Source organism: Nicotiana tabacum, chromosome 12, assembly GCF_000715075.1.
Source record: "Nicotiana tabacum cultivar K326 chromosome 12, ASM71507v2, whole genome shotgun sequence".
Classification (NCBI taxonomy): Eukaryota; Viridiplantae; Streptophyta; class Magnoliopsida; order Solanales; family Solanaceae; genus Nicotiana; species Nicotiana tabacum.
In genome coordinates this window covers 53,250,699-53,322,787 of record NC_134091.1, presented here as the reverse complement: position 1 = coordinate 53,322,787, position 72,089 = coordinate 53,250,699, and the positions used below count along the sequence as shown (strand labels likewise).

At 39.3% G+C, this 72,089-nt stretch overlaps 1 protein-coding gene across 1 annotated transcript; it reads left to right on the top strand.

The window, feature by feature from the left end:
• The first annotated feature begins 49,870 nt into the window (after positions 1-49,870).
• Positions 49,871-50,253, top strand: LOC142167161 (uncharacterized). The gene is made up of 2 exons (XM_075227320.1): positions 49,871-50,005; positions 50,053-50,253. Exons 1-2 carry the CDS (start codon positions 49,871-49,873, stop codon positions 50,251-50,253), a joined length of 336 nt encoding a protein of 111 aa, XP_075083421.1.
• Positions 50,254-72,089: the final 21,836 nt, after the last annotated feature.

Below are 72,089 nucleotides of genomic sequence, written 5' to 3'. Positions count from 1 at the left end.
CATCGGGGTGTCACTGAGTCATGAGAATCTAACAACCAATCTAGGAACAGAGTCTACTATAGTCTGTGCCAAATGCCAATACAAGAGAGAAAAGATAATAAGAAAGGAGGAAGAAGGATTGCGGACACCGGTAACTACATCGTAAGTCTCCGATAATCAGCCTGCGTAGGAACTCAGCGACTGCCAGAGCAGTACACACCTGGATCTGCACATGAAGTATAGGGTGTAATATGAGTACAACGAACTCAGCAAGTAACAAAATTAAATAAGGAACTGAGAAGCAATGACGAGCTATAAAAAAAAAAAATTCCACTATAGTTAATTAATGTATATACTCACATTATTAGATCGCTTAACTAGGTCACTACCTCCGTACAGAAGTATCAATAGTGCACTTTAGTTAATTGTAATATACATACATTGACAACAAATATTCACGCCTTCTTAATTAGCCTAGTAAACCCCTATACTTGTTCCAGTTTGTCATCCCGATTCCTGTATTCCACAAGATTTCATTAAAATATTTGTATTTGATAAAAATGAATGTTTTAACCCCCTCCTATTATGTGTGAATCTCACTTGTCCTGACATGGATAACACATCAGATCCACGTTAGTTACATAATCCACATCATCATCTTCTTTTTTACTACTAAATTCTCTTTCTCCTTCACGCCATTTTTCACCTTCCCTCTCTATTTTCAGAGAACCTCCAAAATTCATCGGCTTCAACTTCTTCTCTCTTTTTCTCACTATAACTGCTGCTTGTGAAACTATTAGGATTCAATTCTTTGGATTATGAAATGGTTGCAGAAATTATAAGGCAGCATAGAGATCTCATCCCTTTTCCTCCAATCACCATTTCTTCCACCCAAAGTGATCCCAAATTTTTCATACAGATTGTTATCATCATCGTTATATTGGCCTTCACTGGGAAGAGCGGGTGTTGAAAAGAAGATCTTCTAGGGATTCAAAGAAGATGTTATCAAAATCTAGGGTAAAATATTGTCGGAGTTCATAGTGGTTGGCGGTGGTGGGCCGGTGGTGATTAGGTTGAAGGGTTTAGGAGAGAGATTTTGATGTACTTGGAATCAAAAAGAGTAAATAGGGGGTAGAACGCGAAAAAGGAAGAAGGAAAAGATGGTGGTGGTCTTGATGGATGAAGGGTATGAGGTAGAAGGCAACAGATGGGGGTGATGGGTTGCGTAAAGGTTTGAAGATGGGAGGATGGAGTGTTTTTCCTTTATTTTTATTGTTTCTCTTTTTCTTTTCTTTTTTTTATTTATTTAATATATTTGAAATTTTCCTTTTGTTTAAATAAAAAGATAGATTCATGCTCTCTTTATGTGCGATAAACACACATTTCATCGTACTCAGATAAACAAATGCCAAATAAGCTTGGTCAGCGGTCAGAGGGGTTTATAATATTTATTTTGATGAAGCTCAAGTGTTTGAATGAAACTTCGTGTAGTTTAGGAACCGGGACGACAAATCCGAACAAGTATAGGGAGGATCTACTAGTCTATTCTGCCTTTAAAAGACACTCTCAAGATCCTTCGTTTCTTGCAAAGGTTTTATGATCCAAATATCTTCCAAGTCTCCAAGAAATTTATTCCATAGACCAACATGGCAACAAGTAAACTTTCGACGACGATCTTGTTGTTACACCCCATATTTTCGTACGTGAAAGTACACCATAAGTAAATTAATGTAAGCTTGGAATTAAGATGTTACATTCCGCATTTTCGTACATTAAAGCTTCGTCGTAAGTTAATCGACGTAAGTTCGGGAATGAGATTATTTTGGGATTATAAGGATTATGCTATTTCAAACAAGTGATAAATTAATTCGTGAAGGTGAGAGAGTAAGCGAATCGAAGAAAATGAGTTTCGTCGAAGTTTGAAAATTTGGGGATAAAATACGATCCAAGTTATAATACCCCGTATTTATGGACTAGTGCCATACAAGGTACCACATGACCATGATAGTAAGGTATATAAAGTGTGTTAAAAGCGAGTAGTATTTTAAGTAATTTAAGATAATTTCTAATTTTATGGATAATTAGGTAATTATTAGTTAATGGGGATTAACAAAATAATTAAGGAATTAAAGTGGATGATTATGGGATAAGAATTAACTCCCTAACGTGGCAACACCCCTCATCCCCATTTATGACTCTTAAAACCATTTTGGTAAGATGGCAAGATTAAGGGCTATGTGGCTAAGCAACCACATGAAGTGGGGCCCACACCCATTTAATATAAGGCTTCTCTACTTTAGCATATATCAAATGCTAAAGTATGATCTTAAGGAATTCAATAACGTAAGCTTCCAGAGATCTTCAAGAATTCAATAACATGAGCTTCCATAGATCTTCAAGAATTCAATACCCGTGAGCTTTCATGGATCTTCAGGAATTCAAAAATATGAGATTTCATAACGCTACAGCAGCGTGAGATGTAATTCTAAGAAAGTCCGGTACAATCTTTCTCAAGAATATCATATGAATTTTTCTCTACTTTGATCCGCTATTACGTGTTGTTGCAAGACGCGTGTTAGAGGAATTATCAAGAGAATCGGTCAAGGTATGTTAAGGCTATCCTTTCTTTCCTTTTGGAATGATCCATACGATACAAACAAAACGAGTAAATGCACAACTTCCATAAACGACTCTATTCATAGAAATGCTAGCGATGCTTATGTTCTTGATTCCCCATGTGTCCTATTATTCTATCATATGTTCATGGGTCTCAGAAACTACGTAAGTTGATAAAGTTTACTTCATGATATTAATAAAAGGTATAATGGTCTTATGACACTCTCAAAGATTTTATTGACGTACTTCTCATGCATTGCATTCATTTACATTGACCCATGACCAGATGGTATTATATACGCGTATATATGTATATTATATGTATATGGGATATGGAAAAAGGTTACGACGTTATATACGCACCACCACCTGATCAGCTGGTATACATTGATGATTTGCCCATAGTGGCTGAAATGATATGATGGGATGCTCTCAGAGGCTTGATGATGTTATGAACGCATATACCCATGCTTGGTAAGACATTTATATGCATATGCATGACATTGTAATATTAAATGATTAACAGAGCTATTCAGATATACATGTTGAGTTTTTTATTCCATGTTTCTCTCATGTCTATTATTTACTGATTTCATTCCTTACATACTCGGTACATTATTTGTACTGACGTTTCTTTGTCTGGGGACGCTACGTTTCATGCCCGCAGGTCCCTATCGACAGTTCGAGAGTCCACCAAGTAGGCTATCAGCTCAGTGGAATATGTTGGTGCGTTCCATTTGCTTCGGAGTTGCTATTTGGTCAGTATGATTAGGATATGTATTGATTGGTATGGCAGGGCTCTGTCCCGACCTTTATGATATTTATGTACTCTTAGAGGCTTGTAGACAGATTTCATGTATACGGATACTTGTATGGCCTATATCTTAAGTATATAATGGATCACATTGGTCTTATAGGCTTGTATGTCTTATGTATGAGTTGGTATTACAGGTTGGGTCGTCCTACGACAAGTGTTCCCTCACGTTTCATTCTTGTTATTTCATGACAATCTTCTGGCCCATTTATCAAAGATAATACAATAAGAAAGATACGTTATGTTGGTACTCGGTTGAGTAAGGTACCGGGTACCCGTCGCGGTCCATCGGCTTGGGTCGTGACAAAAGTGGTATCAGAGCAGTTCTGTCCTGGGGAGTCTACAAGTTGTGTCTAGTAGAGTCTTGTTTATGGGTGTGTTGTGCACCACACTTATAAGCAGGAGGCTGCATGGCATTTAGGACTGTCACTCTTTCTTCTTACTCTAGATCATGTGGTAGAGCTCAGTTGTAAGAACTCAATTTCCTAAACTCTATCTTATTCATAATACGACGATGCCTATATCAAGAAAGACGGTTGGTAAAAGATTTCATGCGGCTATGGAAGAGTTGACTTAGAGGAACTCGATTATGCATAATGCTTATGATGAGTAAATGTGAGGTCTTCAACAGATCATGTGTGTACTAAAATGTGTAAGGTTCTTGATAAGAAGCCCTAAGGCAGAATATCTATCCACCCATGTGGTAAAAAGCAATAGAGAATCAGAAGGTACAAGTTTCAACAAGTACAAGAAGCAAGGTGAAAAGGGGTACGAGGTACCCAGTTAGTAAGGATGAACATTATCTACAATTCGAGAAGAGCGATATAAGCATTTTGAGTTATCTTCAACAGTAACAGATGGATGTACAATCGGCCACACCCATCTCAGTCATGCCCTATGGGTGCTAACGAATATGGTTTAAGAGAAGGATAAGATATCAAGATCTGATTGAGGTTAGACTAACCCAAAATGATGGATGGATTGTTTGAGATAGTTGACATTTCCGAAGGATATTACAAAAGGTGTTAATAGACCTCCTTGTGAGACACCCAGATGGTGCACCCTAGAATATTACAATTAGATGTGAATACTAGCATGATCAAAAATATTCAGAACATAGGCACTGAAATTCTGGAAGGGATAAATATTACCTTATGTGGCTTCCGTCCCTAGTAGAGTGAGAACGTTGAGCAAACCGAAGAGCCAATGAGTGAAGCAAGGGGAGCTAAAAGCAAAAGAATGTCTTGTTAAAGTTTTCAAAAGAAAGGGATAGGTAGAAAGATTAGCAGGGAAATAAGAAGAGAGATAAGGAAACATTATAAGTAAGATGTGATACATGGATGACAAAAGGTAGATCAAAAGATGATAGTATTACAGAATCTATAGTCAAGTGAAGGAAGAGACGAGAGGTAATAGGCCTTGAGACAACAAAAGAATATAGGCCATAAAGTCATATCCCCATTTCAGAAATAAGTTCACAACTCTAACACGATTACCAAAAGGAAAAGTTAGACCCAGAGTAATAGAAACCAATATGGATTGGTGAACAAGATAAGCTAAACATGAATTAACTGAGTGATTGGATAATGGTCGACATCATGTGAATTTCATATTTCATTCCGGCAATAATACAATGGATAAGAGAAGAAGATTCATGAGAAATTCAGAGAATGGTCATTCAGAAAGACGCTTCCCTAAAGAAAGCAATGTGAGAAAAGTTAAGATTAAGGGACTATGTGTGCCAGTTACACTAAGTGTCACCCTCGCGAGTAAGGAATTTTGTTATCCTTAGTACAAAAGGATTACCGCAAGGCGAGTAAGGGTCATCGATGATGTGAAAAGACGCCAAAGATGAAGAGGTAAAACATCTATACGTAGATCATCGTAGAACTTAATCTTAGTACTCCCCAAAAGGAGGGAATATGGAGTGATGTGGCATTAAGTCAGAATTAAGTGGTTCTATTAACTATGAAACAGTAAAGGAAGAATGCGATAAAAGTGAGAAAGGGATGAGATTACACTTATTCCAATACTATAGATATGCAAGCATGACGTCAAGGAAAGGATGTAAGGGTTCCTGTCTGGGATGTTATGGATAAATAAGGAGCCAGTGCCAGAGGTAAGTTAAGCCAAAAGAATTAACCTAAGAAAGATTACGCAGAATATTGATATGAGAATGGGCCAACGAGTAGTTAATAGTTGATTCAGGAAGAGGCTAGGTATGACTAGACAGGAGATCACAGACAAATTAACAGATTGTGTAAGATGAACATAGTGAACCCTAACATGGGAAATTCAGTCTCGCAGATATGACATCGTGATACTTGAGAAATATTCAGATAAGAGTTAGGGTAGTTAACGGTACCGTATGAATGTTATGGAAATAAAAGATAGTCTTACTAGGAAGAACATCAAAAATTCCTTCAATTATACGATGTCATAAACTCGCAACTTTACAAGAGTCAGAAGTCCTCCCTAAATACTACAACAAAAGTCTAGCTGAGGTAATAAGGAAGAAGGCTTCAACCTAAGCTCAGTAAGACAAAAAGGAAATGGTCTTGTAGCAACAGTCTCACAACAATATTGTATGCACAACATAAGAAAGTGACACATGCCGTGGCTAAGGAACGGGAAGTAAAAATCAAAAGTAGGATTCGAGATCATATGAGTTGCACGAAAACTCCGGAATGCATGGGAACTAAGACAAGCTAAGTATGCACGCAACAAGGGGCAGAAAGACCAGGAAAAGTAATTGCTTATATACGCACCACCACCTGATCAGCTGGTATACGTTGATGATTTTCCCACAGTGGCTGAAATGATATGATGGGATGCCCTCAGAGGCTTGATGATGTTATGAACGCATATACCCATGCTTGGTATGACATTTATACGCATATGGATGACATTGTAATAATAAATGATTCACAGAGCTATTGAAATATACATGTTGAGTCTTTTACTCCATGTCTCTCTCATATCTATTATTTACTGATTTTATTCCTTACATACTCGGTACATTATTTGTACTAACGTCCCTTTGCCTGGGACGCTGCGTTTAATGCCCACAGGTCCCGATAGACAGTTCGAGAGTCCACCAAGTAGGCTTTCAGCTCAGTGAAATGTGTTGGTGCGCTACATATGCTCCGGAGTTGCTATTTGGTCAGTATGATTAGGATATGTATTGATTGGTATGGCGGGGTTCTGTCCCGACCTTTATGATATTTATGTACTCTTAGAGGCTTATAGATAGATGTCATGTATACGGATACTTGTATGGCCTTGTCGGCCTATACTTTTTAAGTATATAATGGATCACATTGGTCTTCTAGGCCCGTATGTTTTATGTATGAGTTGGTATTACAGGTTGGGTCATCCTACGATGAGTGTTCCCTCACGTTTCATTCTAGTTATTTCATGAAAATCTTTTGGCCTATTTATCAATGATAGTACGATAAGAAATATACGTTATATTGGTACTCGATTGAGTAAGGTATCGAGTTCCCGTCGCGGCCCATCGGTTTGGGTCGTGACACTTGTAGCCTTTGAAATTGTAGTAATCTCGTCAACTTGATTCATGTCATGACCCGAAATTCTCACCCTCGGGACCGTGATGGCACCTAACATTTTACTTGTTAGGCAAGCCAACGTTAGAATAGTTTTTAGAAATTTTAAACAAATCAAATTAACTGATACAAATTAAACTGAATGAAATGAAATAGAAGTGAAATAAAGTGAGAAAAACCAAAATAACCGCAATATCTAGATACAATCACAGAACTGGTGTCACAAGTGCACGAGCGATTAGAATAATACAGATAATGGTTTGAATGAAAGTAAAATTGTCTGAGCGAACGCCGAGCAGCCGTACCTCAAGTTTCCAATCCGGCAATCAATCCGAGCAATCTACTGATCGCTGCTAGGACCGATTCCAAAATCTGCAAAAGAAGTGCAGAGTGTAGTATAAGTACCATCGACCCCATGTACTCTGTAAGTGCCGAGCCTAACCTCGATGAAGTAGTGACGAGGCTAAGGCAGCCACTTACAATAACTTGTATGCATTATAATAATAATAATAACAGGAAAGGAATATAGTTAACTTATTAAAATAAACTCAATCCTCGAAAACGGTAAAATCAGAAATACCAATATTCAAAATCTCGTATGAAAGACTCGAAAGCTAACACAGTACAACAATGAATACATAACACATAATCCGTTGTGCCGCGTAACCCGATCCCACCGTACAAACACATTCCTCTCTTATTTCACCTGTTGCGGCGTGCAACCCGATCCCACCGTACAAACACAATCCTCCCTTATTCCACCATATCAATATTAATAATAATATGTAAAATATGTTGCGGCGCGCAATCCGATCCCACTATATAATCAGAATCAATATCATATTCCTCCCTTATTTCACCATATCAAAATCACATATAAAATCCGTTGTAACATGCAACCCAATCCCACTATATCAACTCAATCCTCCCTTATTCCACCCATTGCGGCGTGCAATCGGATCCAACAACAACATCAATAATAACATACCCAGTAATATCCCACACTGTGCGGTCTGGGGATGGTAGTGTATTCGCAGACCTTACCCCTACCTTGGGAGGATAGAGAGGCTGTTTTCAATAGACCCTCGGCTTAGGAAAGTATAAGCACCACATTAAAGAATATGAAAAACAAGCTGCAAAGGAACCTCGTACCAAAGCAAAGAATGTTACAATTAATACAAAGCAACAACATAAGTCAAATATATGACAACTAAGGTGTACAAGTAAGACAATTAGGTCAAGTAGCAATTTATCATGGAAACATGGGAGAACCGAATATTTTTAATATGAGAGAAATAAGTGACAAGTAGCAAGTTAATGCATGGGAAGCAATAAAAGCATGTAATAATTAAGACATGGAATAAAATAATTAACGAAATACGGGAAAGCATGGAAACAAATTTTGACGGCGTATATACACCCGTCACCTCACATATACGCCGCTACACATGTAATTCACATAGCACATAGCTCAAGGGTTCTTATTCCCTCAAATCAAGGTTAGACCCAATACTTACCTCACTCCGCAAGCAAATCAAAGCTCAACCGGGGCCTTTCCTCTAACATTTGCCTCCAAACCAATGGAATATAACCAAAATCGACTTAATAACATCAAATAATGCTAGGGAAATCAATTATAATACGTAAAGTTAAAATCTTTACACTTTTCCTAAAAAGTCAACAAAGTGCCCACTTGGTTAAAACCCGAGGCCCGGACCAAAACCCATTTACCCAGTCACCCCCGAGCCCGATTATATAATTAGTTTCGAAATCCGACCTCAATTTGATGTCTAAATCCCAAATTTACAAAAACTCCCAATTCATCCAAAATCTCTAATTTTCTACCATGAAAGAACATAGATTAAGGTTAGAAATTAATGAGTGTTGATGGAAATGGAAGAAAACAAGTTAAAGTACACTAACCTACGAAAGGGTGATGAAATTTCTCCTCCAAATCGCCTCTAGACCAAGCTCTAATGAAAAGATGGTGAAAAATGGGCGAAATCCCGTGTTTGGGATATTTTAAAGTCTGGGCGTCGGGTGTTTATCGCGTTCACGAGACACCTGACGCGATCGCGATCGCGAAGCAGCAGCGGCCAAAGGCAAACATGTCCGTGAGGGGATGCACACATTCGCGATGGTCTGTCCACACGTTCGCGGGGCTTGGCTCGCGTTCGCGTAGAGCAAACCCCAGGTCCTTCAACACTATGCATTCGCGAGAGGCCGTCCGCGTTCGCCAAAGGCAATCCCACAAAGCTTTGTGTTCGCGTACCAGCCATCGCGTACCAGCCATCACGCAAGTCGAGTAATGATAAATAGTGCTTAGATCACATAATTAATTATTAAATTTAAATATAATATTTTGGGTCATCACAAAGACCTTGCATGTCCTTTTCCAAAACAGTTTCAACAAAAAGAGGTGGACGAGCAAGGTAAAAACATCTATTAGGGTTGATGTGCTTGATAGCTTCCTTTGCTAGTCGATCCGCTACTGCATTGCCTTCCCTGAAATTATGCCTGATCATTGGTATTTTCAACAGGTGCATCAATAACCAACAACTAAGTAAAGTATTGTTAGTAAGGGCATTGTCTTCATTAATCGTTTTTATCATGTCTGAAGAATCTGATTCAATTTTCAGTGTAGGGAATGACATATCCAAAGCTATTTTAAGGCCTTGCTCCAGTGCTAGTAACTCTGCCTGCAACGAATATGTTGCATAACAAGATTTGTAAAATCCCATAATCCATTTGCATAGTTATTACGAAAGGCTCCTCCTATACCTGCATGTAAATTTGTCCTTAAAAAAGCACCATCAATATTGAGCTTGATAGTGTTTTGAGGGGGTTTTGACACACGAATGTCTATTTTGATTTTTGATTGTTGGAAGGGATTTTTTTCAGTGAAGAAGTTGCATTCCCATGTTTGATAGAGAACTAGATTCACATTAAGATCTTGATCAAGGTTGTTCACATTATTATTATTTCTATTTTTCCACTATAGTTAATTAATGTATATACTCACATTATTAGATGGCTTAACTAGGTCACTACCTCCGTACAGAAGTATCAATAGTGCACTTTGGTTTATTGTAATATACATACATTGACAACAAATATTCACGCCTTCTTAATTAGCTCTCCAAAAAGATCTAAAAAAATCCCTGGAGTTCCACATGCTACAAAGAGCTTTGACTCCTGGTGGATTAGTTGGGGAAGAGGGGATGGGGGTTTGGGGTTGGGGGAGGGGGTTCATATGTGTTGTGGGATCTCCTCTTCCCCACGTAAGATTGACAAAAGATACTCACACACATTAGCTTAATATTTCAAGGCAAATATTAGCCTCAAGGCAAATAACTGGCTCATCAACACACATACACACATACATAAAAATCGCTAATCTTAATATTTCTTATTTTTACGCGGAAGAAACTAAAAGCCTAGAAGAAACTATTCATGTCTTTATCTAATACATGGATATGTATAAGATAATTTCTTAAAATATTTTATTGTGTTTCTTGTTTTTATTATGATCAAGGTAGCTTACTAAATGTAATTGCCAAAAATCTTTGTGAAAAATAAGTACCCCTTTACTTAATGTTTCCATAGAATTGCATAACGATTCAGCACAATTATTAAGTATTCTATGCTAGTTTAACCACGCATGCATGCACACACATAGACAATAATACACACACATACACACACAAAAAAAAATGGAGATTGAAATTCAGAGGAGAAGTGAGGAGAAATAACAAAGAAGAAGAAGAACCGAGTAAAGAAAATCTGATTTTCCCTCTCAAACAAGTAAACATAGAATACGAAAGGATGAAATATTAACCAATGCAAGGGAAATAACAACATAAAAGTTTCCTGGCTCATCCATACGATCAACTTTTAGTAACACAAGACCTCAAACCAAAAACCCACACACACATGTATATATATTCCATGCAAGAAATAAACATCAATCTTCGTTTAATCTTACATGAGCTAACTCAGAAATTCAACCAGAAATTACATGAAAATATTCAGAAGTAGACCATAAACGAAGTCTCAACTCCTATAAATACCGCACACAAAATACTCTTCAAAGCATCACAACTTAAGCAACAAATTAAAGCAATAGATTACACTTCCTCATATAAATACATAAACTTTGAGAGCTAGAAAGAGAGATGGAGAAAAATGGAAATGGAAAAGGATATGGTGAAGGCACATCAAAGAAAGGAAGTGTGTTTCCTAAGAAAGACAAGAAATCAGTAAAAGCCATGGCTGCTGAAAAGGTGGTGAAAGCTGTGGTGTCCTCTTTCAAGAACGACAAGAAAAAGATTAACCCCTCTGATTCCACTTCTGAGTAGTCCGGTTATATAATTAACCAGCTTTAATCTCTGGTTTATGCTCATATTCAGTAAAAGTACTTAATTTGATTCAAATGTATTTAAGAGTTTAACTTATATCCATCGATAATGTAAAGGATTTATACACTATTTATTAGATTTTTTTACACTATTGATGTATTTCCTTAGTTAATTATCATTCGAGGATGTTGTAACACGAGTCGTCATTTTCGTTTGTACCTCTTCCTCTTTGATAGTGTATTCGGTTGTCTCACTCTTTTTTCTCTCGATCGTATATTTCTAATGAATTTGCATGAAAATAAATTTATTTTTAATAAAAAATTCAACACCATACATCATTAGTGTATAAATTCTCTCTCTATATATATATATATATATATATATATATATATATATATATATATATATATATATATATATATATATATTACATATTGACACTTATAAAATGTACCCCAATATGTATCAGACACTATAGAGGTTGTCAAAACGAATTGAAGTTGATGATTAATTTATAACAACTTGCAAACATTAGAGACCAATTTGGTAATATATTTGGCTCTCCTATAGCAATTAAGACAAAAGTACATCGATATTCACTCGTTGCAAAAAAATACTAGACATTTTCATTCAATTTTGATAAGTTATACGAGTATGATTTTGATGATTTATCAATCTTCATGGAATAACCAGATGGGAACTTGATACAATCAGATCCCTTGTGCTAATTTCAACATACTTTGTTGTCTGGTTTAATTCTCAAGGAAAACTGTAACGATCCGGTCGGACGTTTTGAGAATTTAAGTCTCGTTCGGCGGCATAAGGAAGTGATCCGAAGTGCTTTGGGACACTTAGTCCCTAAAACGGAAGCTTAAGTCTTAGAATTTTTACCGTAGTCGGAACATTGTGAAGACGACTCCGAAATGGAGTTATATCGGTTCCGATAGCTCCGTATGGTGATTTTGGACTTAGAAACGTATCCGAAAAATTATTTGAAAGTCCGTAGTGGAATAAGGCTTGAAATGGCGAAAATAGGAAGTTTAAGTTGGAAGTTTGACCGGGGAGTTGACTTTTTGATATCGGGGTCAGAATCCAATTCTGAAAATTTTTATAGGTCCGTTATGTCATTTATGACTTGTGTGCAAAATTTGAGGTCAATTAGACTTGATTTGATAGGTTCGGCGTCGAATGTAGAAGTTGAATTTTTTTAGTTTCATTAAGCTTGAATTGGGATATGATTCGTGGTTTTAGCGTTGTTTGATGTGGTTTAAGGTTTCGACTAAGTCCGTAATATGTTTTGAGACTTGTTGGTATGCTCGGACGGGGTACCGAGTGGCTCGGGTGAGTTTCGGGGTGGTTTCGGACCATTTCTAGTCCATTTTTAGTTGCTAGTTTTTTGCCACAGAGGTATGCATCGCGATGGCGGACAAACGGTCGCGATCGCGAAAAGCAATTTTGCTATTTTGACACTGTGAATCGCGATCGAGGAAGACTTTTCGCGATCGCGTAGAGGAAACTCCTGCCGCACTGACTCGACTTTGGAAGCTTATATCTCGCAATCTATTATTTACTGATTTTATTCCTTGCATACTCGGTACATTATTTGTACTAACGTCCCTTTGCCTGGGGACGCTGCGTTTCATGCCCGCAGGTCTTGATAGACAGGTCGAGAGTCCACCAAGTAGGCTATCAGCTCAGTGGAATGTGTTGGTGCGCTCCATATGCTTCGGAGTTGCTATTTGGCCAGTATGATTAGGATATGTATTGATTGGTATGGCGGAGTTTTATCCCGACCTTTATGATATTTATGTACTCTTAGAGGCTTGTAGATAGATGCCATGTATACGGATACTTGTATGGCCTTGTCGGCCTATATGTTTAAAGTATATAATGGATCACATTGGTCTTATAGGCCCGTATGTTTTATGTATGAGTTGGTATTACAGGTTGGGTCGTCCTACGATGAGTGTTCCCTCACGTTTCATTCTAGTTATTTCATGAAAATCTTCTAGCCCATTTATCAATGATAGTACGTTATATTGGTACTCGGTTGAGTAAGGTATCGAGTGCCCGTCGCGGCCCATCGGTTTGGGTCGTGACACTTGTAGCCTTTGAAACTGTAGTAATCTCGTCAACTTGATTCATGTCACGACCCGAAATTCTCACCCTCGGGACCGTGATGGCACCTAACATTTTACTTGTTAGGCAAGCCAACGTTAGAATAGTTTTTAGAAATTTTAAACAAATCAAATTAACTGATACAAATTAAACTGAATGAAATGAAATAGAAGTGAAATAAAGTGAGAAAAACCAAAAAACCGCAATATCTAGATACAATCCCAGAACTGGTGTCACAAGTGCACGAGCGATTAGAATAATACAGATAATGGTTTGAATGAAAGTAAAATTGTCTGAGCGAACGCCGAGCAGCCGTACCTCAAGTTTCCAATCCGGCAATCAATCCGAGCAATCTACTGATCGCTGCTAGGACCGATTCCAAAATCTGCAAAAGAAGTGCAGAGTGTAGTATAAGTACCATCGACCCCATGTACTCTGTAAGTGCCGAGCCTAACCTCGATGAAGTAGTGACGAGGCTAAGGCAGCCACTTACAATAACTTGTATGCATTATAATAATAATAATAACAGGAAAGGAATACAGTTAACTTATTAAAATAAACTCAATCCTCGGAAACGGTAAAATCAGAAATACCAATATTCAGAATCTCGTATGAAAGACTCGAAAGCTAACACAGTACAACAATGAATACATAACACATAATCCGTTGTGCCGCGTAACACGATCCCACCGTACAAACACATTCCTCTCTTATTTCACCTGTTGCGGCGTGCAGCCCGATCCCACCGTACAAATACAGTCCTCCCTTATTCCACCATATCAATATTAATAATAATATATAAAATCCGTTGTGGCGCACAATCCGATCCCACTATATAATCAGAATCAATATCATATTCCTCCCTTATTTCACCATATAAAAATCACATATAAAATCCATTGCAACATGCAACCCGATTCCACTATATCAACTCAATCCTCCCTTATTCCACCCGTTACGGCGTGCAACCGGATCCAACAACAATATCAACAATAACATACCCAGTAATATCCCGCACCGTGGGGTTTGAGGATGGTAGTGTATATGCAAACCTTACCCCTACCTTGGGAGGATAGAGAGGTTGTTTCCAATAGACCCTCGACTTAGGAAAGCATAAGCACCACATTAAAGAAGCCGTAAAGGAACCTCGTACCAAAGAAAAGAATGTTACAATTAATACAAAGCAACAAGACAAGTCAAATATATGACAACTAAGGTGTACAAGTAAGACAATTAGGTCAAGTAGCAATTTATCATGGAAACATGGGAGAACCGAATATTTTTAATATGAGAGAAATAAGTGACAAGTAGCAAGTTAATGCATGGGAAGCAATAAAAGCATGTAATAATTAAGACATGGAATAAAATAATTAACGAAATACGGGAAAGCATGGAAACAAATTTTGATGGCGTATATACACTCGTCACCTCGCATATACGCCGCTACACATATAATTCACATAGCACATAGCTCAAGGGTTCTTATTCCCTCAAATCAAGCTTAGACCCAACACTTACCTCACTCCGCAAGTAAATCAAAGCTCAGCCGGGGCCTTTCCTCTAACATTTGCCTCCAAACCAATCGAATATAACCAAAATCGACTCAATAACATCAAATAATGCTAGGGAAATCAATTATAATACATAAAGTTAAGATCTTTACACTTTTCCTAAAAAGTCAACAAAGTGCCCGCTTGGTCAAAACCCGAGGCCCGGACCAAAACTCATTTATCCAGTCACCCCCGAGTCCGATTATATAATTAGTTTCGAAATCCGACCTCAATTTGATGTCTAAATCCCAAATTTACAAAAACTCCCAATTCATCCAAAATCTCTAATTTTCTACCATGAAAGAACATAGATTAAGGTTAGAAATTAATGAGTGTTGCTGAAAATGGAAGAAAACAAGTTAAAGTACACTAACCTACGAAAGGGTGATGAAATTTCTCCTCCAAATCGCCTCTAGACCAAGCTCTAATGAAAAGATGGTGAAAATGGGCGAAATCCCGTGTTTGGGATATTTTAAAGTCTGGGCGTCAGGTGTTTATCGCGTTCGCGAGACACCTGATGCGATCGCGATCGCGAAGCAGCAGCGGCCAAAGGCCAACACGTTCGTGAGGGGATACACACATTCGCGATGGTCTGTCCACCCTAGCCATCACGTTCGCGGGGCTTGGCTCGCGTTCGCGTAGAGCAAACCCCAGGTCCTTCAACACTATGCATTCGCGAGAGGCCGTCCGCGTTCGCCAAAGGCAATCCCACAAAGCTTCGTGTTCGCGTACCAGCCATCAAGTTCGCGATGAAGGAAAGCCTCCCCTGCCCAAATTACTCTTCGCGATCGCGGGAGTATCTTTGCGATCGTGAAGAAGAACGCATTCGACACCAGCAAAAGTCAAAAACTAGAAATTTTCTAAGTTCAAAGGGTTCGTAGATTATGCGAAACTCAACTGACCCCTCGGGGCTTCAAATCAAACATGCACACAAGTCCAAAAATATCATACGAACTCGCTCGTGCGATGAAAATACCTAAATAACACCTAGAACTTCAAATCGGACACCATAGAATTGCATAACGATTCAGCACAATTATTAAGTATTCTATGCTAGTTTAACCACGCATGCATGCACACACATAGACAATAATACACACACATACACACACAAAAAAAAATGGAGATTGAAATTCAGAGGAGAAGTGAGGAGAAATAACAAAGAAGAAGAAGAACCGAGTAAAGAAAATCTGATTTTCCCTCTCAAACAAGTAAACATAGAATACGAAAGGATGAAATATTAACCAATGCAAGGGAAATAACAACATAAAAGTTTCCTGGCTCATCCATACGATCAACTTTTAGTAACACAAGACCTCAAACCAAAAACCCACACACACATGTATATATATTCCATGCAAGAAATAAACATCAATCTTCGTTTAATCTTACATGAGCTAACTCAGAAATTCAACCAGAAATTACATGAAAATATTCAGAAGTAGACCATAAACGAATTCTCAACTCCTATAAATACCGCACACAAAATACTCTTCAAAGCATCACAACTTAAGCAACAAATTAAAGCAATAGATTACACTTCCTCATATAAATACATAAACTCTGAGAGCTAGAAAGAGAGATGGAGAAAAATGGAAATGGAAAAGGATATGGTGAAGGCACATCAAAGAAAGGAAGTGTGTTTCCTAAGAAAGACAAGAAATCAGTGAAAGCCATGGCTGCTGAAAAGGTGGTGAAAGCTGTGGTGTCCTCTTTCAAGAACGACAAGAAAAAGATTAACCCCTCTGATCCCAAATCTGAGTAGTCCGGTTGATATAATAATAAACCTGCTTTAGTTTCTGGATTATGCTCATATTCAATAAAAGTATTTAATTGATTCAAATGTATTTAAGAGTTTAACTTATATCCATCGATAATGTAAAGGATTTATACACTATTTATTAGATTTTTTTACACTATTGATGTATATAAGTTAAACTCATTAAACTATATATGGTGTGGCATTTTAGTATTTATTTTTCGGGTGATTTCCTTTGTTAATTATCTTTCATGGATGTTGTAACACGAGTCGTCATTTTCGTTTGTACCTCTTCTCTTCGGTTATCTCATTCTTTTTTCTCTCGATCGTATATTTCTGATGAATTTGCATGAAAATAAATTTATTCTTAATAAAAAATTCAACACCATTAATAGCTGTTCAATTGACTATACATAAAAAAATAAAATATATATATATATATATATATATATATATATATATATATATATATATATATATATATATATATATATATTATATTGGCTCTTATAAAATGTACCCCAATATGTATCAGACACTGTATAGTTTGTCAAAACGAATTGAAGTTGTTGATTAATTTATAACAACTTGCAAACATTAGAGACCAATTTGGTAATATATTTGGCTCTCCTGCAGCAGTTAAGACAAAAGTACATCGATATCCACTCGTTGCAAAAAACTACTAGACCTTTTCATTCAATTTTGATAAGTTATACGAGTATGATTTTGATGATTTGTCAAACTTCATAGAAGAATCAGATGGGAACTTGATACAATCAGATCCCTTGTGCTCATTTCAATATACCTTGTTGTCTGGTTTAATTCTCAAGGAAAACAGACAAGGCAACTGTAAAGGGAACAGATAGGATCAATTCCTCAGGTCGTCCTGCAAGTCAACCCTACAGATGTTAAAGGTGTTGTACTGTACTTGCAATAGTACAGCAGCACAACTGCAATTTGCTAGAAACCGGAAATGCCCTTGTAACTACTCTCATGATCTCACATATATAAACAACATGTTACAAGGTTTTGACCTAACACTTGCAAATACAAAAACATATATTCACTCAAGTGTGCAGCGACCTCTATTCCCCCAGATGCATTAAAGAACAAAGCTAATACAAATCAAAGGACCAACTTCCATTATTGAATATGTCTTGTGTCCATTACTTTGTTGTGTCTTTGTCTTATGTTATTTACTTGTATTCCTAAGCATTTAGTAGGATATCACTTAACCAATATTGCTTTTGATTGTTTAACTAGAGTTAATCAAGGGTGTGACTTTGTAATAGAGTTATTACAAAGAGCTTACAATAGAGTTATTGTAAGAGATGAGGGATTAAGAGTTTAATTCCTAGATTGAAATAGGTTGTAATATGAAGTTTGCTCAGTTAGTGAAGTTGAAATCTTACTATGGTAGGTCGTGATTTTAATCTCGTGAGCAGGGAGTTTTCTACGTAAACATTATGTTTTCTTTATTTACTGCTGTTTGCTGTGGAAACTGGTAAAGAATCTAGTTCTCTATACTGTTGGTGGATCCTTAATTTCTATCAATTTGTATCGGAGCGGGTTCTTTCTAAAAGGTTAACACCTGGAGAGGATCTTTATGGCTGCTCCACCAAACTTCGAGGAAGGACAATCAACCTATAGACCACCAAGATTCAACGACGAATACTATGGTTGGTTGAAACAAAGAATGCGCGACTTCATTATGGCTGAGGACTCAGAGCTGTGATCTGTGATGGTCCTTTTATTCCCATGAAAACTATTGGTGAGGGAACAGTTATATTCCCAAAGGCAAGAAAGGAGTACAATGATGCTGATAGAAAGACCATCGAGAAGAAATTCAGGGCAAAGAAGATTCTTGTTCGTGGAATTGGACTAGATGAATACAATCGCATCTCTACTTGTTAGTTTGCTAAGGAGATCTGGGAAGCTCTGCAAACTGCCCAGGAGGGAATTGCTCAGGTTAAGCAGTCCAAAATAGATATGCTTACTACTAAGTATGAACTTTTCAAGATGAATGAGGATGAGTTCATTCAGTACATGCATATATGTTTCACCTCTATTATAAATGAGCTTCACTCTCTTGGAGAAGTCATCCGAAAAGTACTTAGTGTTCTACCAGGCTCGTGGGAAAGTAAAGTAAACGCTATCACTGAAGCCAAGGATCTACAGAAGCTAACCATTGATGAACTCATTGGAAATCACAAAACTTATGAGATGAAGAAGAAAAAAGATCTTCAAAGAAGAGTGCCCAAAAAGGAGAATAACCTAGTTCTCAAGGCTGACAACAACGACTCAAGTGGTGATAAGACAGACATTGTGTAATGATCCGGCCGGTGGTTTTGAGTGTATTAGCCTCGATTCCCTATTTACTATTTTTCCTATATCTGTTTCTGCTTATGTGACTGCCGGGAGGTCTTATTTTTTGTTTCGGAGTATTTTGGAACACTTAGTCCCTAAAGCGAAAGCTTAAGTCTCAGAATTTTTACCTTAGTTGGAAGTATGTGAAAACAACTCGGGAATGGAGTTCTGTCGGTTCCTTTAGCTCCGTTGGGTGATTTTGGACTTAGGAATGTGTCTAGACTGTAAATTTGAATTCTGTAGCTAATTTAGGCTTGAAAGAGCGAAAGTTGAATTTTTGGGAAGTTTGACCGGGGGTTGAATTTTTGATATCAGGGTCAGATTTCAATTTCTGAAGTTGGAGTAGGTCCGTAATGTTTAATATGACTTGTGTGCAAAATTTGGGGTCAATCGGACGTGGTTTGATAGGTTTCGGCATATGTTGTTGAAATTTGAAGTTTCAAGTTCTTTAAGTTTGAATTAGAGGGCGATTCGTGATTTTTAGCGTTGTTTGATATGGTTTGAGGTCTCGACTAAGTTCGTATGGTGTTTTAGGACTTGCAGGTATATTTGGTTGAGGTCCCGAGGGCTTCGGGTTGATTTCGGGTGATTAACAGACCATTTTGGACTTAAGGAAGATAGCAGATTTTCTGGTGTTTTGTTGCAGACCTTTTCTTCATCGCGTTCGCGAGGGAGGTCTCGCAATCGCGTAAAGAAATTTGAGAGGCCATCTAAAGTTTTTCTTCGTGTTCGCAAATTTGAGGACGCGATCGCGTAGGTTGGTCAGGTTGTGCATCATGAACGCGTGGGCTACGCCGCATTTGCGAAGAGGAAGTGAAGCAGCCGTGGGATTTAAGTGTTATTCTTCGCGAACGCGTGGGGTTGTTCGCGATCTCGTAAGCATGAGGGCTAGTGAACCGCGTTCACGTGGAGATTTCCGCGTTCGCGTAAGGTTAATTCCTGGGGCAGCGAAGTTGTTCTTCGCGATCGCGAGGCTATTTCCGCGATCGCGATTAAGGAAATGTCTAGGCAGTATTAAAGTTTCCAAAAATGGGGGTTTTGCCATTTTATTAAAAACTTTAGTTGGGAGCAAGAAATTAGGCGATTCTTGAAGGGATTTTTATAGAGTTGATTGGGGTAAGTGATTCTTACTTAGTTTTCGTTAAATCCCATGATTTCATCTTTAATTTTATCATCTAAATTGTGATTTGGGGTGAGAAATTGGGGGAAAAAGGAAGAACTCTTGAGTTGGGATTTTGAGGTTTTTGAATGGGATTTTGTTATCGGATTTGAGTAAATTTGGTATGGTTAGACTCGTGAATGAATGGGCTTTCGGGTTTTGTGACTTTTGTCAGATTTCGAGACGTGGGCTCGGGGGCCGAGTTCGGGCCAATTTCGGATTTTTGGCTTTAATTTATTACTTTTCGTGTGGAATTGATCCCTTTAGCCTATATTGATTGTATTGTTCTACTTGTGGCTAGATTCGGGATGTTTGGAGACCGATTTGAGAGGTAAAGGCATTTCGGAGTAGAGATTTGCTCTGTTTGAGGTAAGTAACAGTCTTAAATCTGGTTTTGAGGGTATGAAACCCCGAGAATTTATATAATGTGAATATTTGGAGGTGACGCACATGCAAGTGATGGGTGTGCGAGCGTGCACCATGAGGGATTGTGACTTGGTTCGTCCAGTGAGACTGTAAAGTCGAATAGCCATTGTTATTACTTCTTTACCTTGTCTTTGAGCAATTGACTGCCTTTCATGTTAGAAACCATTCTTAGGCCACATGATATCATGGTTGGGACCCACAACGGTCGTATACTTGTTGAATTAATTGTTAATTGTTGTCTCGTAGTCAGTCACAGTCTTACTTGTGTGTTATGTCTCTGTTTCCTATCATTCTTGTTGATACTTGTTGTATTTTCTGTTTGGGTGGGTTATTATGATATTTTGTAAGCCCGAGGGGCTAGAGAGGTTAGTGACTGAGATAGGGCCAGAGTACCGAGCTACGAGCTGTGAGGTATATATATATATATATATATATATATATATATATATATATATATATATATATATATTTGGATCGGGTTACACGCCGCAAAAATATTGGATCGGGTTTCACGCCGCAAAAATATTGGACCGGGTTGCACGCCGCAACAATAGTGGATCGGGCTGCGCGCCGCAACAATATAGCGCTTGGGCTGAAATTGCCCCTCCGGAGTCCGTACACCTCTAGTGAGCGCAGGTACCTATTGAGAGTGTGTAATGAGGGCTGAGAGCCGAGAGTATGAGCTGATAAGATTAGTTGAGTGATTGCCGCCTTGAGAGGCTGTGCATGGTTTTATTTATTGTTGCACTTAGTTGTTATCCGATGTTGTTGTGAAATTTCTGGAAGATTCATATCTTTTTTACTTGGGCTCGAACTGATTTGACTTATACCACTTGATTTGAAAGTATGTTCACTCTTTACTGAAAACTTTTGATATGAACTGTATTTTTTTTATAGCTCGTCACTGCTTCTCAGTTCCTTATTTAATTCTGTTACTTGCTGAGTTGGTTGTACTCATGCTACACCCTGCACTTCATGTGCAGATCCAAGTGTGTTCGGTTCTGGCAGTCACTAAGTTCGTGCGCGGGCTGATTATCAGAGACTTACGAGGTAGCTGCGGGCGTCCGCAGTCTTTGTTCCTCCTTTCTTATTAACTTTTCTCTCTTGTATTGGCATTTGGCACAGACTGTAGTAGACTATATTTCTAGATTGGTTGTTAGATGCTCATGACTTAGTGACACCCCGATGTCGGGCTATTTATTTTTACTCACTTATGTTTTATTTGGGTTTTACCCCCGTTTCTATGAAAGACTCCGATTATTTCAAATGTCTTAATTCATTTCTGTTAAATTTTGAAAGTGTTTTGGAAAGGTCAGCTTGCCTAGTGTCACGATAGGTTCCATCACAACGAGTTAGATTTTGGGTCGTGACAAGTTGGTATCAGAGCATAGGTTACATCGGTCTCACGAGTCATGAGTAGGTCTAGTAAAGTCTTGCGGATCGGTACAGAGACGTCTGTACTTATCTTCGAGAGGCTGTAGAACCCTTAGAAAACTTCACATTCTTGAATTCTTGTAGTACAAATCTTTTTGTTCTAATTCTCTCACAGATGGTGAGGATGCGTACTATGGGGCAGGATGGACAAGCACCAGTACCACCAGTCAGGGCCGCGAGAGGCCAAGGTCGCGGTAGAGGAAGTGGTTAGGGAAGAGGTGCAGCTCGCACTGCAGCTAGGGCAGCACCTGCAGATCCACCAGTTGCCCCAGTTTAGGAGCAGGCTCCAGTTGTGGATGAGCCGGTGGGACCAGCTCAGGCACCACCTGTGCCTATTGTGATTCCAGGCCTTCAGGAGGCCTTAGCTCAGATTTTGACTGCGTGTACTAGTCTTGCTCAGGCGGTATCTATTCCGGCCGCAGCAACCACTTCTCAGGCCAGGGAAGGTGCTAAGACTCCCGCTGCCTGCACATCAGAGCAAGTGGTACAGGGATTCCATACACTGGGGGCAGCCCTAGCCCAGCCGGTTATAGCTTCTCAGGACTATGTGGTTCATGCTATGCCTGAAGATGCGCAGCGTAGATTGGAGAGGTTGGAAGACTCTAGCCTCCATATTTCAGTGGTGCAGAGGGAGAGGATGCTTAGTGTTTCTTGGACATGTGTGAGAGGATACTCCGTACGACAGGTATTCTGGAGACCAGTGGGGTCTCGTTCACTACCTTTCAGTTCTCTAGGCCTGCATTCCGTTGGTGGGAGGCATACGAGAGGTGTAGGACGGTCGGCGTAGCCCCCTTTACATGGAAGCAGTTCTCTGTTATCTTTCTAGAGAGGTTCGTGCCTCAGTCCTGTAGAGAGGAGCTGCACAAGCAGTTTGAGCAGCTTTGTCAGGGTGATATGTCTGTGATGCAGTATGAGATACGATTTTCGGAGTTGGCCCATCATGCTATCTGGTTGGTTCCCGCAGACAGGGAGAGGATCAGGAGGTTTATAGATGGCCTCACTTTTCAGCTGCGATTGCTTATGACCAGAGAGAGAGTGTTTGGTGCTACTTTTGATGAGGTTGTCGACATTGTGCATCAGATTGAGATGGTTCGTAGTCAGGAGAGGGTTGAGAGGGAGGCCAAGAGGCCTCGTGAACAGGGAGGATTTAGTGGTGCTCCTTCTGGGGGTCAGTTCCAGTACGGTAGAGGTCGTCCTTTCAGACATGCTCAGACGGCTCGTCCAGGTCACTGTGGTGTATCATCTGGCCATGGTTCTCATAGTTATCATCAGGGCTATTCATCTCTCGGTGCCCTCCCAGCGCAGAGCTCGTCCTGTGCTCCATCAGGTTAGGGTGCGCCTATGCCTGGTCCTTCTTCCAGTTCTCCCGGTGCTCGGGGCTCCCTTCAGTCCCCTGCACCAGCACCAGGGAGTTGTTGTGAGTGTGGGGAGTTTGGCCACATGAGGAGAGAGTGTCCCCGTATAGTGGGAGGTCCAGCTCCGTAGAGGCACCAGTCTATGTCATCAGCACCAGCCCCTCCACCACCCACTCAGCCAGCTCGGGGAGGAGCCTAGTCAGCTAGGGGTCGCCCGAGAGGGGGAGGCCGATTAGGGGGCGGTCAGGCTCATTTCTATGCTCTTCCTGCCATACCATATGTTATTTCTTTGGATGATGTGTTTATAGGTATTGTCTCAGTTTGCCATAGATATGCCTCTGTGTTATTTGACCCTGGTTCCACTTATTCATATGTGTGTCCTCGTATTTTGCTCATTATATGGATATGCCCTGTGAGTCTCTAGTTTCATCTGTTCATGTATCCACTCATATGGGCAATACTATTATTGTGGACCGTATATATCAGTCATGTGTGGTGGCCATTGGGGGTCTGCAGACTAGAGTGGATCTTTTGCTGCTCAGTATGGTCGATTTTGATGTGATATTGGGTATGGATTGGTTGTACCCATGTCATGCTGTTCTAGATTATCACGCTAAGACAATGATGTTGATGATGCCGTGTTTGCCGAGGGTTTAGTGGAGTGGTTCTATAGACTATGTTCCCAGTAGAGTGATTCCATACTTGAAAGCTCAGCGGATGGTTGAGAAAGGTTGTCTATCTTATCTGGCCTTTGTGAGGGATGTTAGCGTAGAGGCCCCTGCTACTGATTCTATTCCGGTGGTGCGAGATTTTCCAGATGTGTTTTCTGCAGACCTGTCGGGCATGCCGCCCGATAGAGATATTGATTACAGTATTAATTTGGTGCCGAGCACTCAGCCCATTTCTATTCCACCGTACCATATGGCACCGGCTGAGTTGAAGGAATTGAAGGAGCAGCTTCAGAAACTCCTTGATAAGGGGTTTATTCATCCTAGCATGTCACCTTGGGGTACACTAGTTCTATTTGTGAAGAAGAAGGATGGTACTATGAGGATGTGCATTGATTACAGACAGTTGAACAAGGTCACAACCAAGAACAAGTATCTTTCACCGCGTATTGATGATTTGTTTGACCAGCTTCAGGGAGCGACGATGTTCTCTAAGATTGATTTGAGGTCAGGATATCACCAGCTGAAGATTCAGGACTCAGATATTCTTAAGACAGCTTTCAAGACCCGATATGGCCATTATGAGTTATTTGTGATGTATTTTGGGTTGACCAACGCCCCAGCAGCATTCATGCGTCTAATGAACAGTGTGTTTTAGTCGTATTTGGACTCGTTCATCATTGTATTCATTGATGATATCCTGGTGTACTCTCGTAGCCAGGAGGAGCATGCTCAGTATCTGAGGATTGTATTACAGAGGATTGGGGGGAGAAACTTTATGCAAAGTTCTCTAAGTGTGAGTTTTGGCTTTGTTCAATGGCATTCTTGGGACACGTAGTATCCAGTGAGGGTATTCAGGTGGATTCAAAGAAGATAGAGGTGGTGTAGAGTTGGCCCAGACCGTCCTCAGCCACGGATATTAGGAGCTTCTTTTGTTTAGTGGGCTATTACGGTCGGTTTGTGGAGGGTTTTTCATCTATTGCATCACCCTTAACCAGATTGACCCGGAAGGGTGCTTCTTTCAGCTGGTCGGATGAGTGCGAGGAGAGCTTTTAGAAGCTCAAGACTGCTTTGACCACGGCTCCAGTTCTAGTTCTACCATCAGCTTCTAGTTCTTACATAGTGTATTGTGATGCCTCGCGGATCGGCATTGGGTGTGTTCTGATGCAGAAGGGTAGAGTGATTGCTTATGCTTCGAGCCAGTTGAAGCCCCATGAGCAAAACTATCCTGTCCGCGATCTTGAGCAAGCAGCTATTGTTCACGCCTTGAAGATTTGGCGGCACTATTTGTACGGTGTTCATTGTGAGATTTACACGGATCATCGGAGTTTGCAGCATCTGTTCAAACAGAAGGATCTTAACTTGCCTCAACGGAGGTGATTGGAGCTTCTTAAGGACTATGATATCACCATTTTGTACCATTCCGGAAGGCCAATGTGGTGGTCGATGCCTTGAGTTGCCGGGCGGAGAGTTTGGGGAGCTTAGCATATCTTCCAGCAGTAGAGAGGTCATTGGCATTGGATGTTCACGCCTTATCTAGTCAGTTTGTTAGATTGGATGTTTTTGAGCCGAGTCGAGTATTGGCTTGTGTGGTCTCTCGGTCTTTTCTTTATGATCATATCAGGGAGCGTCAGTATGAGGACCCTCATCTGCTTGTCCTTAAGGACACGGTCCAGCACGGTGATGCTAAGGAGGTCACTAAAGGGGATGATGGTGCATTAAGGATGCAGGGCAGGTTATGTGTTCCCAATGTAGATGGTTTGCGTGATTTGATTCTCCAGGAGGCTCACAGTTTGCGGTATTCTATTCATCTGGGTGCCGCGAAGATGTATCAGGACTTGAGACAACATTACTTGTGGAGGAGAATGAAGAAAGACATAGTGAAGTATGTAGCTTGGTGCCTAAATTACAAGCAGGTGAAGTATGAGCATCAGCGACCAAGTGGGTTGCTTCATAAGTTAGAGATTCCTGAGTGGAAATAGGAGCGGATCACTATGGATTTTGTTGTTGGGCTTCCACGGACTCAGCAGAAGTTTGATACAGTTTGGGTGATTGTGGACCGGCTGACCAAGTCAGCTCATTTCATTCCTGTGATGACTACCTATTCTTTCGAGCAGCTGGCTCGAGTGTATATCCGTGAGATCATCAGGCTTCATGGCGTACTGGTATCTATAATCTTGGACCGGGATATGCAGTTTACATCATGGTTCTGGAGGGCCGTACAACATGCGTTGGGTACTCTAGTGGATTTGAGCACAGCAATTCACCCTCAGACGGACGGACAGTCCGAGCGCACTATTCGGATATTAGAGGATATGCTCGGTGTGTGTGTGATAGAGTTTGGGGGTTCGTGGGATCAGTTCTTGCCTCTAGCGGAGTTTGCTTGCAACAACAGTTACTAGTCGAGCATCTAAATGGCACCGAATGAGGCTCTGTATGGTAGGCGGTGTAGGTCTCCAGTGGGTGGGTTCGATCCAGGCGAGGCTAGATTATTGGGCACAGACATGGTTCAGGATGCTCTGGAGAAGGTTAGGGTAATTCAGGATAGACTACACACAACCCAGTCCAGGCAGAAGAGTTTTGCGGATCGGAAGGTTCGCCATGTTGCATTAATGGTTGGGGAGCGGGTATTGCTCCGGGTGTCACCCATGAAGGGTGTTATAAGGTTTGGAAAGAAGGGCAAGCTGAGCCCGAGGTTTATCGGTCCATTTGAGGTATTGCGATGTACTGGGGAGGTTGCTTATGAGCTTGCCTTGCCTCCCAGTCTAGCAGGAGTTCATCCAGTATTTCATGTTTCTATGCTCAGGAAGTATCATGATGATCCGTCTCACGTATTGGATTTCAGCTCAGTCTAGTTGGACAAGGATTTATCTTATGTTGAGGAGCCGGTAGCGATCTTAGATAGGCAGGTTCGAAAGCTGAGGTCGAAGAGTGTTGCTTCTGTGAAGGTTCACTGGAGGGGTCAGCCGGTCGAGGAGGCGACTTGGGAAACCGAGCATGACATGCGCAGCCGTTATCCTCATTTTTTCACCACTTCAGGTATGTCTCTATCTCGTTTGAGGACGAACGATTGTTTTAAGAGGGGGAGGATGTAATGACCCGGCCAGTCATTTTGAGTGTATTAGCCCCGATTCCCTATTTACTATGTTCCCATATTTGTTTCTGCTTATGTGACTGCCGGGAGGTCTTGTTTTTCGTTTTGGGGTGTTTTGGGACACTTAGTCCCTAAAACGGAAGCTTAAGTCTCAAGATTTTTACCGTAGTCGGAAGTGTGTGAAGACAACTCCGGAATGGAGTTGTGTCAATTCCGTTAGCTCCGTTGGGTAATTTTGTACTTAGGAGTGTGTCCGGACTATGAATTTGAGGTCTGTAGCTAAGTTAGGCTTGAAAGGGCGAAAGTCAAAGTTTTGGGAAGTTCGACCGGGGGGTAGAATTTTTGATATCGGGGTCAGATTTCGATTCCGAAAGTTGGAGTAGGTCCGTAATGTTGAATATGACTTGTGTGCAAAATTTGGGGTCAATCGGACGTGGTTTGATAGGTTTCGGCATAGGCTACAAAGTTGTTCTTCGTGGTCGCGCAACTATTTCCGCGATCGCGGTTAAGGAAATGTCTGGGCAGTATTAAGGTTTCCAAAAACTGAGTTTTTGCCATTTTATCACAAACTTGAGTTGGAAGCACGGAATTGGGCGATTCTTGAAGGGATTTTCCTGGAGTTGATTGGGGTAAGTGATTCTAACTTGGTTTTGGTTAAATCTCATGATTTCATCTTTAATTTTATCATCTAAATTGTGATTTGGGGTGAGAAATTGGGGGAAAAGAGGAAGAACTCTTGAGTTGGGATTTTGAGGTTTTGAATGGGATTTTATTATCGGATTTGAGTTAACTTAGTAAGGTTAGACTCGTGAGTGGATGGGCTTTCGGGTTTTGTGACTTTTGTCAGATTTCGAGACGTGGGCCCGGGGGAATTTTGGCTTTAATTTAGTACTTTTCTTGTAGAATTGATCCCTTTAGCCTATATTGATTGTATTGTTCTACTTGTGGTTAGATTCGGGACGTTTGGAGACCGAATTGAGAGGCAAAGGCATTTCGGAATAAAGATTTGCTCGTTTTGAGGTAAGTAACAATCTTAAATCTGGTTCTGAGGATATGAAACCCCGAGAATTTGAATAATGTGAATATTTGGAGATGACGCACATGCTAGGTGACAGGCGTGCGAGCGTGCACCGTGAGTGATTGTGACTTGGTCCGTCCCATGAGATTGTAAAGTCGAATAGCCATTGTTATTACTTGTTTTCCCTTGTCTTTGAGCAATTGACTGCCTTTCATGTTAGAAACCATGCTTAGGCCATATGATATCATGGTTGGGACCCGCAATGGTTGTATACTTGTTGAATTGACTGCTAATTGCTGTCTCGTACTCAGTCACTGTCTTACTTGTGTGTTATATATGTGTTTCCTCTCATTTCTTGTTGGTACTTGTTGTATTTTCTATTTAGGCTGGTTATTATGATATTTTGTGAGCCCGAGGGGCCGGAGAGGTTAGTGACTAAGATAGGGCCTGAGTGCCGAGCTATGAGGTATATGGATCGGGTTGCACGTCGCAACAAGACTCCGGGCTATATATATTTGGATCGGGTTGCACGCCGCAATAATATTGGATCGGGTTGCACACCGAAACAATATTTTGGATCGGACTGCGCGCCGCAGCAACATAGCGCTTGGGCTAAAAGAGCCCCTCCGGAGTCTGTACACCCCCAGTGAGTGCAGGTACCTATTGAGAGTGTGTAATGAGGGCTGAGGGCCGAGAGTATGAGCTGGTGAGATTAGTTAAGTGACTACTGCCTTGAGAGGTTGTACGTGCTTTTATTTATTATTGCACCTAGTTGCTATTCGATATTGTTGTGAAATTTCTGGAAGATTCATATATGTTTTACTTGGGCTCGAACTGATTTGACTATACCACTGGATTTGAAAGCATGTTCACTCTTTACTGAAATTTTTTTATATGAACTGTATTTTTTTTTATAGCTCGTCATTGCTTCTCAGTTCCTTATTTAATTTTGTTACTTGCTGAGTTCGTTGTACTCATATTACACCCTGTACTTCATGTGCAGATCCAGGTGTATACGGTTCTGGCAGTCACTGAGTTCCTGCGCGGGCTGATTATCGGAGACTTACGATGTAGTTGCCGGTGTCCGCAATCCTTGTTCCTCCTTTCTTATTATCTTTTCTCTCTTGTATTGGAAATTTTGCACAGACTATAGTAGACTCTGTTCCTAGATTGGTTGTTAGATTCTCATGACTCAGTGACACCCCGATGTCGGGCTATTTATTTTTCCTCACTTATATTTTATTTGGGTTTTACCCCCATTTCTATGAAAGACTCCGGTTATTTTAAATGTCTTAATTAATTTCTGTTAAATTTTGAAAGTGTTTTGGAAAGGCCGGCTTGCCTAGTATCATGATAGGCGCCATCAAAACGGGTTAGGTTTTGGGTCGTGACACATGGCCTATCTTACTCGAAGATTCCAAAAGATGGTTCAAAAAAATGAAGGAATTCCTAAGAGATGAAGTTCCAGCAGAAACACCAAAAGAAATGATCGCTATCATAAGTGCAGAAAGCTAGGACACTTTATCAAAGACTTTCCTCTTCACAACGCTAACATGATGGTCAAAAGGAACTCGGGCCCCGACAGGGGGTTAAATAGAAGAGATGCCACTGACAATATTGTGAAGCAAGCTCTGGATGCCGGGGGAGATTCCTCTAGTGAATCTGAAGGTAAGGTTGACCAAGGAGACACCTCCATGATGGTTATTGAAAGTGGATCTACAGAGTATGATTCTATCTTTGGACTTATGGCCAACTTTGATGATGATGAAGACAACGAGGAAGATGAGGTAATTTTTCTTAATGTTCAAAAAAACTTGAAAAATTACTCTAAAAAGAAACTTATGCCTTTAGCAAATATTTTGATTGATGCTTATCATAGTCTTATCAATGAGAAAAATGTTTTAACTGAGAAAATTGAAGAGGTAGATCAAGAGAGAGATGACTTGGTTGTTGTAATTGTAGATTTGAAGGAATAAGTGGAAGAAATAGCAAGAAAAAATACCTTGTTAAAAAATCAAAGAAAAAATGGATGAACACCCCTAAGGGGAAAGAAGTGGCTAGTGAGACTCAACTTAAGCTTGAAAGTGAGCTCAAAGAGGTCAAAATAAGCCTCATTGTTGAGCTTGACAAGAATAAACAACTTCAGAAGGACTTAAAAGGGGTTAAAAATAATTTAGATAAGTTCCTTAAATGGACTTGGTCCTCTGATGCAATCACGTCTACCTATTAGGCATTGAGTCTTATGTGCCATTTGTGAAATGTGAAAACCCGTGTACGCGAGGTGACGAGTACGTACTCGGGCTTATACGTGCAAAATTCATTGAATTAAAGTCTTAGGCATTATTGTGTAGTAAATTGGAAAACTGTAGAAAATTATTAAATCATATGTTTGCCATGCCTAAATCCTTATTGTTGAATTTATTTTTATATGATAATTTGATGTATGTAATGACCCGGCCGGTCGTTTTGAGAGTTAGAACCCCGATCCCCTATTAACTATTTCCCCCGTATTTTGTTTTGCTATTGTGACTTGCCGGGAGGTTTCATTTTGGTTTTTGGAAGTGTTTGGGACACTTAGTCCCTAAATGAAGGTTTAAGAGTTAGAATTAGCACCGTAGTCGGAACTATATAAAGACGACTCCGATATGGAATTTTGTCAATTCTGTTATCTTCGTTGTGTGATTTTGGGCTTAGGGGTATGTTCGGATTGTGTTTTGGAGGTCCGTAGCTCATTTAGACTTGAAATGGCGAAAGTCGAATTTTTGAAGTTTTGGGCCGATAGTGGAATTTTCGATATTGGGGTTGGATTCCAATCCCAGAATTTGGAGTAGGTCCGTAGTGTTGAATATGACTTGTGTGAAAAATTTGGGGTCAATCGGACGTGGTTTGATAGGTTTCGGCATCAGCTGTAGAATTTTAAAGTTCAAGTTTTTTACATTTGAATTGGAGGGTGAATCGTGATTTTAGCGTTGTTTGATGTAATTTGAGGGCTCGTTAGTAGCTACGCACGGACTCTCATCACTTCGTACGTACGTAGCCCCCACAAATAGATGTACATATTAGATTAATTCACCTATGGGGTAAATTCCCCCTTACGAGGTTAGAAAGGAGACTTACCTCGCTTCGAAGTTCCATCACCGGCTCCCAAGCCCTTCCAATAACTCAAACCGATGCCCAATGCTCCAACACTAGTCAATAAATGAGAAATTCCATAAATTTATACTCTAATACTCATTATAACCCCGTTTACAACAATTTCCAACTCCGATCGAAAAGTCGATAAAAATCACCCTCGGACCCACGTGCCCAGATTTCGGACATTTTTGAAGATAACTATGGTGTTTTAGGACTGGTTGGTATGTTTGGTTGAGGTCCCGAGGGCCTCGGGTGTGTTTCGGATGCTCAACGGGTCATTTTTGGACTTAGGGAGTTGGTAGATTTTCTGGTGTTATTGCTGACAATTTTGTTCATCGTGTTCGCGAGGGAGATCTCGCAATCACGTAGGTCATCTGAAAGGTCAGCTAATTCCGAGACGTGGGCCCGGGAAGACGCTTTGGGGCATTTTTCAAATTTCTTTTCTTAGCTTTGATTTCATTAGCTAGATTAGTTTCTTGTAGCTATATTTATGTTATGTAATTGGTTTTGGCAAGATTTGAGCCATTCGAAGTCGGATATTCTTGGAAAGAGCATTGTGGCGGATTGATTTGAGCTTAGTTCGAGGTAAGTGGCTTGCCTGACCTTGTGTGGGGGAACTCCCCTTAGGATTTGGTACTGCTTTTGATATATGAGCACCGTGTGCGTGAGGTGACGAGTGCGTACACAGTCTATTATTGAAAAACTCTGTTTTCATTAAGTAAAATACATGTCTTCCTTTAATTGAGCTACGCTAGCATATAAATTTAACCCGTTTAGTCTAGAACAGTATGTCTACGTGTCATAATTACTTATGTGAACTCTGTGCAGCATGCTTAGTGAATTTCCTGCTTCTTCCTTGACTGATACTTATTTTAAATCGTAAGATTTTGTGATGTAGTTGTATTTCTATTGTTTGCGCTGCATATTTACTTTGGGACTACGGAACGGTATTCCGGTAGATTCCTCTGTTCTGCATATTTACTTTAGGACTACGGAACGGTATTCCGGTAGATCCCCCTGCTCTGCATATTTACTTTGGGACTACGGAACGGTATTCCGGTAGATCCCTCTGCTCTGCATATTTACTTTGGGACTACGGAACGGTATTCCGGTAGATCCCCCTGCTCTGCATATTTACTTTGAAACTATGGGACAGTATCCTGGGAGATCCCTTGTTGTTATTTCTGTGTACTAAGATGTTGACTTGTTATGATTTCATTCTTTTTAAATTTCAGTACGTATTTTTACTGCAATATTTCATTTTGTCTTAGTTATTATATATATACCAGTAGGGCCCTGACCTGATCTCGTCACTACTCAACTGAGGTTAGACTTGGCACTTACTGGGTACCGTTGTGGTATACTCATGCCCTTCCCTGCACATGTTTTTCGTGTGCAAATCCAGGTACCACTTATCAGCCGCATTATCAGTGGGGCGAGGCAGCTGTAGAGACTTCAAGGTATATCTGCCACGTCCGCAGACCTCGGAGTCCCTATCTACTCTTCCTTATGTCAAACACTTCTTGTATTTCTTTTTGTTAGATTCTGGAATATAGAAACACTGTTCTCTTTCTGTAGATTGTGACTTATGATATTTCGGGTTTTGGGAGAGTTATGTACATTTCGAGAGTGACTGTGGTATATGCCGAGCGACATCTTAATTTATTATTTAGAATCTACTTGTAAATTGTTAGTTTTAATGTTTTCATCTCATTTCCGCGAAAGTGTTAGGCTTACCTAGTGGTAGAGACTAGGTGCCGTCACGATGGTTCAAGGAGGGAGAACTTGGGTCGTAATAAGTTGGTATCAGAGCTCTAGGTTCATAGGAGTCGTGAGTCAGAAGCCGGCTTATTAGAGTCTCGTGGATCGGTACAGAGATGTCTGTACTTATCTTCAGGGGGCTATGGAATTGTTAGGAAAATTCCACTTCATTGATTCCTTGTCGTACGAGATTATTGACTTTGAAATTCTAAACTTTTGTCTTCTATTCTCTCACAGATGGTGAGGACACGTGCTACAGGAAATGACCGCGCACGCTCGCCCCCTACTAGAGCCGCCAGAGGACGGGGCCGGGATAGAGGCCGAAGACGCCCACGTGGTGCAGCCAGAGCACCCGAGCGAGCCGCTATAGAGGAGCCACCAGCATCTCCAGTCGGAGCACAGGTGCCTGATACGCCTACTATTACTACTCAAGCACTTCAGGAGACCTTAGCACAGTTCCTGAGCATGTTTGGTATATTGGTTCAGGAAGGGTTGATTCCGGTTGTACCAGCTACTTCACATACCGGGGGAGGGACCCAGACTCCCACCGCCCAAACTCCAGAGCAGCGAGTTCACGTTGGTCAGGTTCCAGGTGTCATGGCGACACAGCTGGTAGTTTCATTTTAGCAGGTGGTAGGGATCGCTTGCCGTGTAGAGGACATGTGGGTCCGGGCGAGAGAGGACAGACGAGGTCAGGAGAGAGAGTACAGGGAGGCGAAGAGACCTCGTAGACTGGAGAGATCCACTGGTCCTTATTTTGAAGGCAGGGTATGGCATGGTAGAGGTTTTGTGGGTCAGCTAGTTCAGTTTGCGTTTCAGGCTTCGCATAGTGTTTTAGGTGTTCATGGGTCTCTGGGTACCCGTACCGCACAGTTCCCACAGCCACGTCAGCAGCGAGGTTGTTTTGAGTGTGGCGACACTCACCATGTAGTGAGGATTTGCCCCAGACTTAGGAGGGGTGCACCTCCACAGACTTCTCAGCCACCACGTCCTCCACTGGGTCCTCAGGCTATGATTCCAGCACCAGCTACTGCTCCACCTGCTCAGCCAGCTCGAGGTGGAGGTCGGGGAGGTCGAGGCCGCCCTAGAGGGGGAGGCCAGGCCAGGTATTATGCCCTTCCGGCTCGTATAGAGGCAGTTTCTTCTGGCTCTGTCATTACAAGTATTTTTCTAGTCTGTCATAGAGATGCATCGATATTATTTTACCCAGGCTCTACATATTAATATGTGTCCTCTTAGTTTTCCCCACATTTGGGCGTATCTCGGGATTCTTTGAGTTCTCTTGTTTTTGTGTCTACTTCTGTGGGAGATTTTCTTATTGTGGACAGCGTGTATCGGTCGTGTTTGATTGCTCTTAGTGGTTTTGAGACAAGAGCCTATTTATTATTACTCAGCATGGTAGATTTTGATGTTATCTTAGGCATGAACTGGTTATCATCCCATTATGCTATTCTTGATTGTCACGCTAAGACCGTGACACTGGCTATGTCAGGCTTACCGCGATTAGAGTGGAGAGGTACTTTAGAGTATACTCCCAGCTGAGTTATTTCATTCTTAAAGCTCAACGAATGGTTGAGAAGGTGTGTGACGCGTATCTAGCTTATGTGAGAGATGTCAGTATTGATACCCCTACAGTTGAGTCAGTTCCAGTAGTGAGGGACTATCCAAATGTGTTCCCAGCTGATCTTCTGGGCATGCCTCCCGACAGAGATATTGATTTTGGCATTGATTTGTTACGGGGCACTCAGCCCATCTCTATTCCTCCATATCGTATGGCCCCTCCTGAGTTAAAGGAGTTGAAGGAGCAGTTGTAGGAGTTGCTGGATAAGGGCTTCATTCGGCCCAGTGTGTCACCTTGGGGTGCTCCTGGCTTGTTTGTGAAGAAAAAGGATGGTTCTATGCGTATGTGTATTGATTATCGCCAGCTGAACAAAGTTACAGTGAAGAACAGATATCCATTTCCTCGTATTGATGACTTATTTGATCAGTTACAGGGTGCCAGAGTGGTCTCCAAGATTGACTTACGTTCAGGCTATCATCAGTTAAAGATTCGGGAGCCAGATATCTCGAAGACTACTTTCAGGACTCGGTATGGCCATTACGAGTTCCTTGTGATGTCATTTGGGCTGACCAATGCCCCAGCAGCCTTTATGCACTTGATGCATAGTGTGTTCCGGCCCTATATTGATTCTTTCATCATCGTATTCATTGATGACATTCTAGTGTATTCCCGGACTCGAGAGGATTATGAGCAGCACCTGAGGACAGTGCTTCAGACTTTGAGAGAAAAAAAGTTGTATGCAAAGTTCTCAAAATGTGAGTTCTGGTTAGATTCCTTGGCATTTTTGGGTCATATTGTGTCGAGTAAGGGGATCAAGGTGGATTCGAAGAAGGTGGAAGCAGTGCCGAGTTGGCACAGACCGTCCTCAGCGATTGATCCGGAGTTTCCTTGGTTTAGCGGGGTATTACCGACGGTTTGTTGAGGGATTTTCTACTATTGCAGCATCTATGACCAGGCTGACCCAGAAGGGTGCTCCATTCAGGTGGACAGAGGAGTGTGAGGAGAGCTTTCAAAAACTCAAGACAGCTTTGACTACAGCCCCAGTATTGGTGTTTGCCTTAAGGTTCGGGGTCTTATACAGTTTATTATGATGCGTCGCGAGTTGGCCTCGGCGCGGTGTTGATGCAGGACCGTAGGGTGATTGCCTACGCATCCAGACAACTGAAGGTACATAAAAAGAACTATCCTATCCACGACCTTGAGCTAACAGCTATTGTTCATGCCTTGAAGATTTGGAGGCACCATTTGTACGGCGTTCCTTATGAGATCTACACTGATCACCGGAGTTTGCAGCATCTGTTCAAGCAGAAGGATCTTAATTTGCGTCAGAGGAGGTGGTTAGAGCTACTTAAGGATTATGACATTACCATTTTGTACTATCCCGGGAAGGCCAATGTGGTGGCCGATGCTTTGAGTCGTCGGGCAGAGAGTTTGGGGAGTTTAGCATATCTACCAGTAGCAGAGAAGCCTATGGCATTGGATGTTCAGGCCTTAGCCAGCCAGTTTGTGAGATTGGATATTTCTAAGCCGAGCCGAGTAATGGCTTGTGTGGTCTCTCGGTCTTCTCTTTATGATCGTATCAGGGAGCATCATAATGATGACCCTCATATACTTGTCCTTAAGGACGTGGTCCAGCACGGTGATGCTAAGGAGGTCACTATTGGGGACGATGGTGCATTGAGGATGCAAGATAGGTTATGTGTGCCCAATGTGGATGATTTGCGTGAGTTGATTCTCCAGGAGGCTCACATCTCGCGGTACTCCATTCATCAGGGTGCCGCAAAGATGTATCAGGACCTGAGGCTGCATTATTGGTGGAGGAGGATGAAGAAGGACATAGTAGAGTATGTGGCTAGGTGTCTAAATTACCAGTAGGTGAAGTATTAGCATCAGCGACCGGGTGGGGTTGCTTCAGAAGATAGAGATTCTGGAGTGGAAATGGGAACAGATCACTATGTACTTCGTTGTTGGACTCCCACGGACTCAGCAGAAGTTTGATGCAGTTTGGGTGATTGTGGACAGGCTGACCAAGTCAGCACATTTCATTCCTGTGATGACTACCTATTCTTCTGAGTAGCTGGCTCGAATTTACATTCGTGAGATTGTCAGACTTCATGGCATACCGGTATCTATCATCTCTAACCGGGGCACGCATTTTACATTGCGGTTATGGAGAGCGGTACAGCAGCAGTTGGGTACTCGGGTGGAGTTGAGCACAGCTTTTCACCCTTAGACGGACGGGAAGTCCGAGCGCACTATTCAGATTCTTGAGGATATGCTCCGTGGGTGTCTGATAGAGTTTGGAGGTTCTTGGAATCAGTTCTTGCCACTTGCAGAGTTTTCCTACAATAACAGTTATCAGTCCAGCATTCAGATGGCACCATATGAGGCATTGTGTTGTAGGCGGTGTCGGTCCCCAGTGGGTTGGTTCAAGCCGGGCGAGGCTAGATTATTGGGTACAGACTTAGTTCAGGATGCCTTGGAGAAAGTAAAGGTGATTCAGGACAAACTTCACACATCCCGGTCCAGACAGAAGAGCTATGCGGATCGGAAGGTTTGCGATGTTACATTCATGGTTGGAGAGCGGGTCCTGCTTCGGGTTTCGCCTATGAAAGGCATTACGAGGTTCGAAAAGAGGGGCAAGTTGAGCCCAAGGTTTATTTGCCCCTTTGAGGTGTTGCGGAGAGTTGGGGAGGTTGCTTAAGAGCTTGCCTTACCTCCCAGCCTAGCAAGATTTCATCCGCTATTTCATGTTTCGATGCTCCGGAGGTATCACGGCGATCCATCTCATGTGTTGGATTTTCGTTCAGTCCAGTTGGACAAGGATCTATCCTATGTTGAGGAGCCAGTGGCTATTTTGGACAGGCAAGTTCGGAAGCTGAGGTCAATGAACATTGCATCAGTAAAGGTTCAGTGGCGGGGTTAGCTGGTCGAGGAGGCGAATTGGGATACCGAGCGGGATATGCGCATCCGTTATCCTCATCTTTTCACAGCTTCAGGTATGTCTCTATACTCGTTCGAGGACGAACGATTGTTTTAAGAGGGGGAAGATGTAATGACCCGCCCAGTTGTTTTGAGAGTTAGAGCCCCACTCCCCTATTAATTGTTTCCCCCGTATTATTTTTTTGCTATTGTGACTTGACGGGAGGTTTCATTTTGGTTTTTTGAAGTGTTTGGGACACTTAGTCCCTATGGAGGTTTAAGCCTTAAAATTGGGACCGTAGTCGGAACTATGTAATGGCGACTCCGGAATGGAATTCCGTCGATTCCGTTAGCTTTGTTGTGTGATTTTGGGCTTAAGAGTGTGTCCGGATTATATTTTGGAGGTCCGTAACTCATTTAGGCTTGAAATGGAAAGTCGAATTTTTGGGGTTTTGGGCCGGTCGTGGAATTTTTGATATCGGGGTCGGATTTTGATCCCGGAAGTTGGAGTAGGTCCGTAGTGTTGAATATGACTTGTGTGCAAAATTTGGGGTCAATCGGACGTGGTTTGATAGGTTTCAGCATCGGTTGTAGAATTTTAAAGTTTCAAGTTCTTTAAGTTTGAATTGGAGAGTGATACATGGTTTTAGCGTTGTTTGATGTGATTTGAGGGCTCGACTAATTTCATATGGTGTTTTAGGACTAGTTGGTATGTTTGGTTGAGGTACCGGGGGCCTCGGGCGTATTTCGGATGCTCAACGGTTCATTTTTGGACTTAGGGAGTTTGCAGATTTTCTGGTGTTATTGCAGACATTTTTCTTCATCGCGTTCGCGAGGGAGACCTCGCGATCACGTAGGTCATCTGAGATGTCAGCTAAAATTGTTCCTCGCATTCGCAAAGATGAAGATGCGATCGCGTAAGGTTATCAGGCAGTGCACTGCGAATGTGTGGGCTAGGTCGCATTCGCGAAGAAGAAGTGAGGCAATAGTGGAGTTTGAGTGTTACTCTTTGCGGTCGCACGAGGACAATTGTGATCACGTAGGTGTGAGCAGCTAGTGCATCGCGTTCGCGTGAGGTGTTTACGCATTCGTGTAGAGTAAATTTCTGAGGAAGCGAAGTTGTTCTTCGCGATCGCGAGGCCTTTTCCGCGATCGCGATTAAGGAACCACTGGGCAAAATTTAAGTTCATATCATAAAATTTGATTGAGAGCTCGGTAGAAGGCAAATATTTTGAGAGATTTTCGGAGGAAGTTATTGGGTAATGATTCCTAACTCCTTTTTGATTAAATCCCACTAATCTATGCTTGATTTAATCATTTAATTTCGGATTTGCGGTGGAAATAGGGGGAAAATTGAGAAATATTCTTAGACCAAATTTTGGGGTTTTGATCGACATTTTGGTATCATATTTGAGTGAATTTGGTATGGTTAGACTCGTGAGTGAATGGGTGTTCATATTTGGTAACTTTTACCCGATTCCGAGACGTGGGCCCGGGGAAACTTTTTGGGGTATTTTTCTAATTTCTTGCCTTAGCTTTGATTTCATTAGCTAGATTAGTTTCTTGTAGCTATATTTATGTTATGTAATTGGTTTTGGCTAGATTTGAGCCATTCGGATTCGGATATTCTTGGAAAGAGCATTGTGACGGATTGATTTGAGCTTAGTTCGAGGTAAATGGCTTGCCTAACCTTGTGTGGGGAAACTCCCCTTAGGATTTGGTACTGCTTTTGATATATGAGCGCCGTGTACGTGAGGTGACGAGTGCGTGCACTGGCTATTGTTGAAAAAATCTATTTTCACTAAGTAAAATACCTGTCTTCCTTTAACTGAGCTACGCTAGCATATGAACCTTCTTCTTCCTTGACTGGTACTTAATTTAAATCGTAAGATTTTGTGATGTAGTTGTATTTCTATTGTTTGCGCTGTATATTTACTTTGGGACTACGGAATGGTATTCCGGTAGATCCCCCGGTTCCGCATATTTACTTTGGGACTACGGAAAGGTATTCCGGTAGATCTCCCCGCTCTGTATATTTACTTTGGGACTACGGAATGGTATTCCAGTTGATCCCCCTGCTCTGCATATTTACGTTGGGACTACGGAACGGTATTCCGGTAGATCTCCCTGCTCTGCATATTTACTTTGGAACTATGGGACGGTATCCTGGGAGATTCCCTGTTGTTATTTCTGTGTACTGAGCTGTTGACTTGCTATGATTTCATTCTTGTTAAAATTCATTTCTTATGTTTACTACAATATTTCATTCTGTCTTAGTTATTATTATATATACCAGTAGGGCCCTGACCTGATCTCGTCACTACTCGACCGAGGTTAGGCTTGGCACTTACTAGGTACCGTTGTGGTGTACTTATGCCCTTCCCTGCACATGTTATTTTTTCGTGTGCAGATCCAGGTACCACTTATCAGCCGCATTATCAGTGAGGCGAGGCAGCTGTAGAGACTTCAATGTATATCTGCCGCGTCTGCAGACCTCAGAGTCCCTATCTACTCTTCCCTATGTCAAACACTTCTTGTATTTCTTTTTGTTAGATTCTGGAATATAGAAACATTGTTCTCTTTCTGTAGCTTGTGACTTACGATATTCTGGGTTTTGGGAGAGTTATGTACATTTCGAGAGTGACTGTGGTATATGCCGAGCGGCATCTTAATTTCTTATTTAGAATCTACTGGCAAATTGTTAGTTTTAATGTTTTCATTTCATTCCCGCGAAAGTGTTAGGCTTACATAGTAGTAGAGACTAGGTGCCGTCACGACGGTTCAAGGAGGGAGAACTTGGGTCGTGACAATGTGATTGTTACTTGAAATATTTATGAAATTTCGTGAGTATTGTTAGTTTAATATTTCTTGGAAATTAATTCCAATATGAATTGTATTATGCAAATAATTAATTTAAGCGAGCTTAAGAATAAATATTAATATAATTATCTAAATTTGCATTAATGAATTTTTTGCTATATGCTAAGTAATTTCTATCTCTATTAATTATTTTTGAGTGTTATATACATTGTGTGGAGCCTTAAGCTATTTGTTGTGAATTAATTGAATTTTGTTATATCTTTGAAATTTGGTTGTGGCCATTGGGTAAATTGTGACATGAATTGATTTTATTGTGTTGTCGTGTTAATTTCCCGTGTAAATTATTGTGTTGTGTGAGTTATTATTTTGGGGAGATAAGGGTGGTATTTCACCGTTGATATTATGTGGGTATAAGGGTGGCATTTCACTGTTGTTGTGTTTGTTGGAATATTGTCTGGGCGGAGCGATAAGAGTGGCTATAGGAGCGATAAGGGTGGAAATAGAAGCGATAAGGGTGGATATTGATATTGTCTGGGCGGAGCGATAAGGGTGGCTATAGGAGTGATAAGGGTGGCAATAGGAGCAATAAGGGTGGCTATTGTCACGGACGATATGTGATGATGTGGGGTGGTGGTGTTGATAATTTTAATGTGATGTTGTGATTTTTTTGTGTTTACTTTTATACCATGTGCAATTTGTCTTATTGTTGGTAAATTGATAATAATCTTATTTATGTTGAAATTGAGAGCTTGTGATTATTGCCAGGAGGATTATAAATTAAAATGTGGGCACGAGGTGCCGTGAGTAAATAATGAGGATATTTGGCACGTGAATTGTCCGTGCAGTTGTGATATGAAATGTGGGCACGAGGTGCTATGATGAAATGATGATGATAATTGGCACGTGAATTGTCTGTGCAGTTGTGATATGATTTAATTATGGGCACGAAGTGCCGTGGAGATATGAAAAATGGGCTGAGACCCATGTTTATGAAAAATATGAAAATCGGATGAGACCCGTATTTTTATGATTATGAAATGAGGTGTCACATGGAGATTTTTTAATTGAAAAATTATATTCAAAATATTTATTTGGACGGATTTTTATTTAGAAAGTATTATATGAAAGAATTATATTTGAAAGATATTTATTTGAGGAAAATTATATTTGAAAGAGAGTTATTTGGTAGAATTATATGTGAAGGACATTTATTTGAAGAATTTGATTTAATTAGGTGTACTTGTGTTTATTATTTGTTGAGCGATATTAAATGGCGTTTTGTTGTTTTGTTGTGCATATCACTAGTTGTTTTATGATGTCCTTATTGTTATCTGTTTCCTACTATCTTGTATATTATATTCCACAGGCTATTAGACTAGTGAGTGTCTTGACTGTACCTCGTCTCTACTCCATTGAGGTTAGTCTTGATACTTACTGGGTACCGGCCGTGGTGTACTCACACTACACTTCTGCACATTTTTGTGCAGAGCCAGGTATTGGAGATATCGGACTTGAGCAAAGTTAAAGCGGGACAATAAGGATTCAAGGTAGAGCTGCTTGGTCGTCGCTGTACCTTGGAGTCTTTTCATTTTATTGTACTGTTAATTTTTAATCAAACAATATTGTATATTCGGTCCTCGCGTTCATTTCATGTATTCAGTTAGAGTTCGTGACTGAGTACTACCAGTCTTGGGAGGATGTATATTCATATTTATTCCGTTGTTAGTTTTGGTTACTTATTTAATTCAAAAAAAGATATGGCTTCAAAATATAATAGAAATTGGCTTACTTAGTCTTAGAGACTAGGAGCCATCATGACGCCTGTGGTGGGATTTTGGATTGTGACAAGTTGGTATCAGAGCTCTAGGTTCATAGGTTCTACGAGTCACGAACGAGTTTAGTAGAGTCTTGCGGATCGGTACGGAGACGTCTGTACTTATCTTCGAGAGGCTACAGAACTGTTAGAAAATTTCACTTCTTTCATTCCTTATCGTGCAAAATTTATTTAGCTTGAAGCATATATCTTATGTTCTTTTTCATACACTCTTGTATGAAACTGCGCACTCGGTATCAACTATGCGCCAATGGTTCGTGATACTATAGAGGGGTTATAAGGGAGCCAAGGTTGCCCAACCATTATTACAGCATGTCGTCTAGATCGAAGATGAGGAAGTATTGAGAGATCATTCAGTTGTGCACATTTAGGTGCAGCAAGTTCTGACATCTGGTTGATAAGTATGATATTAAGAAGGTTTAATTAATTGCCTAATCATCACAATTGTGGTAGGGTCATGAGGTGGATGTAGATCTGAAATAGTTGGTGGTATTAGAGACTACGTAGTTCGTATGTGATTTCTATTTAGTGAAGGGTACATACGCAACCAAGGCACTGGAGGAAGCGAGTTTAACTGTCACGAGGGTGACATGCGCCAAATAAATGGCTTGAGGTGTCTTATGACCGGCGTCCTATGAATGATGAAGGTTAGTATTGTGGATCATCAAAATGTGTCCTATGGCTTCGCGCCAAGTGAGGGAGTCCACTATCAACGACCAGATTGCGGGGTCATGTGTTATATGAGTTTTGGCCTGAGATATATTTATGTGGTATTGAAAGGTTCTACGAAACTTGTATATCATTAAGAGATGAGATTTGTAGGGGATGATGTTGGGACTTGCAGTATTCCCGCGTCGTTAATAATTTTACATTTCAGTATCAACGAGGTCATGTAAACAATTTCAGAATACTCGGGGGTGTTCCAGTAAGTTCTTTTAATGCACCACCGGCACGGGGTTCCAATAATGGTTATTTCAGTTATCCGGCATAGACTCAGTATGAGCAGCCGAACCCGCAGAGGGGTTGTTATGAGTGTGGTGATACTAGACACATCAAGAGAAATTGTCCCAGACTTGGCAGGGGTGGATTTCATCAAAACACTCCAGCTACAAGCTTTATTCCAGTTGATACTCCATGTGCACAGTCAGCTAGAGGTGGAGGACAGGCGGGTAGTGGGCGCCTAAGAGGTGGAGGCCCGACCCATTGATTTAATCAATATGATTTAGCTGAGGCCAATACACCAGATGGTGTCGTTACAGGCACGATCCTGATTTTTATTATAAAAGGATATTTTCCATAATTTGATTTGGTTCTGAATATTGAGGTGAGTCCTCCTATTATGCTCCACTTATGGGTGAGCTTTGTAAATTTTTGACCCACTTATATGTTTATCCCTGTTGGGAGATTTGAAGGTGTGAGCCCGTGTCTGTCATTTATTTTTGTACACCATTGAGGGCTATAAGTCTAAAAGTAATTTTTATTATTCATTACAGTGGGTTTAATGTGTTTCGGAATAATTGATTTTAATTTTTGTGAATTATACGCCCTACCGGTATGAGGATTCATTATGTGTTGTGAAAACTGTTTATGAAATATATTAAAAATAAGAAAGAAAGGAAAATTGAAATTTCAGTTGGCACAATGTGCAAAATACTTGTGATTCGGAGTTGAGGACGAGATCCTCGCATTTTATATATGATGTGAAATATTTAAACCGGGCTACAAGTCGCAGTGGAAGTTATATAAGGACGAGGTCCTTATGGTGAAATATTTATGAGTTTAAAATTATCCCTTTGTGAAATTAATTTGTACAATAATATTAATAGGGAGTCCTGCCTGTTAGGCTTATTTGATAATTCTTGTATATTTTTCTGTTCATATTCAGCCATTTGCGTACTGTAAACATTGACTTTTAACCTATGAGGTGAGTGCCCGAGTGACGTTAAATGTGACTCATTAATCTGAGTAAGTAATCATGCGGTCTTCATGCCTCACATTCCGTTGTCAGCATTGTGAAAATTCGAAATGAGGTGGTGGTTAATATGAGATTAATTGATGATGCTGGAATTAATTATGAAAGGCTTTTAAGACCAGAGATGTGGTGATGAGCATATATATGATGTGCTTCCTGCCCTGATATCGTTGTGATAATGCAGTGTTTGTAACGCTGAGATTGTGTTATTGATATATACATTGTGGATGTGTTGTTAGGAGTTGTTTTGGTGTTACTATGGCAGGTGGTTAGGCCCAATTATAGGGGAGACTCTGCCGAAACTTGGAAAAAATTTGGGAGTTAGAAAAAGATTTGGGAGATTGAAACATGCAAAGAAGAGACAAAATTATGTTATGTGTTTGAGGGCGAATGATCCTAAGTGGGGAAGTATGTAACACCCCGAAAAGTTTTTGAAGTACTTCAACACTATAAAGAAAGTTGATGTGTGCGTAAGCACGAATTGCTATAGCCAGTTGAGACTAATACCGTGCGTTGTTGTGAAAATCAGGTCTTTTGAAAATGTTTGGAGCGTAAGAAATTGGTCTTAAAGATTACAAATATGGGTAAAAGAAATAATCTCAATTGAGATGGAGTTGTCGATCTTATCTCAAATGCGATAAAGTGGGATCAACCGTGAGTATATGTGTAAAAGTAAAATCATCAATTTGGTAACCTCAAAATGAATCTTAGTACGTTCGAGGAAGAACGTTTGTTTAAGAGGTAGAGAATGTAATGACCCGGTCGGTCGTTTTGAGAATTTAAGTCCTGTTCAGCGGCATAAGGCCTTGCACAGCTTCGTATTATGTGTATTGACTTGCGTACATGGTTGAATTCAGTTACCGGATGATCCGAAGTGATTTGGGACACTTAGTCCTTAAAACGGAAGCTTAAGTCTTAAGATTTTTACCGTAGTCAGAACTTTGTGAAGAAGACTCCGGAATGGAGTTCCGTCGGTTTCGATAGCTCCGTATAGTAATTTTGGACTTAGGAGCATGTCCAAAAAATTATTTGGAAGTCCGTAGTGGAATTAGGCTTGAAATGGCGAAAATTGGAAGTTTAATTTAGAAGTTTGACCGGGGAGTTAACTTTTTTATATCGGGGTCGGAATCCAGTTCTGAAAATTTTCATAGGTCCGTTATGTCATTTATTTCTTGTGTGCAAAATTTGAGGTCAATTGGACTTGATTTGATAGGTTTCGGTGTCGAATGTAGAAGTTGAAATTTCATAGTTTCATTAAGCTTGAATTAGGGTATGATTCGTGGTTTTATCGTTGTTTGATGTGATTTGAGGTTTCGACTAAGTTCGCAATATGTTTTGAGACTTGTTGGTATGCTCGGACGGGGTACCGAGTGGCTCGGGTGAGTTTCGGGGTGGTTTCAGACCATTTCTAGGCCAGTTTTAGTTGCTGATTTTTGGCCACAGAGGTATGCATCGCGGACAAACGGTCGAGATCGCGAAGAGCAATTTTGCTATTTTGACACTGTGAATCGCTATCACGGAAGTCTTTTCGCGATCGTGTAGAGGAAACTCCTGCTGCACTGACCCGATTTTGGAAGCTCATATCTCGCAATCTATAAGGAATTTTTAGATGATCGAAAAATGAAAGTTGTAGCCCTTTATGTCTAGTTTTTTAGAAAGTAAAACCATTTGTCATTTGGAGGTGTGTACAAAATGTTATGGTGGATACACTACAGGCTATCCGGGAAGAGTTTGGAAATCTCTGTTGTAGAGTGCTGAATTTGGAAGCTTATATCTCGAAGTATATAAGGAATTGGGAGATGAGAAACAAATGAAAGTTATAGCTCTTGTAGTCAAGTTTTCAGAAAGTTAAACCATTCATCATTTGGAGTTTTGTACAAAAGGTTATGACCATTAACCTAGAGGCTGTCTGAAAAAGTTGGTCAGTTTGTTCTTCACGATCACGAATGGTTTTTCGCGATCGCGAAGAGCAATTTTGGGGCTGAAAATTTTTGTGCTTCACGATCGCGAAGCATTTTCTGCGATCGCGAAGAGTAAATACCTGGGCAGTAGCTATATTTTGAGGTTTCAGCCATTTTTGACATATTTGGAGCAATGGAGCTCGGATTGAAGCGATTTTTGAGGGGATTTTCACCATAAGGATTAGGGTAAGTGTTATATATCCTAAAGTGTTTATATTTCATGAATCTATGATTAAATTCATCGTTTAATTTGGATTTTAATGGAAGAAATCAAGATTTTTGTAAAATCTTCCAAAAACGATTTAAAATTTGGAGGTCGGGTTGTTATTGGAATTAAATAAAATTGGTATAGTTGAACTCATATCGGAATAGGTGTTCGGATTTCATGAAAATTATGTCGGGTTCCGAGGGGCGGGTCCCACATTGACCTTTGTTGACTTTTTGGAATAAATTTTTAAGTCGACGTATTATTATCCGGGAAATTTTTCCGACTAATTTTAATGGAGTTAATATAATTATTTGGATAGATTTGAGCTGTCCGGAGGTCAATTCAAGCAAGAAGGCTATTTTGGAATATCGGCCTAACTTCAAAAAGGAAAGTGTCTTGCTTAACCTCGAGTGGGGGAATTACCCCTTAGGCATTGAGTCTTATGTGCCATTTGTAAAATTTGAAAAGCCGTGTATGCGAGGTGACGAGTAGGTGCTCAGGCTTATACGTGCAAAATTCATTGAATTAAAGTCTTAGGCATTATTGTGTAGTAAATTGGGAAATTGTGGCAAATTATTAAATAATCTGTTTGCCATGCCTAAATCCTTATTGTTGAATTTATTTTTATAAGATAATTTGATGTGACTGTTACTTGAAATATTTATGAAATTTCGTGAGTATTGTTGGTCTAATATTTCTTGGAAATTAATTCAAATATGAATTTTCTTATGCAAATAATTAATTTAAGCGGGCTTAATAATAAATGTTAATATAATTATCTAAATTTTCATTAATGAAGGTTTTGCTTTATGCTGAGTAATTTCTATCTCTATTAATTATTTTTGGGTGTTATATACATTGTGTGGAGCCTTGGGCTATTTGTTGTGAAATTAATTGATTTTTGTTATATCTCTGGAATTTGGTTGTGGCCATTGGGTAAATTGTTACATGAATTGATTTTATTATGTTGTCGTGTTAATTTTCCGTGTAAATGATTGTGTTGTGTGAATTATTATTTTGGGGAGATAAGGGTGGCATTTCACCGTTGATATTATGTGGGTATAAGGGTGGTATTTCATTGCTGTTGAGTTTGTTGGAATATTGCTTGGGCGGAGCGATAAGGGTGGCTATAGAAGCGATAAAGGTGGCAATCGGAGCGATATAGCTGGCTATTGATATTGTCTGGGCGGAGCGATAAGGGTGGCTATAGGAGTGATAAGGGTGGCAATAGAAGCGATAAGGGTGGCTATTGTCAGGGACGATATATGATGATGTGGGGTTGTGGTGTTGATAATTTTCATGTGATGTTGTGATTTTCTTGTGTTTACTTTTATACCTTGTGCAATTTGTCTTGTTGTTGGTAAATTGATAACAATCTGATTTATGTTGAAATTGAGAGCCTGTGGCTATTGCCAGGCGGATTATAAATTGAAATATTGGCACAAGGTGTCGTGATTAAATAATAAGGATATTTGGCACGTGAATCGGCCGTGCAGTTGTGATATGAAATATGGGCACGAGGTGCTGTGATGAAATGATGATGATAATTGGCACGTGAATTCTCTGTGCAGTTGTGATATGATTTAATTATGGGCACGAAGTGCCGTGGAGATATGAAAAATGGGCTCAGACCCGTGTTTATGAAAAATATGAAAATGGGCTGAGACTCGTATTTTTATGATTATGAAATAAGGTGTCACATGGTGACTTTTTAATTGAAGAATTATATTCAAAATATTTATTTGGAAGGATTTTTATTTAGAAAGTATTATATGAAAGAATTATATTTGAAAGATATTTACTTGAGGAAAATTATATTTGAAAGAGAGTTATTTGGTAGAATTATATGTGAAGGATATTTATTTGAAGAATTTGATTTAATTGGGTGTACTTGTGTTTATTATTTGTTGAGCGATATTAAATGGCATTTTGTTTTCTTGCTGTGCATATCACTGGTTGTTTTATGATGTCCTTATTATTATCGATTTCCTACTATCTTGTATATTATATTGCACAGGCTATTAGACTAGTGAGTGTCTTGACTGTACCTTGTCTTTACTCTACTGAGGTTAGTCTTGATACTTATTGGGTACCGACTATGGTGTACTCATACTACAGTTCTGCACATTTTTGTGCAGAGCCAGGTATTGGAGATATCGGACTTGAGGAGAGTTAAAGCGGGACCGTAAGGATCCAAGGTAGAGCTACTTGGTCGTCGCAGTCCCTTGGAGTCTTTTCATTTCATTGTACTGTTAATTTTTAATCAAAAGTATTGTATATTCGGTCCTCGTGATCATTTCATGTATTCAGTTAGAGTTCGTGACTCAGTTTTACCAGTCTTGGGAGGATGTATATTCATATTTATTCCGCTGTTAGTTTTGGTTACTTATTTAATTAAAAAATAATGGCTTCAAAATGTAATAGAAATTGGCTTACCTAGTCTTAGAGACTAGGTGCCATCACGACGCCTATAGTGAGATTTTGGGTCGTGACAAAAATAGACAAGGGAACTGCAAAGGGAACAGATAGGATCAAGTCCTCAGGTCGTCGTGCAAGTCAACCCTACAGATGTTAAAGCAGTTGCACTGTACTTGCAATAGTACAGCAACACAACTGTAATTTGCTAGAAACCGGAAATGCCCTTGTAACTACTCTCATGATCTCACATATATAAACAACATGTTACAAGGTTTTGACCTAACACTTGCAAATATAAAAACATATATTCACTCAAGTGTGCAGCCACCTCTGTTCCCTCAGGTGCATTGAAGAACAAAGCTAATACAAAATAAAGGACCAGATTCCAGTATTGAATATGTCTTGGGTCCTTTAGTTTGTTATGCCTTTGTCTTATGTTATTTACTTGTATTCCTACACAGAATTTTACAAGCATTTAGTAGGATATCACTTAACTAATATTGCTTTTGGTTGTTTGACTAGAGTTAATCAAGAGTGTGGATTTGTAATAGAGTGATTACAAAGAGCTTACAATAGAGTTATTGTAAGAGGTGAGAGATTAAAAGTTTAATTCCTAAATTGAAATAGGTTGTAATATGAAGTTTGCCCAGTTAGTGAAGTTGAAATCTTACTATGGTAGGTCATGATTTTAATCTCGTGAGCAGGGAGTTTTCTACGTAAACATTATGTGTTCTTTATTTACTGTTGTTTGCTGTGGAAACTGATAAAGAATCTAGTTCTCTATACTGTTGGCGGATCCTTAATTTCTATCAATTGGTATCCGAGCGGGTTTTTTCTAAAAGGTTAACACCTAGAAAGGATCTTCATGGTTGCTCCACCAAACTTCGAGGAAGGACAATCAACCTATAGACCACCAAGATTCAACGACGAATACTATGGTTGGTTGAAACAAAGAATGCACGACTTCATTATGGCTGAGGACTCATAGCTGTGATCTATGATATGTGATGGTCCTTTTATTCCCATGATAACTATTGGTGAGGGAACAATTATATTCCCAAAGACAATAAAGGAGTACGATGATGCTGATAGAAAGACCATCGAGAAGAACTTTAGGGCAAAGAAGATTCTTGTTCGTGGAATTGGACTAAATGAATACAATTGCATCTCTACTGTCAGTCTGCTAAGGAGAAATGGGAAGCTCTCCAAACTGCACATGAGGGAATTGCTCAGGTTAAGCAGTCCAAAATAGATATGCTTACTGCTGAATATGAACTTTTCAAGATAAATGAGGATGAGGTCATTCAGGACATGCATATACGTTTCACCACTATTATCAATGAGCTTCACTCCCAAAGACTGTCCTCTTCACAACGCTAACAAGATGGTCAAAAGGAACCCGGTCCCCGACAGGAGGTTAAAGAGAAGAGATGCCACTGACAATATTGTGAAGCAAGCTCTGGATGCCTGGGGAAATTCCTCTAGTGAAACTGTAGGTGGGGTTGACCAAGGAGACACCTCCATGATGGCTGTTGAAAGTGGATCTACAGAATATGATTCTATCTTTGCACTTATGGACAAATTTGATGATGATGAGGACAGCAAGGAAGATGGGGTGAATTTTCTTAATGTTCAAAGAAACTTGAAAAATTACTCTAAAAAGAAACTGATGTCTTTAGCAAATATTTTGATTGATGCTTATCATAGTCTTATCAATGAGAAAAAAGTTTTAACTGAGAAAATTGGAGAGGTAGAACAAGAGAGAGATGACTTGGTGGTTGTAATTGTAGATTTGAAGGAATAAGTGGAAGAAATAGCAAGAGAAAATACCTTGTTAAAATGTCAAAGGAAAAATGGATGAACACCCCTAAGGGAAACGAAGTGGCTAGTGAGACTCAACTTAAGCTTGAAAGTAAGCTCAAAGAGGTCAAAATAAGCCTCATTGTTGAGCTTGACAAGAATAGACAACTTCAGAAGGACTTAAAAAAGATTAAAAATAATTTAGATAAGTCCCTTAAATGGACTTGGTCCTCTGATGTAATCACGTCTATGTATAAAAGTAATGGTGAAAACAGGCAAGGAATCGGGTTCCATAAGGCTAAAACTCCCTATAATCCTCATCGTAAGTATGTTACTGTGACTAATAAATGGCTTTGCACTCATTATGGTCAAATTGGTCATTACAAGCACTCTTGTAAAGCTAAATTTCAAGCTTAGCAGAAAAATAAAATTTTTGGTGAAAAGAAACCTACTCCTAAGGAACTTGGTTCTCTAAATAAGTAATATATGATGCATGCATGGACAAAAAGAATTTTGATCCACCCATTATATCATTACAAGTAGGGGTGGAAAAATGGTTAAAAGAACACAGCTAACCACCAATTTTATCCACTAAAAAATCGGTTGGATAATGAACTTTTTAAAAATGGGTCAAATATGGATAAGAACCATATTATCCATTTAGAAAATGGATAACCAATGGATAGCTAATTGGTTTAACTTTTACATTATAAAGTCTCAAATTGGGGATTCCTCAAGTTTGAGAGACTAGGAATTCCCTCAAAAGTGTTCATATTCAAGAAGTCATGGATAATATCGCTACCCATATTATCCGTCGATCAACCTATTTTTTATCCGTATTAAATATGAGTCGGGTTAGATAATTTATCCGTTTTTTCATTACCCATTTTTGACCCTAACCATATCCAACCCGACCCGCCCGTTTGCCACTCCTAATTATAAGGGACCAAACTGGTTTGGCTTTTTAAATCTAATCAGTGATTTTATGTGCAGGATGAAGTGATGGGAAGCAGTCAAAAAATGGTACATGGACAGTGGCTGCTCTAAATACATGACTGGAAGGATGGATGATTTCCTCTCACTCAAGACCTTGCAAGGTGGGAGTGTGTATTTTGGAAATGGCACGAAGGGCTATATTCTTGGCGTTGGAAATTTTGGCAAAACACTCTCACACTCAATTGAAAATGTGTATTATGTGAATGGCTTGAAATACAGCTTATTGAGTGTATCCCAAATATGTGACAAAGGGAACAAAGTGGAGTTCCTGTCAAAATTTTGTACTGTCACAAATCTCATAACCGGTAAAGTGGTCTTGTTTGCAAAGAAATTCAAGAACATCTATGTTGCAGAATTCAACTTTCTAAATGGTGGTGATCTTACACGCCAAAGTGCTGTTAGTGATGATGCTGAGCTATAGCACAGACGACCAGGGTACACAAGCTTTTCTTTGTTTAATAAGATGATCAAGAAGGACCTGGTTCGTAGGCTGCCCAAGTAAAGGTTCAAGGATCATAAAGTGTGTGATGTGTGTGTAAAGGGGAAGCAAGCCAGGCCCTCATTTAAACCAAATAAGGAAGTGAGCACCTCAAGGCCACTAGATCTTCTTTATATGGATCTTCGTGGACCTATGAGGATACCTAGCTAAAGAAGGAAAGAAGTACATCTTCGTGATTGTTGATGACTATTCCAGATTTATATGGAATTTGTTTTTGAGGACAAAGGATGAAACCTTTCCAGTTTTTATTGCTTTTGTGAAGCAGATTCAAGTGAATATGGGCTATAATGTTGTGAGTATCAGATCTGATCATGGCACCGAGTTTGACAATGCCAAGTTTGATGAATTTTATGCTGAAAATGGCATAAGTCATAATTTTTCTGCTCCTAGAACACCTCAACAAAATGGTGTTGTGGAGAGAAAAAATAGGACTCTTGAGGATATGGATAGAACAAGGTTGATTGACAGTGGTGTGTCAAAGAGTTTTTGGATTGAAGCAATTAACACTACCTGTCATTTGATTAACAGGTGCATGATCAAGTCCCTGCTTGACATGACTCCTTATGAACTGCTTAACGAGAGAAAACCAAAGCTGACTTACCTAAGGGAATTTGGATGAAAATGTTTTGTTCTCAACAATGGTAAGAAAACATTGACAAAAATATGATGCAAAAAGTGATGATGGAATTTTTCTTGGTTACTCTTCTCAAAGCAAGGCATATAAAGTCTACAACAAAAGAACTTCATGTGTAGAGAAAAGTGTGTATGTGATCTTTGATGTGGGAAGGACTCACATGATAAGGATGATCAACATAGATATTTCTCAAAGGTTCATGGAGAAGCCATAGATATGGAAAATGAGAAGACTTATCTAATGAGTCAAGTCAAGGAGATTGGTGAAGAAGATGCAGCAGAATCTCCAGCCGAAACAGAGGAACCTGGTCCTGTCATCACCGCAATTGAAGTTGAGCATATGGTTGTTGATTCTATATTAGGTACTCCTGATGCAGGACAAATAAGTGGGATTCATACTTATGTCGACGCCAATGATGGAAAATACATAGGAACATGTTCCCTCACATTCTGAAGTTCAAATGTCTAACTAGAAGCACAAGAGTTCACATCCTCTTCAAAATATGATCACTCCCTTGAACTCTGGTATTCAAACTAGATCTAAGGAAAGAAAAATGTTTGCCTTCTCAGTCTTCTTGTCTCAAATTAAGCCTAAAAATATCAAGAAAGCATTAAAAGATGTTGACTTAATTGCTGCTATGCAAGAAGAGCTTCATCAATTCGAGAGAAACAAAGTGTGGCACCTGGTTCCCCGGCCCTCAGATAGAACAATAATTGGAACCAGGTGGGTGTTCAGAAACAAACTTAATATGTTTGGTAATACAACAAGAAATAAAGCTAGGCTAGTGGTCTAGGGTTATAATCAAGAAGATGGGATTGACTATGATGAGACTTTTGCTCTTATTGCTCGAATGGAAGCCATCATAATTTTCATAGATTTTTCATCTCATATGAAATTTAAATTGTTCCAAATGGATGTTAAAAGTGCATTTCTGAATGGATATTTGAAGGAGGAAGTTTTTGTCAAGCAACCACCCGGGTTTGAATGTCATGAACATCCTAAACATATCTTCAAACTTGAGAAAGCTTTATATGGATTGAAGTAGGCCCCTCGTGCAAGGTATGCGAAATTGTCCAAGTTCCTTCTTGAGTGGCTTCACTAGAGGGAAAATTGAAAATACTCTATTTTTGAAGGAAAGAGGGAGAAATTTGTTGATTGTGCAAGTCTATGTTGATGATATCATATTTGGTACAACAAATGATTCCCTTTGTAAGGAGTTTGCAAAGCCCATGGGAAGTGAATTTGAGATGAGCATGATGGGGAAGCTGAACATTTTTCTTGGGTTACAAGTAAAGCAAACCTCAAAGGGTACTATGATAAGTCAATAGAAGTACATCAAGGAGGAGCTGAAAAGATTTGATATGGAAAGCTCAAAGACAATTGATACTCCCATTGCTACTGCTACTCGTTTGGACATGGACGAACCTGGTTCTTCTGTCAATGAAACTATGTATAGGGGTATTATTGGATCTTTTCTATACATGACAACTAGCCGACCTGACATTATGTTTAGTGTTGGGTTGTGTGCTAGATTTCAATCAAGTACAAGAGAATCTCATTTGAATGTTGCCAAGAGAATCATGATGTATCTCAAGGGAACACAAGACCTGGTCCTCTTCAATCCCTGAGTTGATAATTTTGATCTTGTTGGATATGCTGATGCTGATTACACAGGATACTTGGTGGATAGAAAGAGTACATCTGGAATGGTACATTTTCTGGGGTCATGCTTGATCTCATGGGGCACAAAGTAACAAAACTCTGTGGCTTTTTCTACTGATGAAGCTGATAATATCGTAGTCAACTCCCGGTCAAACCTATAAACTTTCCATCCTTCAAATTGCCAACTTTCGCCAGTTAGGGCCAAAACCTTCTAGGAACATCCAAATGCAAATCTGGGCATACGCCCAAGTCCAAAATCACCATTCGGAGCTACCGAAACAATGAAAACTCCGATCCAACGTCAAATACACAAAAGTTAAACTTGGTCAACTCTTTCAACTTCAATCTTCTAAAATGAGAATCCTCCATCCAAATCAATCTCGAACCACTCAAAAACTAAAACCTACGATACACGCAAGTAAAAATACACCATATAAAGTGACTCATGATCCCAAACTATTGAACTAAATAAAATGTTCAAAATGACAGGTCGGGTCTGTAACGACCCAATCGGTCATTTTGAGCATTTGCATCCTGTTCAGCTGTTCGAAGTCTTGAGTAGCTTCATATGATTTGTTTTGACTTGTGTGAATTGTCGGTTTTTGGTTTTTAGGGTGATTCATGATGAATTTGGAAGAGTGATTCTCAATTAGGAAACTTTAAGTTGGAAGAGTTGACCAAGTTTGACTTTTGAATATTTGACCTCGGATTGGAGTTTTGAGGATTCTGTTAGATCTGGATGGTGATTTTGGACTTGGGTGTATGCCTGGATTTGCATTTGGATAATTCTAGAAGGTTTCAGCACTAATTGGCGAAAGTTGGTAATTTGGAAGTTTGAAATGTTCATAAGTTTGATTGGGAGTTCACTTTGATGATATCGGATTTGGTTTGTGGTTCCGGAAATTAGAATAGCTTTGTTATATCATTTGGGTCTTGAGTTCAAAATTTGATGTCATTCCGAGTTGATTTGATATGATTCAGCACGAGTTTTGGAAGTTGAAAGTTTAAAAGTTTATTAAGTTCGATTCGAGGTGTGATTCGTGGTTTGATATTGTTATGAGTGATTTGAGGCCTCGAATATGTCCGTGTTATATTATGGGACTCGTTTGTATGTTCAGACGTGGTCCCGAGGGGTTCGGGTAAGTTTCAGATAGGTTTGGATTGTGTTGCGCTCGTTTTTTATATTTCGACGTCGTTTCTTCAAGTATAAATGGTACCACATTAATCAAATGAGCTCCAATTTCTGTTTTGATTGAAGCATTAGATTTGTATCATAATTATGGATCCATATAAAAAAGAATCGTCGAATTTGGATATCATATGAGGGAGTTATGCTCATTTTAGTGTGAGAGAAGAAAAGTGGTGCTGGTGCTTCGCAGCTGCGAAGATGGGTCCGCATCTGCTACCCCGCAGGTGCGAAAAATGGTCCGCAAAAGTGGAAATGACAGCCGGAAATGCGCAGGTGCGGCTTTTTGGGTGCAAAAGCGGAATGCCTATGTATAAAAAAATTAGACTGTGTTCTTTTGGTATTTTAAGTATATCTTGAGTTTTAGAACTCCGATTGAGGTGATTTTCGCTGCGTTCTTTTCATATTTTCATGGGGGTCAGTATGTAATATTAGTTTTTGTATTTTAACATGATTCCAGAAGTTCATTTGTGAATTAATCCATATTTTGATTGTAGAATTGGGGGTTTTATCAAAAATATTTCTAAAGAGAATAATTGGGATTTGAACATCTATTCGGAGTCTGAATTGGATGAAATTAGTATGGTTGGACTCGTAATTGAATGGGTTATCAGATCTTGTAAGTTTTGTTGGGTTCCAAGGTGAGGGTCCGGGTTTGACTTCTTGGTTTACTTTGGGCTTTTGATTAAAGATTCAACTTTTATCGATTGGGTCCGTTTTTTGGCATTATTTGATGTATTTCAGTTGCTTTTGGTTAGTTTCGAGCAGTGCAGAGGTTTTTACGTGTAGGATGGCATTTCTAGAGCATTGTTTGGCTTGTTCGATATTGAATTCGGCTTGTTCGAGGTAAGTAACATATTTAAACATAGATTTGAGGGTATTTAACCCTGGAACTATGTTATAAGAGATGTATTGAGGTGACACACATTCTAGGTGATGAGCATGTGGGTGTGCACTGGAAAAATCATGATTCTAGTTGACTATTAGACTATGACCGGACTTGTTTTGCTGTTATATCTTGTTACATCCATGTTCTCCTTACTTGTTTGAATAAATGAGCTATGAATCATGTTAGAAATCATGTTTAGGCTATACGCTTATTCGGTTGAGACCTAATGAGACTATCTCTGTTGTTTTGAGTTATCTGCTCTAACTGTAATTGTATACTCAGTGATGGTCCTTCATTTGCGTATCTTATCTCAGTCTTTGTTCATCATTTATTGTTATATCACAAGTTATCATTGTTTGGGCTGAGTGGTACGATTTTTGTGAGCCCTTCCGACTTGAGAGATTGATGACTGAGGTGGGCCTGAGAGTCGTTTGTGAGAGTTATTTATGGGATCGGGCTGCACGCCGCAACGGGCCATATTGGTTATATATTAGCGCTTGGGCAGGATCCGCCCCTCCGGAGTCTGACATACCAGCAGTGAGCACAGGTACCGCATAATGCTAAGTGATTGAGTGATTGAGTGTGATGTGTGGGTATATGAAACAGTGAGATTGAGTACTCTGAGAGTGTAAGTACATGAGTTTATCACTGTGATGCACTACATTTGACATGTAGGCAAAGAGATGCTAGTTGTACTTGGCATATTTATCAGCGTTGAGCTTAAATTGTTGAACTTGTAAGCATGCCTAAATTCTTGTACTGTGTACGAGCTGAATGTGGAAGTCCTCTAAATTATTACTGTCACTATCTTGTTATATATGTGTTTCCATTATTTGATTCGGACTGCATCTTTCTGAGCTCGTCACTGCTTTCAACGTAAGGTTAGGTTTGTTACTTATTGAGTATATGGGGTCGGTTGTACTCATACTACACTTTTGCACCTTGCGTGCAGATCTTGGAGTTGATGTTACTGCGTGTGGCAGGAGCTGCCATTGAAGATGCACCTGCGCTCCGGTTATAGCCGCCTCTTGTTCTTGGTAGCTTTAGAATTATAAATTTGTTTACGTATATTTCGAATAGATGATGTATTTATTTCATTCCAACTTTGAAAAATTCTACGTCTTAGAAAATTATGATTTGTACTACCAATCCTTGGGATTTTTGTATAAAAGTTCAGTTATTTTATCATTTATTTTCTGAGTAAAACTTATTTTGAATTAGATTATTGTTAATTAACTTACCTAGCGGATTGAGTTAGGTGTCATAACGACTAGTTGTACTTTTGGGTCGTGACGGGGTCGTTACAAGTTAACAAGTAACCGATGCAATATATTAAAATATGCACAAGTTGCCGTCATTATCATTATTGGAAAAAGCAAAAATTAGACATATCCCTTGTTAAAATTTTCGAGCAGTTTAATATATAGCATGAAAAGTTGAAGTTTAAATCAGCAATTTGAAAACTTATCCCCAAATTTGTAAATCATTAAAACCGGTTATTATTTAGGTATTATATCTTTTGTGCCATCAATATATCTTTTAAAACACGTCTAGTTTAGTTGGGCTCGTGGTATTTCCTGTAGAAATTATGATAGGAACATGTTAATTTATAAAAACTACGAATTCTATATTTTATAAGGCAGAGATGGAAATGACGATAGTGAAATTACATGGAAGAATAAAATCAATTTTTTCTTTGATTAGTTTCTGTGAATTTTCATAAGTAAAACACAGGAGTTATTATATCATTTCCAAGAATGTATAACACTTTCATTTTGGTCGCCAACTGAAATTAACAAATACACGGAAAACAAATTTAATAGAAAATCCACACAAACCCACAAATAACCACAAAACCCATCCCCTCCACCATACACCCCATGCAATAATAAACATAACAAAAAATAGTTTTCGGTAACTTTAGCTTAAACGATTAACAGTTTCCCGTCTCATCCATACGAACTTACATGAAATTACATGAAAATATTGAGAAGAAGACCATTAACGAAGCCGCACCTCCTATAAATACCGCACACAAAATACTCTTCAAAGCATCACAACTTAAGCAACAAATTAAAGAAATAGATTACACTTCCTCATATAAATACATAAACTCTGAGAGCTAGAAGAGAGATGGAGAAAAATGGAAATGGAAAAGGATATGGTGAAGGCACATCAAAGAAAGGAAGTGTGTTTCCTAAGAAAGACAAGAAATCAGTAAAAGCCATGGCTGCTGAAAAGGTGGTGAAAGCTGTGGTGTCCTCTTTCAAGAACGACAAGAAAAAGATTAACCCCTCTGATTCCACTTCTGAGTAGTCCGGTTATATAATTAACCAGCTTTAATCTCTGGTTTATGCTCATATTCAGTAAAAGTACTTAATTTGATTCAAATGTATTCTAGAGTTTAACTTATATATATCGTGAAGAATTTGTACACTATTTATCAGATTCTTTACACTGTTGATATATATAAGTTAAACTCATTAATCTATATCTAGTGTGGTATTTCTTTATTTTTGTTAGGGTGATTTTCTTAGTTTTCGTTTGTACGTTTCCTCTTTGACAGTGTATTCTATTGTCTCATTACGTTTTCTCTTGGTCGTATATTTCTGATGAATTTGCATGCAAATAAATTTCTTATTAGTGAAAAATTCAACAACATTAATAATCGTTCAATTGAATATGTTAAAAAACTGTTCTATATAGCACATACTGGCTCTTATAATATGTACTCCCCATATGTATAAGACACTATATATTTGGTCAAAAACGAATTGAAGCTGATGATTAATGTATTACAACTCGCAAACATTAGAGACCAATTTGGTATATATTTGGCTCTGCTATAGCTGTTAAGAAAAAAGTACTTTGCACTCGTTGCAAAATAATACTATTCCTTTTCCTTCACTTTCAATACTTCGATAGCAACTTGGCTTTCAATTAGGTGAGGGTGAGAATAAAAATCATCCGGACAGGAATTTTCATTATCTTTCAACCAAACTTTAATTATAAAAAACGACAGAATAGCCTAGTACACCCCTATAGTTGTTCCAGTTTGTCATCCCGGTTTCTGTATTTCACAAAGTTTCATTAAAACATTTGTATTTGATAAAAATGAATATTTTTAACCCCTCCTATTATGCGTGAGTCTAACTTACCCTGACATGGATAACACATCAGATCCATGTTAGATACATAATCCACATCATCGTCTTCTTCTATACTACTAAATTCTCTTTCTCCTTCACGCCATTTTTCACCCTCCTTCTCTATTTTCAGAGAACCTCCAAAATTCATCGGCTTCAACTTCTTCTCTCTTTATCTCACTATAACTGCTGCTTGTGAAACTATTAGGATTCAATTCTTTGGGTTATGAAATTGTTGCAGAAACTATAAGGCAGCATAGAGATCTCATCCCTTTTCCTCCAACCACCATTTCTTCCACCCAGAGAGTTCCCAAATTTTTGTATACAGATTGCTATCCTCATCATTATATTGGCCTTCACTGGGAAAAGCGAGTATTGAAAAGAAGATCTGCTAGGGATTCGAAGAAGATATTGTCAAAATCTAGGGTAAAATGTTATCAGAGTTTATAGTGGTCGGCAGTGGTGGGCTGGTGGTGATTAGGTTGAAGGGTTTAGGAGAGAGATTTTGATGTACTTGAAATCAAAAAGAGTAAAGAGGGGGAAGAACGAGAAAAAGGAAGAATGGAAAGATGGTGGTGGTCTTGATGGATGAAGGGTATGAGGTAGAAGGTAGCAGATGGGGGCGATGGGTTGCGTAAAGGTTTGAAGATGGGAGGAGGGGGTGTTTTTCCTTTATTTTTATTGTTTCTCTTTTTTCCTTTTTATTTATTTATTTAATATATTTGAAATTTTCCCTTTGTTTAAATAAAAAGATTGCTTCACGCTCTCTTTATGCGCGATAAACACATATTTCATCCTACTTAGATAAACAAATGCCAATTAAGCTTGGTCAATGGTCAGAGGGGCTTATAATATTTATTTTGATGGAGCGCAAGTGTTTGAATGAAACTTCGTGGAGTAAAGGAACCAGCACGACAAATCCGAACAAGTATAGGGATCTACTAGTCTATTCTGCCTTTAAAAGACACTCTCAAGATTCTTCATTTCTTGCAAAGGTTTTATGATCCAAATATCTTCCAAGTCTCCAAGAAATTTATTCAATAGACCAACAGGGCAGCAAGTAAACTTTCGATGACGATCTTTTAGCCTTTGAAACTGTAGTAATCTCGTCAACTTGATTCATGTCACGACCCGAAATTCTCACCCTCGGAACCGTAATGGTACCTAATATTTCACTTGTTAGGCAAACCAACGTTAGAATAGTTATTAGAAATTTTGAACAAATCAAATTAACCGATACTAATTAAACTGAATGAAATGAAATAGAAGTGAAATAAAGTGAGAAAAACCAAAATAACCGCAATATCTAGATACAATCCCAGAACTGGTGTCACAAGTGCACGAGCGATTAGAATAATACAGATAATGGTTTGAATGAAAGTAAAATTATCTGAAATAAAATAAATAGCTAGGATAAGATAGAAGGGGACTTCAGGGTTGCGAACACCGAGCAACCGTACCTCAAGTCTCCAATCCGGCAATCAATCCGAGCAATCTACTGATCGCCGCTATGACCGATTCCAAAATCTGCACAAGAAGTCCAGAATGTAGTATGAGTACCATCGACCCCATGTACTCTGTAAGTAGCCTAGCCTCAATGAAGTAGTGATGAGGCTAAGGCGGTCACTTACATTATCTTATATGCAGTATAATAATAATAACAGGAAATGAATACAAGAAAGTAAAGAAGTTAACTTATGAAAATAAACTCAATCCTCGAAAACGGTAAAACCAGAAACACCAGTACTCAAAATCTCGTATTAAAGACTCGAAAGCTAACACAGTACATCAATGAATACAAAACACACAATCTGTTGCGGCGTGCAACCCGATCCCATCGTACAAACACAATCCTCCCTTATTCCACCATATCAATATTAATAATAACATGTAAAATCCGTTGCGGCGCGCAATCCGATCCCACCATATAATCAGAATCGATATCATATTCCTCCCTTATTTTACCATATCAAAATAACATATAAAATCCGTTGCAGCATGCAACCCGATCCCACTATATCAACATCAATCCTCTCTTATTCCACCCGTTGCGGTATGCAACCCGATCCAACAATAACAATAACAACAATATACCCAGTAATATCCCACACCGTGGGGTCTGGAGATGGTAGTGTATACGCAGACCTTACCCCTACCTTGTGAGGATAGAGAGGTTGTTTCGAATAGACCCTCAGCTTAGGAAAGCATAAGCACCACATTAACCCGATCCATAAATAAAATCAATAAGTGTAAGCAATTAAACAACTCAATTCACAAGAATCTCTATGATTAAAGAATATGAAAAACAAGCCATAAAGGAACCTCGTACCAAAGCAAGGAATATTACAATTAATACAAAGCAACAAGACAAGTCAAATATATGACAACTAAGGTGTACAAGTAAGACAATTAGGTCAAGTAGCAATTTATCATGGAAACATGGGAGAACCAAACATTTTTAATGTGAGAGAAATAAGTGACAAGTAGCAAGTTAATGCATGGGAAGAAATAAAAGCATGTAATAATTAAGACATAAAATAAAATAATTAACGAAATACGGAAAAGCATGGAAACAAATTTTGACGCCGTATATACACTCGTCACCTCGCATATACGCCGCTACACATGTAATTCACATAGCACATAGCTCAAGGGTTCCTATTCCCTCAAATCAAGGTTAGACCCAACACTTACCTCACTCTGCAAGCAAATCAAAACTCAACCGGGGCCTTTCCTCTAAACTTCGCCTCCAAACCAATCGAATCTAACCAAAATTGACTCAATAACATCAAATAATGCTAGGGAAATCAATTATAATATATAAAGTTAAGATCTTTACACTTTTTTCAAAATGTCAACAAAAGTCAACCCCGTGCTCGCTTGGTCAAAACCTGAGGTCCGGACAAAAACTAATTTACCCATTCACCCTCGAGCCTAATTATGTACTTAGTTTCGAAATCCGACCTCAATTTGATGTCTAAATCCCTAATTTACAAAACTCCCAATTCTTCCAAAATCTCTAATTTTTACTATGTAAGAACATAGATTAAGGTTAGAAATTAATGAGTGTTAATGGAAATAGAAGAAAATAAGTTAAAGTACACTAACCTACGAAATGGTGATGAAATTTCTCCTCCATATCCCCTCTAGACCAAGCTCTAATGAAAAGATGGTGAAAAATGGGCGAAATCCCGTGTGTGGGATATTTTAAGGTCTGGGCGTCAGTTGTTCATCGTGTTCACGAGACACCTGACGTGATCGCGAAGAAGCAGCGGCCAAAGGCCAATGGGTTCATGAGGGGATGCACGCGTTCGCAATGGTCTGTCCACCCGCATCATGTTCGCGAGCCTTGGCTCGCATTCGCGTAGAGCAAACCCCAGATCCCCTTCCCTGGTCTCTGAACACTTCGCGTTCGCGAGAGGCTATCCACGTTCTCTAAAGGCAATCCCACAAAGTTTCGCGTTCGCGTACCAGCCATCACATTCGCGATGAAGGAAAGCCTCCCCTGTCCAGATTACTCTTCGCGAACGCGGGGCTTCAAACTAAAAAATTTTCTAAGTTCAAGGGGTTCGTAGACTATCCGAAACTCAACCGACCCCTCGGCGCTTCAAACCAAACATGCACACAAGTCCAAAAATATCATACGAACTCGCTCGTGCGATAAAAATACCAAAATAATATCTAGAACTTCGAATCGGACGGCAAAGTAAATGAAATTTTCAATGAAACTTAAGAACGTGCAATTTTTCAGCCGGACGTCCGAATCACATCAAATCAACTCCGTTTTGAACCAAAATTTGCAGACAAGTCATAAATACTGTAATGAATTTATACTAAGTTCCATAACCAAAATCCGAACTGGTAGAAATAAAGTCAAATTACGGTCAAACTTAGGAATATTTTAAACCTTTAAATTGCTAGTTTTCAACAAATTACGTTAATTCAAGTTAGGGACTTCCGAATTTGATTCTGGGCATATGCCCAAGTCTCAAATCACGATATGAACTCACCGGGACTGTCAAAATACCGATTCGGGTTCGTTTATGTCAAACGTTGACCGTAGTCAACTCAAATGAGTTTTAAGGCACGCTTTCATATTTTCATCAATATTTCTCATAAAAACCTTCCGAAAAAAAACACGGACTACAAACGTAAATGGAAAAAGGCTAAACAAAGCTATTAGAGGTCTCGTAACACAGAAGTGAAGGGTAAAACTATAAATGACCTATCGGGTCATTACAATTCACTTGCTAGGAAGTGTTGGTGAATTTAATCTAACGTGAAATGTTGTACTTAACTACTTAGAATTGGGCAGCGGCGGATTCGTTCTCTCTCGCTCAAGAGCTGTTGCGACCAAACATACTCACGCAAGTATACGCGGTCGTCAAGTAATAAAGTGACTAAAAGTCGGATGTCGAACCCACGAGGATTTATGATTAACTATTAACTAAATTAGACTATCCTAATTATCTAAACAAGAATTAAACCTAAAAGTAGTGATGCTAAAGTAATTAAAATAACTAATGAACTTTGAACAGAGAAAGAGAAGATTTTTTATGATATCAATGTAATGAAAACGATCTAGGGTTATGGACTATCTAACCATCATATTGTATTCTTAAATTGAATTGACCGACTAATTTATCTAGCTTATTGGTTGATAGGGTTAATATTGCTCATAAGAATCTGTCGAGTTCTTACTCGCCTATTCAAGCTAACCTAACTCCTATATGTCTATGGAGTTAGAATCAACAAGAACGCATTTATAATTAGTGTAAATCAACCAAGCAAGGCAATTAGGTATATGTCTATCTTAACCACGAATCCGTTCCCCGATGCCCGAGTTCAAGAACTTGCCCTACTCAATCCTATATGCAATATAGAATTCCCAATTTCGAGTTGAATTCTAGATTCGTAGATAATATTCAATTGGTGATCAAGCAATTAAATAATTAAGCGCAAGATTGAATAAATAAACTAATATGATAAATCAAGAAGTCAAAATCAATATCCGAATAACAATAGTCATGAAAGAACCACAACCCTAGAACGTGAAGTTTAGCTCCATATAGACATGGCAGCCAAATAACAAATCATACAAAGAAACATAAAAATTACTAAGTTTTGTGGGAGAAAGATGAAACTTGATGAATTCTGGCCTCCACAGCTTTGTCGTGGCTTTTTCCCCCTTCCCAATATGTTAGATGACCTAAAAGAGGCGTTTTTGTCTTATATATTGCGTACAAAAGTCGTGGGCCAAAGATCTCCTATTCCTAATCCGACTTGGCTACAGGGATTGATGCTGGGGTGGATGCGTCGCATCCACCTCGTCCTCCACTTCTCAGCTTCGCATGCTAGGGTGGATGCGTCGCATCCACCCTTTGTTCCTCCTTCTCAGCTTTGCCCAGGTGCGGATGCTATGGCGGATGCTATGGGCCGACTTCACTGCTAAGGGTGCACGAAATCCAACCCCTCTTCCTCTACCTAGAGCACCTTTTCTTCATATTTTTGCACTCCAAACACCCTAATTCATCACACACAACTCAATTAGTCATAAAATCAATAATTAAACCATGTTGGGCATTTTAAAGATCAAATAGCATCAAAAAGCGGTTAAAATATGGGTAAAGTAACATCAACACATATCGAAATATGCCAAACATCAAGAGCCATAAATTTATATAAGCCATACATATACTAGAGTGCCCCATCTACAATTGAACCATTACCAAAATTAATGTTTGAACCCTCCTTTCACTAAAATTCTTTTTTATATCAGAAGGATTCAATAATCTATTTAGAACAAATTATGTGACTTTTACTTTATTTACACATTATAATTTTTCTACAAAAGATATTTAGTTGAACCCTTTTCACAACCCATCGGAGGAAAATTGGAATGTACCATGAGTTTACACTAAATTCATAAATACATTATATGTGTTTGCGCATAAACGCAATTCTCTAACTTAACTAACTTAGTTAATTAATGTATATACTCACATTATTAAATCGCTTAACTATGTCACTACCTCCGTACAGAAGTATCAATAGTGCACTTTAGTTTATTGTAATATAAATACATTGACAACAAATATTCACGCCTTCCTAATTAGCTCTCCAAAAAGATCTAAAAAAATCCCTAGAGTTTCACATGTTACAAAGAGCTTTGACTCCTGGTGGATTAGTTGGGGAAGAGGGGATGGGGGGTTTGGGGTTGGGGGGAGGGGGGTTCATATGTGTTGTGGGATCTCCTCTTCCCCACGTAAGATTGACAAAAGATACTCACACACATTAGCTTAATATTTCAAGGAAAATAACTGGCTCATCAACACACAAACATAAAAATTGCTAATCTTAATATTTCTCATTTTTATGCGGAAGAAACTAAAAGCCTAGAAGAAATTATTCATGTCTTTATCTAATACATGGATATGTATAAGATAATTTCTTAAAATATTTTATTGTGTTTCTTGTTTTTATTATGATCAAGGTAGCTTGCTAAATGTAATTGCCAAAAATCTCTGTGAAAAATAAGCACCCCTTTACTTAATGTTTCCATAGAATTGCATAACGATTCAGCACAATTATTAAGTATTCTATGCTAGTTTAACCACGCATGCATGCACACACATAGACAATAACACACACACACACACAAATGGAGATTGGAATTCAGAGGAGAAGTGAGGAGAAATAACAAAGAAGAAGAAGAACCGAGTAAAGAAAATCTGATTTTCCCTCTCAAACAAGTAAACATAGAATACGAAAGGATGAAATATTCACCATGCAAGAAATAAACACCAATCATCGTTCAATCTTACATGAGCTAACTCAGAAATTCAACCAGAAATTAGATGAAAATATTCAGAAGTAGACCACAAACAAAGTCTCAACTCCTATAAATACCGCACACAAAATACTCTTCAAAGCATCACAACTTAAGCAACAAATTAAAGCAATAGATTACACTTCCTCATATAAATACATAAACTCTGAGAGCTAGAAGAGAGATGGAGAAAAATGAAAATGGAAAAGGATATGGTGAAGGCACATCAAAGAAAGGAAGTGTGTTTCCTAAGAAAGACAAGAAATCAGTGAAAGCCATGGCTGCTGAAAAGGTGGTGAAAGCTGTGGTGTCCTCTTTCAAGAACGACAAGAAAAAGATTAACACCTCTGATCCCAATTCTGAGTAGTCCGGTTGATATAATAATAAGCCTGCTTTAGTTTCTGGATTATGCTCATATTCAATAAAAGTATTTAATTGATTCAAATGTATTTAAGAGTTTAACTTATATCCATCGACAATGTAAAAGATTTATACGCTATTTATTAGATGTTTTACGCTATTGATGTATATAAGTTAAACTCATTAAACTATATATGGTGTGGCATTTTAGTAGTTTTTTTAGGGTGATTTCCTTAGTTAATTATCTTTCAGGGATGTTGTAACACGAGTCGTCATTTTCGTTTGTACCTCTTCCTCTTTGATAGTGTATTCGGTTGTCTCATTCTTTTTTCTCTCGATCATATATTTCTGATGAATTTGCATGAAAATAAATTTATTCTTAATAAAAAATTCAACACCATTAATAACCGTTCAATTGAATATAAGAAAAATAATGCTATATATATATATATATATATATATATATATATATATATATATATATATATATATATATATTACATATTTTGGCTCTTATAAAATGTACTCCCACCATGTATCAGACACTATATAGTTTGTCAAAACGAATTATAGTTGATGATTAATTTATAACAACTTGCAAACATTAGAGACCAATTTGGTAATATATTTGGCTCTCCTACAACAGTTAAGACAAAAGTACATCGATATCCACTCGTTGCAAAACAAATACTAGACATTTTCATTTAATTTTGATAAGTTATACGAGTGTGATGTTGATGATTTGTCAAACTTCATGGAAGAAACAGATGGGAACTTGATAAAATCAGATCCCTTGTGCTCATTTCAACATACCTTGTTGTCTGGTTTAATTCTCAAGTAAAAATGACAAGAGAACTGCAAAGGGAACAGATAGGATCAAGTCCTCAGGTCGTCGTACAAGTCAACCCTACAGATGTTAAAGCTGCTGCACTGTACTTGCAATAGTACAGCAACACAACTGCAATTTGCTAGAAACCGGAAATGCCCTTGTAACTACTCTCACGATCTCACATATATAAACAACATGTTACAAGGTTTTGACCTAACACTTGTAAATACAAAAACATATATTCACTCAGGTGTGCAGCCACCTCTGTTCCCTCAGGTGCATTGAAGAACAAAGCTAATACAAAACAAAGGACCAGATTCCAGTATTGAATATGTCTTGTGTCCTTTAGTTTGTTGTGTCTTTGTCTTATGTTATTTACTTGTATTCCTACACAGGTTTTTACAAGCATTTATTAGGATGTCACTTAAAAGCAAGGTGGCAAGGCATGTTTGTAAGCCACCTCCCCTATCCTTTGAAGTACCTCAAAAGGCCCAATGAACCAGGGGCTCAACTTGCCCATCTTCCTAAACCTCATAACACCCTTTATGGGTGATACCTTCAGCAGAACCTTCTCCCCGACCATGAAAGACACATCACAGACCTTCCTGTCAGCATAGCTCTTCTGCCTAGACTGCGCCATGTGAAGCCGCTCCTGAACTAATTTCACCTTGTCTAATGCATCCTGGACCAAGTCAGTGCCCAATAGCCTAGCCTCGCCCGGCTCAATCCATCCCATCGCCGTGCGAAGCCGCTCCTGAATTAATTTCACCTTGGTATCAGAGCAGGTTCTTTCTAAAAAGGTTATCACCTAGAAAGGATCTTCATGGATTCTCCACCAAACTTCGAGGAAGGACAATCAATCTATAGACCACCAAGATTCAACGACGAATACTATGGTTGGTTGAAACAAAGAATGTGCAACTTCATCATTGTTGAGGACTCAGAGTTGTGGGATGTGATATGTAATTGTTCTTTTATTCCCATGAAAACTATTAGTGAGGGAACAATTACATTCCCAATGACAAGAAAGGAGTACAACGATGTTGATAGATAGACAATCGAGAAGAACTTCAGGGCAAAAAAGATTCTTGTTCGTGGAATTGGACTAGATGAATACAATCGCATCTCTGCCTGTCAGTTTGCTAAGGAGATCTGGGAAGCTCTCCAAACTGCCCATGAGGGAATTGCTCAGGTTAAGTAGTCCATAATAGATATGCTTACTACTGAGTATGAACTTTTCAAGATGAATGATAATGGGTCCATTCAGGAAATGCATATACGTTTCCCCTCTATTATCAATGAGCTTCACTCCCTTGGAGAAGTAATCCCAAGAAAAGAGCGGTCCGAAAAATATTTAGTGTTCTACCAGGCTCGTGGGAAAGTAAAGTAAATGCTATCACTGAAGCCAAGGATGTGCAGAAGCTAACCATTGATGAACTCATTGAAAATCTCAAAACTTATGAGATGAAGAAGAAAAACGATCTTGAAAGAAGAGAGCCCAAAAATGAGAAGAACCTAGTTCTCAAGGCTGACAACAATGACTCAAGTAGTGATGAGACAGACATGGCCTATCTTACTCGAAGATTCCAAAATATGGTTCGAAAACATGGAGGAATTCCTAAGAGAGGAAGTTCCAACAGAAACACCAAAGGAAATGATTGCTGTTATAAGTGCGGAAAGCCAAGACACTTTATCAAAGACTGCCCTCTTGACAACACTAACAAGATGGTCAAGAGGACCAGGTCCCTGATAGGAGGTTAAAGAGAAGAGATGCCACTGACAATATTGTGAAGCAAGCTCTGGATGCCTGGGGAGATTCCTCTAGTGAATCTGAAGGTGAGGTTGACCAAGGAGACACCTCCATGATAGCTGTTGAAAGTGGATATAGAGAGCGTGATTCTATCTTTGCACTCATGACCAAATTTGATGATGATGAGGACAACGAGAAAGATGAGGTAAATTTTCTTAACATTCAAAGAAACTTGAAAAATTACTCTAAAAAGATACTGATGTCTTTAGCAAATATTTTGATTGATGCTTATCACAGTTTTATCAATGAGAAAAATGTTTTAACTGAGAAAATTAGAGAGGTAGAACAAGAGAGATATGACTTGGTGGTTATAATTGCAGATCTGAAGGAACAAGTGGAAGAAATAGCAAGAGAAAATACCTTGTTAAAAAATCAAATGAAAAAATGGATAAACACCCCTAAGGAAAAAGAAGTGGCTAGTGAGACTCAACTTAAGCTTGAAAGTGAGCTCAAAGAGGTCAAAATAAGTCTCATTGCTGAGCTTGAAAAGAATAGACAACTCCAGAAGGACTTAAAAAGGGTTAAAAATAATTTAGATAAGTCCCTTAAATGGACTTGGTCCTCTGATACAATCACGTCTATGTATAAAAGTAATGGTGAAAATAGGCAAGGAATCAAGTTCCATAAGTCTAAAGCTCCCTATAATCCCCATCGCAAGTATGTTACTGTGACTGATAAATGGCTTTGCACTCATTAAGGTCAAACCGGTCATTACAAGGACTCGTGTAAAGCTAAATTTCAAGCTCAGCAGAAAAACAAAGTTTTTGTTGAAAAGAAACCTACTGCTAAGGAACCTGGTTCTCTGAATAAGAAATATATGATGCCTGCATGGACAAAAAGAATTTTGATTCACCCATTATATCATTACGAGGGACCAAACTGGTTTGGGTTCCTAAATCTAATCAGTGATTTTATGTGCATGCTGAAGTGATGGGAAGCAGTCAAAAATAGTACATTGACAGTGGCTGCTCTAAACACATGACCGTAAGAATGGATGATTTCCTCTCACTCAAGGCCTTGCAAGGTGGGAGTGTGTATTTTGGAAATGGCATGAAAGTCTATATTCTTGGAATTGAAAAGATTGGAAAAATACGCTCACACTCAATTGAAAATGTGTATTATGTGAATGGCTTGAAATACATCTTATTGAGTGTATCCCAAATATGTGACAAAGGAAACAAAGTGGAGTTCCAGTCAAAATTTTGTATTGTCACAAATCTCATAACTGGTGAAGTGGTCTTATTTGCAAATAAATTCAAGAACATCTATATCGTGGACTTCAACTCTCGAAATGGTGGTGATCTTACATGCCTAAGTGTTGTTAATAATGATGTTGAGCTATAGCACAGGCGAATAGGGTATGCAAGCTTTTCTTTTTTGAACAAGATATTCAAGAAGGACCTGGTTCATAGGTTGCCCAAGTCAAGATTCAAGGATCACAAAGTGTGTGATGCGTGCGTAAAAGGGAAGCATGTCAGGTCCTCGTTTAAACCAAAGAAGGATGTGAGCACCTCAAGGCCACTAGATCTTCTTCATATGGATCTTCGTGGACCTATGAGGATACCTAGCATAGGGGGAAAGAAGTACATCTTTGTGATTGTTATTTACTATTCCAGATTTATATGGACTTTGTTTCTGAGGACAAGGATGAAACCTTTCCAGTTTTTATTGCTTTTGTGAAGCAGATTCAAGTGAAGATGGGCTATAATGTTGTGACTATCAGATTTGATCATGGAACCGGGTTTGACAATGCCAAGTTTGATGAATGTTATGTTGAAAATGGTATAAGTCATAATGTTTCTTCTCCTAGAACACTTCAACAAAATGGTGTTGTGGAGAGAAAAAATAGGACTCTTGAGGATATGGCTAGAACAATGTTGAATGACAGTGGTGTGTTAAAGAGTTTTTGGACTGAAGCAATTAATACTGCCTGTTATTTGATTAACAGGTGCATGATCAAGTCCCTGCTTGACAAGACTTCTTATGAACTACTTAACGAGAGAAAACCAAAGCTGACTTACCTAAGGGAATTTGGATGAAAATGTTTTATTCTCAACAATGGTGAGAAAGCATTGAGAAGACTGATCTAATGAGTCAAGTCAAGGAGAGTGTTGAAGAAGATGCAGCAGCATCTCCAGCCGAAACAGAGAAACCTGGTCCCGTCATCACCGCAACTGAAGTTGAGCATAGGGTTGCTGATGCTATATTAGGTATTCCTGATGTAGGATGGAGAAGTGGGATTCATACTTATGTTGGTGCCAATGATAGAAAATACATAGGAACCTGATCCCTCGCATTCTGAAGTTCAAGTGTCTAACTAGAAGAATAGGAGTTCACATCCTCTTCAAAATGTGATCACTCTCTTGGACTATGGTATTAAAACTTGATTTAAGGCAAGAAACATGTTTGTCGTCTCAGTCTACTTGTCTCAAATTGAGCATAAAAATATCAAGCACGCATTAAAAGATGCTGACTTGATTATTGCTATGCAAGAAGAGCTTCATTAGTTCGAGAGAAATAAAGTGTGGTACCTGGTTCCCCGACCCTCAGATAGAACAGTGATTGGAACCAGTGGG

Bases quoted from the DNA above. Each gene is read 5' to 3' on its own strand.
- LOC142167161 (XM_075227320.1), top strand. From the start codon at position 49,871: ATGATATGTGATGGTCCTTTTATTCCCATGATAACTATTGGTGAGGGA. The intron at 50,006-50,052 runs GTTCGTGGAATT...CTCTACTGTCAG, and splicing joins TTAGGGCAAAGAAGATTCTT to TCTGCTAAGGAGAAATGGGA.